The sequence below is a fragment of the Camelus ferus genome, chromosome 35 (genome assembly GCF_009834535.1).
Source record: "Camelus ferus isolate YT-003-E chromosome 35, BCGSAC_Cfer_1.0, whole genome shotgun sequence".
Taxonomy (NCBI): Eukaryota; Metazoa; Chordata; class Mammalia; order Artiodactyla; family Camelidae; genus Camelus; species Camelus ferus.
In genome coordinates, this window is record NC_045730.1 from 5069391 (window position 1) to 5141479 (window position 72089).

Below are 72089 nucleotides of genomic sequence, written 5' to 3' on the forward strand. Positions count from 1 at the left end.
AGAAAGCCTGCACAATTATGGTGGAGGTGGAAAATGCGGATGTCCCTCCAAGTGAAGGTACTGAATTAAATGCACACTACAGATACACAGCATACCCAAGGCTTGCAAGAGAAGAGTTTCTAACAGTTTTGATTTACACTCAGAGGGAAGATGGCAGGAGAGGGTTAGTGCTCATGCACAAAATGGGGGCCTGCCTGATAGCTGTAATTTTTTTTTTTTTTTGCACCATGTTTTACTTTTTAAGTACAAATTGTTGGTCAAAAGCACTGCTCTTTTCTATTAATATCCCATAGTTCATTGGCATTACTTGCCTGGTCGGGAGGTTTTTCAGTCTATGGTCCTTTACTGTATCCAGTTTATGAATCCAGAGTATCTAAAACTTCCACTCGGTGCCAGGATGAGATTTACCCTCGTGTGTTAAACAAGTACTAGAAAACCAGGCAGAATATGTGAAACAATGAGTTTCAGACACTGGAAAACAAGCAGCACAAAATGTTGGTTCCCTGAAGGAAGGAAAAGGGGTGATATTGGTCCCAGCAGTGCTTCATCTGGCTGCTGGGAGGGTCCCTGGTATGCACATTGGGCAGGAGACATCCAGAGAGCAGCCAGTGGTCTCCCTGAGTGGAGGTGAGGGGGGTCAGCATTACAGAGGGGATTTGCAGGGCAGAGCACAGAGAGCAGGTTGGTGCACACAGAGAGAAACCTTAGAAGTCTGCAGAGTGTGTCCCTTGAGTCTCTGGCTATAGACGTGTCTATATGTGTGTGTAAGGAGACAGAGTGGGGGAAAAAGTCACTGGAAGGAAACAAGTAAGGTAGTCACAGAGCACACGCAGGGCTGGCAATATTGTGGTTCCTGCCAGAAAGAGTGAGAAGATCTCCTAATCCGGGGAAGACTGCCTACTGTCCTCAGAAAAGCAGTCCTAGTAGTGGTGCCAAATTAGACCCATCTTAGCACAGTTTAAAAGCAGTCCTGGAAAGAATCAAACTTATTCCAAGTGACATATCTGCATCACAGCAAAAAGCCCAAAAATAATCGAAAAAAACCCAATCTAGCATTTAGCAATGTGAAATTCATGATTTCCAGCATCCAGTAAAAACTTACCAGGCATGCGACGTAGGAGTATAGAACCCATAACCAAGAGGAAACACAAGTATTCAAAGCAGCCAAAAAGAAGAGATGATTAGTGAACTAGGATGTTAAGACAGCAATGTTAAAAGTGCTTCATCTCTTCAAAGTAGATGAAAGACAAAAAGATATTTAAAAGGATGCATATTTAACACCTCAGGATGAGAAAATAAAATATATGAAATGAAAATACAGCCAGATGGGATTATTAGCAGGTTAGACACGGCCAAGAAATTAGTCAGCTTGAAGACATAACAAAACACACTATACAAAATGCACTACAGGAAGCAAAAAGACTGAACAATAAAGACTGAAAAGAACCTTATCAGTGAGTCTGGGGCAATGTCAAGTAGCACAAACATCTGTATAATTGGAGCCTTAAAAGAAGAGGAAAGAGCTAAAGGGACAGAAAAATATCTGAAGAAATAATGATGGCAATTTTTTCAAAATTGACTAAAAAACTCCACATCCATAGATAAAGGAAGCTCAATTAACTCTAAGCAGAAGTAAAATGAAGAAGTTGTGCCAAGATACATTAATCAAATTGTTGAAAACGAGTGGTGAGGAGAATATTTTAAATTAGAATGGAAAGAAACACTGCTTATGTTCGTTTTCTACTGCTGGGCAGCAAATGACCACAAACGTAATAGCCTAAAACAACCGCACTTATTATCACACAGTCTGTAGGTCAGAAATCCAGCCGGGCTCAGATGGGATTTCTACTTGCTGTCCTACAAAAATAAATTCAAGATGGTAACCTGCCCTAAGGCCCTCGAAGGCTCTGGGGAAGGGTCCTCTTTCAAGCTAAGTCAGATTGTTGGTAGAACTTATTTCCTGGATGACATGTGCTGGGGACGCTGACTATTACAGTCTAAAACACTCCTTCTCGTTACAGCAGGCGCACCAGCCCATCCTGCAGCCGTGCTGCTCCGCCCCCGCCCCCTGTGGGAGGAGGAGCTGGCGGAGCGGGTGCTGGCAGCACCGTGTCCGGGGTCGCGCAGACACCCGGGGTCACACAGAGATACCCATGCTGCCTTCTGAGTTCAGAGAACCAGATTTCCCACGTCAAGATCTTCGCACCGTGTGCACGTTCACTGGGACAGTTACGATGTGAGAAGGGAGGGCAAGACTGAGACTGTCACTGTGCCAGAGGGTTTGCAGGAAGCAAGGGAAAGGCCACAACTATGGAGGCTTCGGGATTTGATTAAAACGTCCGTATTTTGGTGGTTGTAGGAGGTAACGTTTCACGAAGAGGCAGCTCATTGTGTTTAGACTTGAAATGGAGCCGTGGGCGTGTGGGGGCGAGGTGGAGCGGCCCTTGGAGGGCGGAGTGAGACAGGAGGAAGGCTCGGCTGCCGCATGAAGGCCATTGGCAGCAGGACCTCACGAGAGCTGCGGGAGACCCTTCGAAGTGTCATCCTTTCACGTGCTTTTTGGTAAACCTTTTCCTGTGGTTAGAAACTCGTTCAACAATGAACCAGAATCTTGATACACGTGGCTACACCCCGAATCGCTCTCACAGCCGCGGGAAATTCATGGCTCGCACACAGTCACGCGCATGCGCGGAGAAGTGGCATGCACAATAAAAACAGAGGGTGATAAATAAATCAGTTCACCCACTAAGTGTTTACGCGGCGGAGGCACCATCCTCAGCCCCGGCTTGTGCTCAGACCGAGCCCCAGCGTGAGAGGCGGAGATCTGCAGGGACGCTGGTGCATTGCTCTTCCAGCAAGACCGTCTCTGATGAAATGCAGTCGTGAAAGCACATGAGCATCAACGAATACAAAATAAACGAAACAGCGGTGAAACACTGCGGTCGGAACTGACTTCCGGTCTAGAAGGTCCCTGTCGCTGCTTTCCCTGTGCACTTGTGATAGATGCTAAGAGGCTGATAGGGTTCTGGACGGGACAAGCAGCTCCTTGTAAAGTAGGGCCTGTATCCATCCTACACATATTAATTGATTCATTAATACGAATTACAAAGTTTTTTCTTCTACTTGCTGTGTTTAGACTTGTCACCAACAAGAATCTAAAAGGCCTTGTTTTAAACAGCTGGGCGGAGAATGGCCTTCAGCACAAGCAGGCAGTCTGGAAAGTCTGAAGCAAACATTGCTCCCACATTTTTATTTTTTTAAATAAGGAAGCTCCAGCATTTCTTCTCTCTTCTTCCGAATGCAGTTTAAACAGAAGATATAAAATCACGTGCGTTCTGGATTTGTGTGGTTTTCTCTAGCACTGTTTCGAAATAAAACAGGCTGCTGTGCTGGGTACCCTTAGAAGTAAGTCATAGACAAGCTGTTGTTCTTGTGGACTTCCCTCCTAAGTCGAGAAACGCGTGGTTTATTGGGCATATGTTACACGTTTAGCATGTGGTAGACCCTCTGAATAACATGGAAGAAGCAAAAGACAGGGTTTCTTACCCTCAAACTCTTATGATATGGTTGGAGAGATAGGAAAACACATGAAACAATCACAAAGACACTATGAGAAATTAGACGACGCGCTAAGGGATGAAGTAGGGCAGTGACCCAGGAGGCCTGTGAACGGACAGCGTATTCTGTGTTAGGAGGTTTGACAGGAGCAAAGACACAGAAATGAGTGTGAGATGATCATACTGTGGGAATAATAATGAGACCCCTGAATCTGAACCAAATATTGGAATAAGTGAGCTGTGGAAAGTTACCTACAAGGCAAAAAAAAAAAAAAAAAAAAAAAACCCTCTATGTTTTGTAGAAAAAAGATAGTTATTTAGCACCTTTTGGATGTGATAGAATAAAAAGGAAAAAAAAATAGAGTAAATAAGCATTCTTTGTGAAAACTAATATCCCTCCACATACCAGGGGATTTTTTATCCTGGCTTCACATCACATAACAAGTTAGAGGCTAGATACCTGAAGTCGTGTACAGTTGTATCTAAATTGTATGCATTTTATAAATCGGTTTTAAAATTTTATTTAAAAAATAGCATTAAATTCCAGACTTTGTAAAACCACTAAAACTTGTAAACCTTTTGCTTTGCTTGAATAAGGGTGAGTTTTGGATTTGTGGTTCAGATCCTTATGGATGACTCTAACAGTGCTCAGGTTTAACAATATAAAATGAGAATCATACCACGTTCTGTGTAATTTGCCTATCAATCCCCAAATCATCTCTCCATCCACCCACTCTTTAGACAACTATTTGTCCACTTGCAGTCATTGTGCTGAGCACTGAGGATACGTTCAGACTAAATGAGTTCTGATAAATTGGTTAAATCCTCTGGTTCAGGTTGGAATGAAGCACGGTTGAGGTTGAGTCGCTGTTTGTCATTTGAAAAGTTCCCTGTAAGGTACTGGGGATACTAATTTCAGATATATCTCTACTGCACACATCCCATAGTAAGTGCACTTTGATGAGAGTAGATTTGGGGCATTTCCACTGTTAGAACTGGAGGAATAAACTAAACACGTTTTTCATTAGCATGACAACATACATTCCATTAACCTGTAGAAGACTCATGAGGGATGGGTTGGAGGAATTTTGTTTTTCAAAATGGAAATGTGTATACTTTCTTAGTATACTAAGAAAACAGCATTTATGCAAAACAAGAACAACAAGAATCTAAACTAGCAAACAGGATAAACTCCATCCTCTCTGATTAGGTTCAACCTGGGTCCCACGTGTTGAACTGGGGCACTGTCTAGCTTCAGAAAGTTCTTGTCAGCTTAGAAATGATTGCAAGAGTGTGTGAACAGGTTGTAGGTAGATATGTGGCAACTCAATAAAAAAAAAACTGGGGGAAATTATGCATATTGGATGCTGAACAACATCTGACTTGTCAAAAATAAACTTGCTTAAGGTTATTTTAATAATTATCTTTTTTTTAAGTCATTATCATGAGGAGAAGGCTAATTACCTGTTTTGGATATTTAAGCAGAACTTAGACTATGGCAAACACAAAATGAAAAATAATCTTTTGTTAGGCCCAGGGTATAATTCCTTGGCTCCAGTGATAAGGTGGCGGGAGGAGTTAGGAATAACTGTGCGAAAACGCTGCCTAATTATGTCTCAAATTGCCTTGGGATGGTTTACATGTGGACCAAATGCCTATTAAGCTCGCTTCAATGTCCATTTATGTAAAGAAACAACTTTGGATGAGGCCAGGTACTGAACTGTGCGGGAACCAGGAGCAGCTGCCGTTGCTGTAATCCAGCCTAAAATATTCAGGCGAGTTTCACAGGATGTTCAGCCTGAACAACATGCCTTGGGTTAATAACAGTTTCTGGACTTCAAGAATTTAAATCATTCCAAGGACATGACAGTAAAAGGTTCATCATGAGTGTAAGTGCTTTTCTTTTCAGAGGCAATTATTCATCCTGTGGGCTGCGGATTATTATGGAAAGATACATCAGCCACTGGGTGGAAAACCCTGACTGTTGGGATTCTGAGTCATTAGAATTGATGGTGAGATTCACTACAATTTTTATTTCTTTGGCAATATTGAATAGACATTTTATACCACTTGTTGACTATATCATTCTCATCTATAAAAAAATGTATGTAAAATCCAATTTTAACTTAATATGGTAGAAAAGTTTTGTCAACGCATCATATAGATATCAAGCATGTGCATTACGAACATAAGTATGATTCCTTGTCTTTGTCTTTCTTTGTCCTGAGCTGCACATTTAAGTAAAGTAAATCTCCTTCATATTGTCTGTCTGTATATCTGTTCATCCACCCACCTGTCTGTTTACATATTAATTCTCCTGTCATTTATAATATACTGTGATGACAGGTCCCTTATATGGTACACAGACAGTACTACCGGAATTAAGGAACATGAGAAGTTGTTATGAGGCTGAAAGGGTAACCATCACTCTCAAGGTTTTCAGGGCAGAGGTATTCATTTGAGCTCGAATCTGAGAGCTATACTGAAAACTGAAGTCAACATGAAAAGGGTGGAATTCTTGGATTCTGGCATTTCTGCGTTCTTGCCCTGGTCCTGACATTTAGTTGCGTGATTTTATCCAAGTCACCTCACTTCTCTACATTTACACTTCTTCATCCATTCAATGTGAACAATTACAATTTCTGTTTCCAAAAAAGTATGAAAATGAATATATGCTTATATATGCATGACTGGGACATGGTACTGTACACCGGAAATTGACACATTGTAACTGACGGTACTTCAGTAAAAACAAATGAACAGAAACAATTTCTATTTCCTGACACCGATGGCCATAGCAACTCTCCAAGGTAAATTTTATTTAGTTACAGTTTAAATTTGGGGATAAAGAGGTTTACAAAGATTAAGTAATGTCCCCAAATTGACCAAGATAAGACAGATTCAAGCCAGTCTCTTAGGAGTTTTGATGCTGCTTTTCTTCTTTTCCCACCGGACCTTGCTGCTCCCAGCAGTATTATGAAGATTAAAGAAAATAAGCTATCAAATGCTACAGAAACGTGATGTGTGTAGGAAGTGCTATGAAGATAACTGTGATACTGATTATTCTGCTACAGGGTTGGGGGGAAAGGGCATGTTTCAACCAGTGTAAATCCAGTTGCAGAGACCTAACTTAACTCATCATATGTTCATTATGATCATAGTGTTCTACCAGTGAAGCAATTAAATAATAAAACTACTTTTAATTTCTACCTTGTTAGTAAGGACTTATTATTTAGCAACTGGTTGATAGTCACCTTGCTACGAGCATGTTTTATCTCAAGGAATTTCTGGAAACATTCTTCCTAGTTATCAACCATGTTCATGTATCTCCTTGGAAGACCCTATTTCATCGACCCTGGCTCTCACCACCAAATGCTTTTGAGTTAGTTATTTCTTTAGCTAATGAAGTTTCCAGTTAACTTTTAAAGGTGCTCTATCCCCTGAGCTGTGCAGAGGCTGGTGAATGTCTGAATGCAGACCAGGCTGCTAATAGCACAATGTTTACCTACTGCTGAATCTCAAATCAATCACTAAAGAATCCAAAAGGAAGGCCAGTTGTAAACATTTCTGAAAGGTACTAGTTGCCACCATTTGTTTTGGATAAAGGTATTCAAAATTCTAATTTAGTTTCGTTTAGAGTTTGGGAGAAACATACTGATTTGTTATTTTGGGGTATTATGCATAATATTCTTAAATATGAACCACTTCTTGAACTGTAAGATTTCAGAAATACCTGAGGTGCAATTTTTATTTTTCCATAACTTTTCCAGGGTTTGTTTGGATTAATTCTAAATGGCTCATTGAAAATGGGTAAAATGATTGCTTTGGTCAGTGGCCTAAATATACCATGCTCTTTTGTACATGTAGGTTGCATTGCTTGGGAAAAAAAAAAAAATCTCATTTAGTGATGTCTGCTTAGGGTGGAAAAGGCCTTGTCACTTTAAGTGAATTCCATTAATGAACCAGTGACAGTGGGGTGGCTGAAGGCAGGGATGATGTTTACATGCAAGTCCAGCTCTCCTTTATCAACTGTAGATGCAGGAATGAAAGAGACAAAGCTAGGAATGATCAAATCAGAGAATTGAATGATGGATTCTCTAATCCTGTATTTCATACCTGGCCGACAGTTGGCCTTTCCTTGAATTATGACAAAGATATACCACATTCTCAGGGATGAATTTGATTCCTATTTAAAAACAATTACCTAAAGACCCCTTTGTCTAAACATTCCCTTTAAAAATGGACTCCTGGGTTAGTTTACCTGTTGGTAGAAGCCGGTGGACCACCTAGGGAGCTCTTTGACTAGGACCTGACTGGTAACGCTGATTAATGGAGACCCCCGTATATTTTCCAGTAACATAAATAGCATGTAGCATTTTACAGCAAAATTACATTTATGTCATCACCTAATTCAGAAAAAAATTGCTTTCAAATGATGAAATACTGCTATCTCCTTAAAGCAATTTGAAAAATTGCACTGAAGTCATTTTTGTTCTTCTTTAACCTGATGGTCTTAGCAGTAGTTGTAGCAGAAAATTTCTGTCCTAAAAGGAAGATGAATCACAAAAATTGCCTTTCCTACAGAAATGATCAGTCTTTTTATGTGTTTCTCACAGTCTATGTTATAAATTCATCCTGAACTTATATAAAATAGCGATACTTACAGAGGGCCAACGTCCTGGATTTCTCCTCCCTAAAGCTCTCTGTCTCTGTCTCTGTCTCTGACTCTCACTCTCATTTTAGAAACCAAAGTTTATAAATAAAATTTAGGCCATGTATACAATAAATCAGGTTATTAGCAGGTATATTTAAAGGGAAGAATATTTTCAACTAGCTGCCTTCTTTGTAAAGAACAGGTGAACAAAATATTTAATGAATAATAATTTATTTTATTCTGTAATATTTAAAAGGTAGTTTTACCCTTTATAGAATTTGGTATTGTTTATTATCCTGCTCCAGTAATGTGCAGAACGATCATCTGAATGACTTCCAGGAATCAGAGATCATCTAGCCGGACCCCTTAATGCCATGGAGGAGACAGACCCCAACGTTGTTGTTTCCCCGATGTAACTCTGTAACAGAGCAGAAATGGAGGCTCAGCACTCCTGACATCCCATTTGTAATTTCTGCCTGCACTACTTCTCTACCTACTCTTATATTTAAAGAATTCTACAGCTTTGTTATATTATAAAAAAAAATAACACAAAGTACATCTTAAGAAGAGCAGATCCTTTGCCCTTGACTCTCCAATTATTTTAAACAGAGGCTCATCATTTAGTTAACTCTTATTCACAAACGCCCAGCCCTGAGGAGTGACGGTGTGAAACAGCTGACTTTAGAGATGGGAGGCTGACTTTCAGTCATGTTTTGGATAATCTTCTCTAGCCCTTTGCCATTAAGTTTGCATTATTGAGTTTGCTGAGGGGAAATATATTCAAGGAGAAAAACCTGACTTCTGTCTGGATTTCATAGAAATTTACTCTTTTCCAACTGTTCTTGAAGCCTAATGATATTTTTGATTAAGTTTCTTAATTTTCAGTCAATAAATTCATCACTGGGCAATTTACAACAGTATTACTTCTTCACGTGGCTGAACTTCAGGACACAGATGCACCATTGTTCTGGCCAAGGTAATTGTTTGAAAAGCTGGGGAAAACATTTGCAGATGAGTAAATTTTGGGAAACTCTGTGTAATGTGCAAGGGCAAATAATCTTCCTATGCACGACTCACTGCCAGTATCTTCACAGACAGACTGAGGAAAGGAAATAAAAACTCTGCATTTGGGTAATTCTCTTCTTGCAGAACAACTTGTTAATACACAGAGAGACGTTTTAAATTTCGATTTAAATGGGAATAGGTTAAATCAAATGAATAAATGGAGTGCCATGTTCACCTATTAATGGATATTGACTATTTGATACTTTACAAAATAGTTCCTAACATTTTAAGCTGGTGAAGCAAATGCTACTAGTCAGTCAGGCAGGTAAGTGCTATCAAGTCGAACTAACTAGAGCACACACTGAGGTTTAGAAGGCTGTGGGTTTGATTGACAGACACATTTTTCGTGATGCTGGTTACAGATAACGAATCAATCACCTCTGATGAAATCACATCCATAGCTTGCTTTTTTGTGAAAATGAAGGAGAGCTTTCTTTGCAGTTATCCTTTAATTCTCACATGGGGATGTTTATTCATGTCATTTATAGACCTAATCCAAAATTTTTTAAAGTTTCTTTTTTTTTCCCTGGACTTCATGTTCCTATCAGTATTTCTGAAATACTGGAGGGTTAAATGAAACATGTTCTGTCCTCTATCATTTCATTTGCTAGACAGATTGACAGGACATATAGGACTGTATTTTAGTTGCTTCCATCATAGGTATCAATTCCAATGTAACTGAGATAGAATTTCACCAAAGAGTATGAAAAATATTTCAGTACTCAAGGGCTGCTTGTTAAGGCAATATTTAATTCATGTTGTTTACCAAATTGCATAGTATCAGCTAATTATCGAACACAGAACATAATTAAGTGCAAGGTAATTTAAAAAGAAGAGCAAACATAAGAAACATACATTTGCCACTGCTGCTTCTCTAGAACGTGTGGGAGTGAATGCAGTGAAAGAGGCAGGATTTCTGTATCTATTGATCATGACTGTGGAAAAACATCCGGTCCTTTCTCTTTAAACTGGAAGACATAGTTTAAAGACATGCCAGTCCAGAAGATCACATTCTCTCTCTGAAAAAAGAAATAAAAGGGGGTCGAAGCTTTTGCTTCCTCCCACAATTCAAAGAAGAGAATATGTAGGAAAAAGTGAGCAGGAGGTTGCATACCTAGGAAGACAGCGACTGCAAGTCCAGGTAAACAGAGTTTCAGTTTTGTAATTTCTAAATATATTTCAAATATTTTCTTTACAGAACAGTTTCACTCAGTCATTGCCAAAGGTCTTGAAATTAATTACTATGGGATTCCATTCCCAGACTGAATGGGTTGAAACCTGCAGGTGGATAGCTCGGCAAAGATCATACTCGCTCCCCGTTTTCTCCTCCATTCTTGTTATTTGAGTCACCAATTTGAAATGCACCATTACCACCAAATAACTATTTAGCAGTACACAATCACACAATTGTGTGAAGAGACAAACAAAATGAGGGACACTAGGGAAACAGGATCCTGCCCTGCGCTGGAATGATTGAGAGTTCTGTAGCTTTTGTAACAGAGGATCCTCTCAACAATTACCTTCAATTAATGGCATGCTAACCTGAACAGGAAATCAAGTCTTGGAATGAATAGATCCATTGGTCCAAGTGACAGAGAGCCCAGCACAGTTTTCACATTGCTTCAAAAGAGCCAATGTTCTCACTATATAATTACAGCTCAGCTAAATTAAGGAATATTGATACCCTCTCTGATTTTACATGAGCGCTTTTTCATGTCAGTGTTAATGATGAACGTTACTGCTTCGCCCATGTGCGGTTAGGAATCTAGCATTTATCGTCTTATTCTAACTCCCTCCTGTTTCCTGGCTCACATTGTGTTTGCAAATTAATATAAAAGTTCGGTAGGCCATGTGTGAAATACTGCTGTCTAAAAATTACCCTAAAAAATTTGAAATCATTTTCTGTGGATGCTTCTAGAACAGTACTGTAGGTGAATCTTACAAAGGGACTCAAGGAAATGGTGGTGTTAAGTAATGAAGGTCAAGGTCTCAAAAAATTTGCATCTTAGACCTTATTTTTCAGTGAATCAGTGTTGAACCACATTTAGTCTTCAGAAGGATTTTTTTTTTAATTGTACGTTCAAGCAAAATGATGTCCCCTTTCTTTAGATCAGTAGTTCAAATCTTCTACCGACCCTGCCTCCAGAGCACGGATTGCTGTGCTTTGTGAAATGAAATGGGGAAGTTGGACGGCATGACGCAGAGAACCCTCGTAGCATTTTCCTGTTACATTTAGGATGCTCAGATTTGACAAGCCATGGAAACCAGTCATTCCTAGAAAACTCCCCTGTCTTGAAACATAGTTCATAATACAATTGAAAACAAATTCTTTCAGAAATCAGAATTCAGAAAGCTTCTTCAATTCTAGTCGAAATATCTTGAGGAAAACTCATTTGTTTTGAGGCGTGCTGTTTTATTATTTTTTCCCCCAGTCACTTGATCTTTCACGTAGGAATGCAACTAAGTCAAGGGCAGATACACGAGGTGAGATAAGCCCCATAATGAAGAGTAGAGGCAGCCACGAAATGTGAAGAGGGAGCACTTGGGGGCCAAGTCATAGGGAATGAGTTGCTGATATAGATTTTATTGGAAGAATTACATGATAATAAATATAATTTCCTAAAACCTTCTAAAATCCCACATATCCATCAATAAAACTGATAATAGGATATATATATCCCTTTTATGGAATGCCATTGCAGCTATTAAAAAGAAGTAAGTTAGATCAATGTGCACCAAATAATATTCACAATGTATTAATAAAAATGAGTTGTGACATGTGACATAAATGGTAATTCATTTAAAAAACAAGCATAATATATGCATATGTTTGTTCAAGCCTAGGGAAAGCTTTTGGAGGACATAAACAGACTTTTAATCTTGGTGGTACACTGGCTGTGCCAAGCCAGAGTTTCAGCATTTTGAGAAGCAATTTTTTTTCTAAAAAAGGGTTTTTAAAAACCCTCAGAATTTTAAAAGATTTTGAAACATTTATGTGAAAATATTCTCTTGGGTGACTCCATGTTATTTTTATGGGCTTAATTAAGTTTGAGTGCAGGCTTCTTAACTTCTGTGACTGTTTCTCCATCTATCCAGTGGAATAGCAACACCTAACTCAGATGCTTGATGTAGCAATTACCAACATTGTCTAGGCTTTCCAGCCAATATGCTAGAGTGGATTCATGCATTATGTGACTGTTTGCACTCTAAATACCTAGTGATTATAGTTGAAATTTTTTTAAAGAAATAATAAATGGCACAACCAGGTGATGAAAAAGTTAAATACATCCCTGGACCATAAATGGAAACTTAACAGAAAATAATGAATGGGGTTGAAGCCAAGTCTTACCCGTTGGTTTTCCTTATTTTGGTGTACAGTGCTATTTTGAGGCACCACTCCCACGGGATGATGAAAAGTAAGAGGCCTCTGTAGGAGAAAGAGGACAGGTGCTAGATTCTGGGTTTAATGCTAGGTGTTGCAGGATGCGACTTGCTTAAAGAAGCTGAAAATATTGCTGCCAGTGGATGCAGATAACGTGGGTTATAGGTCTAGAAGACGGAAGAACACAAATAGATTTCTACAACAAGAAACTGAATCCAGTTACTTGATTACAATGAAAATAGATTTGAAAATAACAATTAAAAGGGATGAAAATCCTATATATTTGGGAGCTAGACAATGCATGACTATGTCACCCATGAGTTTACAGGAAATCTCAATGGAATTTATAAAAATGATTTTTATTAAGTGACTCAAAGTACCATTTAGCAAAACTTATTAGATGTAGTTAAAGTTAAACTTAGAGGTAATCATATAACTTTAAACTGATTCAAAAAAATTTGAAATTCATTTGTCCAACTAGAAAAATTCACCAGATTAAATATTAAAAAAAGTATTAAAAGAATAAGAGTAGAAGTGAATGAAGTAGAAAACAAAGTGGTATGAGAGTGCATCAATCAAATCAAAATGTTTTTTGAATTAAATATATATTGAAAATAAATAAATATATTCCATGTTCAAAATGAGAAAACAAAAGTCCCAAAGATGGATATTCCAACAGAATTAATCTGCAATTCTAATAAAAATGACAGAAGTTTCATGACATTGAATGAGGTGTCTAAAATTCATATGGTGAATGGCTAAGACATCCTTAAGGGAAAAGAAAAAACATTAAGTATAACAGCCTCCTGAATACCAAGAGCTGCTTGAATGCTGCAAGAAATAAGACGAGATCATGTTGGAATAGGAACAGGCAAATAAGCATAAACATCTAGAAATAAACCTAAGTATACGTGGAAATTCCATATCCATCAGCTACAGAATTACCAATGGGATCTCCATGTACACATTTGTTTGTTCGGAGGGCTCTTTTTAATGAGTAAGAAAACTCATGGAATGTTACCCTCTCTACCGTCCTTATTTCAAAAAGATCTGATTGATCCAAGGCTCTAGAGAGAATGACAATGACGGCCTTTCCATTTGGATGAAGAAGAAATCTTGCAGGACATGAACTTGCTTTCTTATCTCTGGGCAGCCTAGTTCTTATTTGCAAATAGCCACAATATATAAAAAAGACAAGGGAGCCAAAATGCATAACCTCACTCTTCCTTTCCCTTTTCATTGAAATCAGTGGTCCTACGTCTTTCTCAGAAAAGAATGGACCATCAAATGAGAAAAACTGGCTGGAGAGACCAACGGCAGTGAGTGAATAACTTTCCACCTACAGCCGTTTTCTTTTTAATGGCAGATTCTGGGGCAGACACGTTAGAGATGATGGGATTAAGAAAGCCAAAGGGGTGGTGAATATTTCTAACTCCTTGTTGATACTCTCCTACGTCAGCTCACACAATTAATCAATAGAAACTTGTACTTGGTTAGAAATTAATCTTGAATTGCTTTAGAAATCAAAATATAAGAAAATTTCTTTCTGAATCTGAAGTTTAATCAATGATTAATTAACGTCTTAATGTCTTGCTAAGTCCATGGAACTGACGTCCAGTAAATTTTCAACATTCTACACTCATAGGCTTCCCTTGTTTAAACTAGAGATTACACCTTCAAATCCCTTTTAATAAAGCTCTTAAAAATGTAGTTTAGTGACTAAGCTGTTTTTCAGTGCTGCTATGAAGAGGGAGCTCCTTCAATACTAAGCGAGTCTCAAGACTGTAAAGTCTGGGAACTGATGGATTAGATCATTAGGTAAAATGTCTCTATAAGTAAGATTTGCCAAGTTTCTAATGTTACTAATCTTTAGCGTACCAAAAAAATCGCTGTGGATTTACGTGGAGCAATTATTTTGAGTACAAGGAAGAAAACCTCATTACTCAGGGTTATTACTAATAATCACCATCATTAACATTACTGGCAAGAGGACAGTCACATGGCAAGTTATACTGTGTTAGTAACCAAGACAGAAAACAGAAAAAGCCTCCCCTTAGGGCCCGCAGTCAGTGTACAATTTGCATAGACAGCCTGTAGTAAGAAGCTGTCTGTTACAGCCTAGAGACCTGTTACGAGTCTCTTCAAAGTGGTGAATCTCCCATCAGTTACACAGATTTTGTCTTCAAGCTCCTCTGAAGCTCAACTAACTGTCAATACAATTGCTGCCTCTCCTGTTGTTTTACAGTTAAGTGAAATTTCCACCTCACATCAACATGGGAAAACTCTTGCTAGTTTCTTAGGGAAATGCATTGTGAAGAGGGCAAAGCCAGCCCAAGAATTAGCTTCGCTCACAAACACGTGAGCCAGACTGCCTTCCAGAAACGTGTATGCTAAGCAAACTTGATTGTTTATAGACATTTTAGTCCAAAAGCCTCCTTGAGAAAGCTCAATGACCAAGAAACACTGTACTTGAACTGTACTTAAATTGAACTATGAATTGTACTGTGGATTTACAGGACAGCCTGCAATAAAATGCCTGTTTCTTTCCTGCCTCTCAGGAGAAGACACATTCAATTCCAAGTATAATTTTTTTAAGTCTGTTTTGCTGCGGACCCAACTATAAGTTTTGCACATTAAGATTCAAAATTTTATCATGGTGATGGATTTTTACATTTTCTTGTTTAAACTGGATTTTAGATGTTAACGGATTTAAACCATTGATTAGAACTTATGACTGATATGTCAGAAGACCTCAGTTTTGACATCTTAGCATGTACACGATCAGATGAAAGAAGAGAAATGTACTTACAAACACGATGTTAAAGTGAGATTAAAACCACGGAAGGCTGGCGTGTACTCTGTGCATGATAACTATCTCTGTAACTCCCAAGAAAAGAAACGACGACATCAGAAAGATGGGCTTGATAAAATACAAATATGAGGCAAAACCAATTTGTGGGTTAATTTCAAAGAATTGTACTGTGAACTGAAAATTATCTAAAATCTCTTACTTATTTGGTAATACGTTTAGAAAAATACTGATGACATAGAGTTTTTCTTTTTATTAAAATCATATGTAAGCCAGGTTTACAAATATGCATGTGTGTATATATATATATATATAATGTGTATTTTATTTAAACATTTTTTTTGTTTTGCTAAGGGCTAAGATGCTTATGTTCTCTTCTATTTATATTGACATTCTTAGGAAACTACTCAGATAACTGTACCTGTAAAAAATGTCTGCCACGTACAAGCCTTTTTCCAGAAAGATATTTAAATAATAATTCTAGTATCAGAGAATTTGAGATGAGAAATGCTTGTTACATTTTCCTCCTCTGATAAAATACCCATAGATTTTTCACTGGCCTTTTAAAAATTTCTAACCTGTGGATTTTAATTAGTCTAATATATTTCCCAGGATTTAAAGATTGGTTTACCAGATTGTTTACTGATCTTTATTGGTTTACCAGATTGTTTACTGCAGTACTCACAGCATTTTAAAATATTTAAATTTCCATCTCAAAAGAGATGGAGAAGAGAACGGTGTTTTAGAAGCTGCATTGTTAGAGATCTGTGATTGAATTCTAGTTCTGGCTTCATGCTACTAATCTCATAAGTCTGGTTAAAGGATGAGTTGAGATCATGTACATGAGGTACTGGACAGAGAAAAAGCACAATTATTTTCAGCAGTTATTAGTATCAGGAAGAGAATGACTTTCTTCGTTGCGATGGTCTAAGGGCAGGGCAGGGGGCTTGCCGCTGTGTCAGACTTACATGTGACGTGTTATTGATCTGCTCCGCCTCCTCTGCACTTGGGGACTGGGGCCTCGGAGACCTGGATAACCACTGCTTCCTAGGAGCTGTCTTACAACGCACCCTAAATGTTATGATTTTTAAATTTTTGTCTTCATATGAAAGTAATTGGAAATCACTGGCTAAGGAACCACAGAAGATAAACGTCCACATTAAAAAGATGAGGTAGAAAAAAAAGTAGAAAAATAATCACCACTTGAGAATTATTAATCTGTAGAGATGAGTTTATTATGAACTCCTAGGTGTCTTGACTTCCTCACTACATTAGTCAGCCCCTCGTTTTCTGTCTTAATAATCACCTCTTATCAACTTGATTGACATCAGGACTTAAATGAACACCTTTATTTGGGTAAATCTCTGTTCATTGTTTCACTCTCTTCATAGTTTATTTTGTGGGATGACTTCAAAAATCTTAAAAAGGAATTGCAACCTGAGATTTTTCAATACTTTGGGTGGTGGAATGGAAGCATTTTTAAATCTAAGTTCTGCTTTGATCTCTGTGATTTTTTTCATCAAGAATCTTAGGAATAGTATGAAATATTTTCCTTTTAGTATCTCAAAAATTTTACTAAGCCATGTAGACCTGAAAGGCAAAAACTCTAGGAAAGGTGCGGAGGCCTGGGTCCTGATGTCTGCTCTGCATTTCACAAGGAGCTTTATCACCTCCAACCGGGTGCTTCAGGGAGAGGAGAATGAAACAATGACATGATTGATCTAAAGTAACTAAACGTATAGCTTGTGTTCACCAGGTTCATTTATACCAGAGTCCAATGTAAACACATTACCAAAGACTCGAGAAAAACATGAGGAAAAAAGTATAAAAATTGAATAATTTGTAAATATTACCTTTTTTAAACAATAATTGGGAGTTGTTGTCACTTTTGGCAGATTTCTCAGTCCAATGGGTAAATCACAGATGTTCCTCTGAGACAGAGTAAGAAAACACCTGAACTACAAAATTGCTGAGATGACATGGATTATAAAGCAATTTGTCATCATTTTCATTTTTTTGTGGAAATAATGTTAAAGAGCTTGAAAAATGAATCATTTACATAATTTGTTTTATCCTTAGTTCAGTAGGTAGGTTTATCTATAGTCTCAATAGATTCTTTTTTTTTTTTTTTTTCCAGCCCCATGTACTGCTTTGGTTTGATTTTTGAGGGTTTTATAGTAAATCACATATACAGAAACAGGTAATAGAACTTTCTATGGGAAAAGCATCAGGGCACACCCTTTAGGACTGAAGTTCAGATGAACCTCGATTTTCTTGAGAATATTTTACTCATCAGGCATCACTAAAAGGAAGGGAATGTACTGTCACATGACAAATTATACTCGTATTCACAATAGTGTGGGAAATTCCAGTGATGCAGAAACAATTCTAGCAAATGCAAATGCCAGAAAGTAAAGGAATTTGCACTGTTTTTGTCCCCTGTCACCAGAATAAAACTTCACCTCGGAACAGGTTTTATCACCTACTTTCCTTCTGTTCAGCTTACATTTATGTTCTAATTCGAGAATTTTAGGGGTGAAGAGTCTTTCCACATCTGTGTTCTGTGCTAATACTCAGTGGCCTTTACATATGTCCAGTGTAAATTATTTTAAGGCAATTAAGGCATTTTTAAAAGTGGGGATGGAAAATCACCAGGCTCTTTTTAACAATACACATGAATTAAAGTGAAGACTTTCTCAGTCACTGGCTTTCTTTTCATTTGCCAAAATAGCTCTATTACCATCTCCTCATCACCCTGTTTCTAACCCTTCATTTTTCACTTCAGTGACCCTTTAGATCTTCTCAAATTTCACTACATCTAGAAACTGCTTCCCCGTGAAGAAGGGCTGAATGCTTTATCTTGGCATAGCAACTCTCATGATTACTGTTTACTTTTGTATTTTATTATTTGGCTATTTAGAAAAATAATTATCCCATTTACAGATCCAGAAACATATAGATCGCTTTGAGAAGGACACATATAGATTGAGAGTGAAAGGATGGGAAAGGATATTCCATGCAAATGGAAAAGCCAAAAAAGCAGGTGTTGCAGTACTGATTTCAGACAAAATAGACTTTAAAACAAAGGCCATAAAGAAAGATAAAGAAGGACATTTTGTAATGATTAAAGGAGTGATACAAGATGAGGATATTACACTCGTTAATATATATGCACCCAATATAGGAGCACCTAAGTACATACAAGAATTACTAACAGAGATAAAGGGGGATATTGATGGGAATACAATCATAGTTGGAGATTTTAACACGGCATTAACATCACTAGACAGATCTTCCAGACAGAAAATAAACAAGGCAACAGAGAAATTAAATACTACAATAGAAAAACTAGATTTGGTGGATATTTTCAGAGCATTACACCCCCAAAAAATAGGATATACATTCTTTTCAAGTGCACATGGAACATTTTCCAGGCTCGATCATGTACTTGGGCACAAAAGAAACCTCAACAATTTTAAGAAGATAGAAATTATCTCAAGCATCTTTACTGACCACAATGCCATGAAACTGGAAATCAACAACAGAGAAACAAAGGAGAAAAAAAGGAAAGCATGGAGATTAAACAATATGTTATTGAAAAAACAATGGATCAATGAGGAAATCAAAGCTGAAATTAAAAAATACCTTGAGACAAATGATAATGAAAGCACAACCACTCAAAACCTATGGGACACAGCAAAGGCAGTGCTAAGAGGGAAGTTTATAGCGATACAGGCCTTCCTCAAAAAAGAAGAACAATCTCAAATAAACAATTTAACCCACCACCTGAATGAATTAGAAAAAGAAGAACAAAAAGCCCCAAAAAGCAGCAGAAGGAAGGAAATAATAAAGATCAGAGAGGAATTAAATACAATAGAGATTAACAAGACCATAGAAAAAATCAACCAAACCAAAAGCTGGTTTTTTGAAAAAGTAAATAAAATCGACAAACCTCTGGCCAAACTCACAAAGAAGAAAAAAGAGAGAGCACAAATTAGCAAAATAAGAAAGGAAAATGGAGAAATTACAACAAACAAAATAGAAATACAGAATATCATACGAGAATATTATGAAAAACTATATGGAACCAAACTGGATAACCTAGAGGAGATGAACAAGTTTCTGGAAACATACTGTCCACCAAAACTGAATCAAGAAGAATCTGAACACTTGAACAATCCGATCACTAGAAAGGAAATAGAAATAGCAATTAAAAACCTCCCTACAAATAAAAGTCCAGGACCGGACGGCTTCACCGGGGAATTCTACCAAACATACAAAGAAGAACTCATACCAGTCCTTCTCAAACTCTTCCAGATGATCGAAAAGGAGGGAATACTCCCAAACTCATTCTATGAAGCCACCATCACCCTGATACCAAAACCAGGCAAAGACACTACAAAAAAAGAGAATTATAGGCCAATATCACTGATGAACATAGACGCAAAAATCCTCACCAAAATTTTAGCAAATAGAATCCAACAACACATAAAAAAGATTATACATCATGACCAAGTGGGGTTCATCCCAGGGACACAAGGCTGGTTCAACATACTGCAAATCAATCAGTGTAATACATCACATCAACAAGAGAAAGGACAAAAACCACATGATCATCTCAATCGATGCAGAAAAAGCATTTGATAAAATTCAACACCCATTTATGATAAAAACTCTCGCCAAAGTGGGTATAGAGGGAACATATCTCAACATAATAAAAGCTATATATGACAAACCTACAGCCAGCATAGTACTCAACGGTGAAAAACTCAAAAGCTTCCCACTAAAATCTGGGACAAGACAAGGATGCCCACTATCACCACTCCTATTCAACATAGTCCTGGAAAGTCCTAGCCACAGCAGTCAGGCAAGAGAAAGAAATAAAAGGGATCCAAATTGGAAAAGAAGAGGTAAAAGTGTCATTATATGCTGATGACATGTTACTATATATAGAAAACCCTAAAAGGTCCACACAAAAGCTACTAGAGCTGATTGAAGAATTCAGCAAGGTAGCAGGTTACAAAATTAACGTTCAAAAATCAGTTGCATTTCTTTACACTAACGATAAATCAACAGAAGAAGAAAGTAAAGAAACAATCCCCTTTAAAATAGCACCCAAAGTAATAAAATATCTGGGAATAAATCTAACCAAGGAGGTGAAAGAATTATACACAGAAAACTATAAACCATTGATGAAGGAAATTAAAGAAGACTTTAAAAAATGGAAAGATATTCCATGCTCTTGGATTGGAAGAATCAATATTGTTAAAATGGTCACACTGCCCAAGGCAATCTACAGATTTAATGCAATCCCTATCCAATTACCCAGGACATATTTCACAGAACTAGAAAAAATCATAATAATATTCATATGGAACCATCAAAGACCTAGAATTGCCAAAGCATTACTGAAGAGAAAGAAAGAGGCTGGAGGAATAACTCTCCCAGACTTCAGACAATACTATAGAGCTACAGTCATCAAGACAGCATGGTATTGGTACCAAAACAGACATATGGACCAATGGAACAGAATAGAGAGCCCAGAAATGAACCCACAAACTTTTGGTCAACTCATCTTTGACAAAGGAGGCAAGAATATACATTGGAATAAAGACAGTCTCTTCAGCAAATGGTGTTGGGAAAACTGGACAGCAGCATGTAAAACAATGAAGCTAGAACACTCCCTTACACCATATACAAAAATCAACTCAAAATGGATTAAAGACTTAAACATAAGACAAGATACAATAAACCTCCTAGAGGAAAACATAGGCAAAACATTATCTGACATACATTTAAAAAATTTTCTCCTAGAAGAAATAAAAGCAAGAATAAACAAATGGGACCTAATGAAACTTACAAGCTTCTGCACAGCAAAGGAAACCAGAAATAAAACAAGAAGAAAACCTACGGAATGGGAGAAAATTTTTGCAAGTGAAACCGACAAAGGCTTGATCTCCAGAATATATAAGCAGCTCATACGACTCAAGAAGAAAAAAATAAACAACCCAATCCAAAAATGGGCAGAAGACCTAAACAAGCAATTCTCCAAGGAAGACATACAAATGATCAAAAAGCACATGAAAAAAATGCTCAATATCACTAATTATCAGAGAAATGCAAATCAAAACTACAATGAGGTATCACCTCACACCAGTCAGAATGGCCGTCATTCAAAAATCCACAAATGACAAATGCTGGAGAGGCTGTGGAGAAAGGGGAACCCTCCTGCACTGCTGGTGGGAATGCAGTTTGGTGCAGCCACTGTGGAAAACAGTATGGAGATTCCTCAAAAGACTAGGAATAGACTTACCATATGACCCAGGAATCCCACTCCTGGGCTTGTATCCAGAAGGAAATCTACTTCAGGATGACACCTGCACCCCAATGTTCATAGCAGCACTATTTACAACAGCCAAAACATGGAAACAGCCTAAATGTCCATCAACAGGTGACTGGATAAAGAAGAAGTGGTATATTTATACAATGGAATACTACTCAGCCATAAAAACTGACAACATAATGCCATTTGCAGCAACATGGATGCTCCTGGAGAATGTCATTCTAAGTGAAGTAAGCCAGAAAGAGAAAGAAAAATACCATAAGAGATCGCTCATATGTGGAATCTAAAAAACAAAAACAAAAACAAACAAACAAAAACAAAGCATAAATAAAGGACAGAAATAGACTCACAGACAGAGAATACAGACTTGTGGTTACCAGGGGGGTGGAGGGTGGGAAGGGATAGACTGGGATTTCAAAATTGTAGAATAGACTACACTGTATAGTACAGGGAAATATACACAAAATGTTATGATAACTCACAGAAAAAAAAATGTGACAATGAGTGTGTATATGTCCATGAATAACTGAAAAATTGTGCTGAACACTGGAATTTGACACAACATTGTAAAATGATTATAAATCAATAAAAAATGTTAAAAAAAGAAAAAAAGAAACATATAGTATCCCTTTGCTATTACCTTAAATATTCCTTAAATTCCTTACTAGTTATTAAATCACCTCAGAGTCATTTCTAGTCCTTGATAGTTTTGCTGCCCATATTCTTAGTTGTTTAGTAGACACATTTAGCTTTCTCATTAGATTAATTAAGATTGTTTATCTTGCATGTAGAGTTGTTAAAATAATGTCACTCAGTGATTAAATTCTGCAATAGCACAAGGATTAAGGATCTAGTAGCTTTTTTAGGTAATGATGGATGCTTCATCATGGTTTACCTGCTTAATACATGCCTGTTTATAATGTTCTATCCACACTGCTCATGGTCTTGAACTGTGCATTATGTAACGGACTTCTAAACAATTCCTGTTTGCCCAGTAATACCCTAGGTTAACAGCTTCCAGAACATCCTGTCTATTTCATCACTGAAAGTTATTTAACTTCTTGGAAGCCAAATTTCCGCATCTATAACAGTGAAGATAATAATACAGACCTTATGGTTATTGTGAAGCTTAATTTAAGTAGGGGGCATTTGTAAAATTCTCAGTAGATGAACGTAGACATCGGCAGTAATTAAAGTTTGCTGTTATGTTGCAAAGGAGATGAAAAAAAGAGAAGATGAAGGAGAAAGGAAGAAAAATGAGGCCAGCGGTTAGCTGTGTTTGGTGCCTTTGGTCTTTATCAGGTTTTCTTTTTACAGGGGCACCCTGACTCAGATCCCAGCTCTCTTCCCCAGCCTGTGCTCTCTCTAATCTCATTACCTGCCTTTGGATGAGAGGAAGTGGTCTTAGGTTTAGTGGAGGATGTTTATTAGAGGCCAAATTAGATTGAGTATGGTTTCAAAAGGGACTCGGCAGTGATATAATTTCTGAAAGATGTGATAAGAGAGGAAGGACTGATATCTCATATCCTAGGAGCTTGGTTGTTAATAGCCCTTTGCAGTTTCTTTTTTCCCAAACAGTGGGTCAGGATCCTTAGTGGGGCATGAAATCAATTTAGTGAGTTATAACCAGAACTCTTTCAAATAACGTTAAACAGAATAGAATATATTATAGCGTTAATTTTTTGTTCTGGTAGTGTGTGTGTATGTGTTTCATTTACTATAGGTTGTTGTAAAAAAAAAAATCAAAAGAAAAATATTGAGAACAGCCTTAGTTTCTCTGCTCGTGGCAATTCCAAGCCTTAAAAATACAGAAATACACAACAGCATTTTGGCTGAAATATGACTCTTAAAGCTTTTAAATATTCAGTTTGTAGAAACCACAGTCACTCACTGACTAATATTTGCTTAAGTGTCTCTATGTGGTCTTATCAATGTTCCCGCTTTCTGCTTCTGAAAGCAGGGATGCTGTATTCTTTATGAAAGTTGAACCTTTAATAATCCAATAAAGTGTGAAATAAAATATTCTGAGTCTCTCCCCGACTCCTCTCCAAAAATCAAAAGGTGTGTGTGCTTCACTATAAGAGGTAGGACCGGGAAATTTGCTAGATAGGCTTGGTAAGCTGACGGCTGTGGTCTGAGATGAGCACCTTGGATAGCTCCAAAACAAGCCAGTGGCTTTGGCCAAATGAAACTAACGCTTACTGTTTTCTAAGTCACCGTAGATCCACAAGATCTAGTACACCCTCCAAGTAGACCCTTTAATCTTAAGATGATAAACCCACTTAAGTCAGAGCTTTGTCTTTGTCCCTGGAAATCTCCTTGGACTTATTTTTTGCAGGTGTTGATCTGTATTTTCTGTGGTGCTAATCCAAAAGTCCAAGGAGATCTTTAGAACCACCCTTGGATAAACAAGGGTGTTGGTGTCATCCAATGAATTCCTTGAGTTTGCCTTTAAAAGATCTCTCTTTTCTGGAGTACAAAGTCTTTGCCTAGATACCTCCCTGCCTTCAAAATAGGAATCATCCACTTCTGGACATGTGTACTGTAGGAAGTCAGTGAGGATGCAGTATGAAAGAAAGTTCTGGATTTACAGGATGTGAAAAAGGTGTTTGGTCTCAGTTCTGTCAACGACTAGCTGCTTACCTCGGGCTAATTACTTAAATTGCCTGAAATCTTAGCATTCTTATCTCTGAAATACAGCGATTAACATCATCCTATTTAGTTTGTAAATCGTGATGCCTATAAAGTCACTTAGTAAAAGCTCAGAAAAGCTTAGTAAAATACTCAGAAACATAAAATAATATCATCTCACCCATGTATATTTAAAATTTTATTTTTTATATCTAATTATGGAATGAAGCTATTTTCTACAAGTTAGATTTAGGATTATCCGGTAAAATGGGGTAAGATTTTGAAGCTGGAATTTCTCGTTATACTTTTTTATTTTCCATGGAGTCTCCTTCCTGAAAAACTTCACTCTCTTTCTAGTGGAAAACAAGTAGGAGGCAACCTCATTTTCACATTACGAAAGTTATCTCTACAAGTGTTGGGACAAATGGTGAATGGAGACTGGGTCTAGGCCTTGCTGGTCCTTCTGTTCATACATCTGGCCTGGTCTAGGATCCTGTCCTCACTGCTCTTAGGTTTATTCTGTAGACTGTTGCCTCGATGTTTATATTCCTCTCTTCCCAAGTTCCCACATAATCTTTCCTAACTCTTCTCCTTCTTCCCAAGTGTGTTGAGTCTGGGATCCAGGTCTGGTTCTTTTTACGCTCTCTCCACCCTTTTCTGTTGCCTTTCCACCGTCTTCCTTCTCCTCCCTCTGCAGTCCTGACAGTGCTGGTGTCTAACATGGGGATTGCACTCCTGGGTGGTTCACCTGGGTAAAAGCTAGAGTTTACTCCTTTCACATCCATAGACTCTGTATTGATAGATAGAGCGCTGCGGCTCTGGGCCAGGCATTGTCCCCACTCTCCTCCCGGGTATTTCCCCTCAGACCACTGGTTGGTTTCCTCTCATGTGTCTGCTCTTTTCTACGACATACCTGATATCTTGGGCTTCATCTTTGTTTGTTTAATGTTTTTGGTTTAAACCTGCTTCACCAAATTAGGTAGAGTTTTTGTGATTTAACACTGCACAAACCCATGCCCACCTAGAGATGATCGACTGAGGTGTCTATGTGAGCCCTATGCATTTCTGTCTTTGCAAAGTCTCTTTTATTAAATTTGGCTTGATGCTGGACCCTATCCCCAATATGTAAGGACAGAGGTCACTGCTTATAGTGATCACCATCTATAGCTTTATAGTTTTAGAGATCCCTGTTTATAGATACATATCTGTTCCATAAATAGTGCCTGGCATTTTTTGACTTTTTTTTTTAAGCAGGAGACTTAAAAAATATTCCTTTGCTTCTTTTTGATACGTAAGGAAGAAATTTCTTCATAATGTTTCAAAAGCTGTAAATCTGCCATTTTATAAGGGAAATGTGAGCCCTGTACTTGTATTGTCCATAACAAAGGGCTGGAGAAGACAGCAAGCAGGTGGTTTTCTATACATGTAAATGCTCATTTATGGTGGTGGAGAGAGAATATAGGGGACGTAACAGCTGGAATCAGGAGAACTGTTGTTGCAAATAAAGTTGTGCAACAGGGAATACATGAGAGAAAATAGTAAGAATTTTGATAAGAAAGAGAGAGATAAACTTAGATGAGTCCTTTTTTTTTTTTAAGTCAGTAAACATGGTTTCAGGACATAGGTGTTCTCTATTACATTTCCACTAAGAAACAGAAAAATATAATCTCCATGGTAGCAATTCAGTCACTCCCTGTTTACACATTTATGAGTGCAATGAATGAGTAATGAATACAATGAGAACTCTTCCTTCCCTGTCTCTCTTAATTTCTGTCTCTCCTTGGTTATCTCTGGAAGGGAAGAGAGAAGGGTACTTTCCCGGCCTCAAGGCTTGGGTGATGGTTCTGCCCTGATGCCCATCGTGGACTGGACACATCTGTTCTTACAGCGCGCCGCCCTCTGGATGGCTCTAGTTGCAATACGTTCTCCATACTGTGATTTGCGTTGTGTCCACTATTTTGATTCCTCAGTTGTAATCTTGAGGCCTCTTTCCATTGGATGATGATCTTGGTCACCTCTTGGACACGCTTGTGAAACCTGCAGAGGTTCAATCACAGCAGAAGGGAAAGCTGTCCCATTTTAGCCGTTACCTCCCTTTCCTCCAACCTGAGATTTCTCCAGTCTCTCTCCCACCAGCTAGATAATGTTATGTCCTCTCGGTGTAGGAAAACCACTCTTATTTCATTATGTATTCCTTTCACATTGTGTTTTATGACATAAACTTTACAATCTGAGTCTTCTAGCATTTAACATTTCAAATGACAAAGCAAGCTTTTGGAGTTCAAAAATGTCTCTTTCTTTTTCCCCCTTTGAGCCCCTGGCTTCCTGCTCTGTCACCCACCATCATGTTGGCTTGGATAGCTACTGAGAGTTGTGAGCCTCTGGAACCAGGGATGGCAATACCTCACCTACCGAATTATCTTGCACATCAACAAAGGTAACACACATGATGCTCTAGGTAGAGTCCCCGCCTCTGGCAGAGTCTCGGTGCAGACAGAGCAGTTAACTTTGATACTCTGAACTGCTGAAGGGCATCCACAAGCAGCAGCACAACCGGACTGGGTTGGAAACAGTTTTAAACTCAGTTTAGCACCTGAGAAAATGCAGTAAATTCTTGGCATTTGAAATTACAAATTTTTAATTTTTGAAAACAGTGAGTGCGGTATGCTGTGATTTGTAATTCTGTGATTTGTAATTCTGTGTGGCTGTGAGTTGGAATGTACTAGTTATGTGACTCTGCCAGAGGGAGTCACTTAGATACTTAATTAAATGTGCATTGAGTGATGTTTAACATCAGTACCTCAATGCAGTTTTCTGATTTTTATGCTTTATCACTTTGGGGGCTCATGGATGCTCTCAGAGTATATACTTCATGCTACTGGTCTAGAAGAGTCATGTAACATGTTCCTGTTGTAACCACTGCTCCACTCTGTGAAATAGGTAGATAATTTTCTCCTCTCTGACTCAGTTTAGCAAGATCATAATAGAAACAAAGGGAAATACTCGCTTTATTACAGAGCTAATTGGCAATAGAAAAAATGCATTAAGATCCTTGGATATAATGTATAAAAATAATTTAAAAGAAATTATCATATTATATATTCCTATAATGTAGTTTGATTGTGCTTAACTTAATTGCTCCTCTTGATGGTGTCTTAAATATACATTCGTAAGGCACAATTATATTCTCCCAAAGTTTGTTTCCATTATCTTCTTATCCATTGCATTTTTTTGATAATTAAATTTTATAGCATTTTCATTACTTTGACATAAAAGTAATTTCAGATTACTGTACCAAACATTTGAGCACAATAGAAAGATTCTTGAATTATGATAGATTTAAAACATCTTTGCACCTGTCCTTCTAACCTGCCATGACTTAATCCCATCTATAACTATTTCAATACATAAACCATAAATAATCATTGCTTTATTCTCCAAAATTTAATTTTCCTCTATATTCCATGTAATTAAATCAAAAGGGAGAGATTCTGCTTATACTCTTGATTTTAGCCAACAAATTGGAACTTTCCATATTGCGTTTTAGCATGTCATCAATACAGCTAGTCACTAAAAGAGAAATTGGACAATATTTTAACATAACATGGTGGCATGACTCAGGAGGTAAGAATGAAATTTGAGTATGTGAAGGAATCTGATTTTGTGTGACCTACCATGCTTGCAAACTGTCCAGTCACTTGGAATTGTGGAAATATTCCCAGCTAGATTTGTTTAGGGAGTCTGCTGTTTTGGCCATCTTACTTGAATACTGCATTCTTAAAATTTAATTAAGAAATGTGGCATAATGAGAAAAGCATGTAACACGTATGCAGAGAGTTTAAAGAAGATTATACAACAAACTTATGTAGGTACCAAGCAGACTGGGACTCAGAACCTCAGCAGTGCCTTAGGAGTCTCCGCTTCTCCATGGTTGTGCATTTCTCCCAATGTCAAAAGCACCACTTGCTTGTGTGGTGTGCTGCTTATCCCCCTGATTTTCTTTAAAATTTTACCATCTGTTTATATAGACTCAAAAAATACATCTTTACCTTTGAAAAAAATGTGTAGCAAACATAAACCTAGCTGTATTTAAAAAAAAAAGATAATATTAACTTCGCTAGATGAAGACTTGCAGAATAAAGCTTAGTATAATTTGGTTTCAGCTATTTTGATGCTATAAAAGCCCCTCTGTAATGGGCAAGGTCATGTGTAAGTCTTGGGGGGCTGAGAGGCAGAGCCTATCAGGCTTGTGCCTCATTGTTAAAATAACTTAAAATTGTGAACCAGATATGTACAATACACATGGTCTCCAGATATGTGATGTGCAACACACAGCATCGCAGAATTGGAGGCGGTTTTTACCTTTATCTACGCTACGCTGTCCCCAGTGATGGGGATTCTGTGTAGAAGAGCCCAGCAGGTCTGATGCTCAGATGCCTCTGGTGATGAATAAACTAACTGCTATAAGTGAGAACCCATTAAACTTTTGAGCAGTGGTGATTGCTAGAAAGTTCTTCCTGTTAATAATCTAGAGTCACCTCTTTATTTTTTCTAATATTTTCTGGAGCCACTGTACTTAATTCCTCATAAACAGGAGAGCTTTTCAGATCTTTGGAAGTATCTATTATATTTTATGAGTTTTTTTAAATCAGATTAATGCCATCCTCTCTTAGTATTTGCATAAGAAAATGTCCTAAAATACTGAATATGTATGAAAATTGTTGTTGAAAAACACTGATTTTTCCCTCTACTCAGTGTTTCACTCCGCATTTTATCCAACTCTATCAAGTTTATATCAAACAAAATGCCAAAAGCACCCTTTGTGGACTTCCATGGAGAAATACAATCAGAATGATGAGAAGCTAAGGACACGGACAAAGCTGTGCTGAACAGCATGGATCTTTATTGTTTGATCACTGCGTCCAGTTAGTCAATAATCAGTGAATTATCCTAACTTTATTTTTATCGTTCTAATGGATTTCAAATTTCATTTGTTTCTTTTGTTTGTTTTTAAAAGTTTTCAAAAGCGTCTGTTTGAGTGAACTCTGACACAGAACCCCATTCATGAAGATGGAGAGTGGGATTGCTCTGGAAGCAGAGGGAGGACCCTGGTCCTATTTCCTAGACGTTCCTTTATCTCCTGAAGTGCTTGAGGAAATTACGAAACTCTCAAACCTTAGATGAAGCTGCTTCAATTCACTAAGCAAGACTAGTTTTCTCCCTCTCATCGAAGGAGAGGGGATATAGAGATGAAAAGGACTTCAGAACAACTTCCTAATTTTACATATGAGAAAACTGATGTTTAGACGGTGCTATAGTCTGGATTCTCCAGAGAAACAGAACAAATAGTAGAGAGAGGGAGAAAGAAAGAGAAAGAGAGAGAGAGAAGAGGAGATTTATTATGAAAATCGGCTCACATGAATACGGAGGCCCAGAAGCCCCAGATATGCCTCTGGACACCCAGAGGACCTGGTGCTGTATTTCATTCCCAGTCTGCAGGCCCAGACGAGGAACTCCCACAGCAGGACAGAAGATGGATGGCCCATTTCAATAAGAGAATGAACTCCTCCTCTATTCGAGCCCTCAATGGATTGGATGCTGCCCACCCGCATTGAGGAGGGCAATCTTCTTCACTCCATGAAAATCCCAAAGGATGAGGCTCAGAGAGCTTTGGGTTGGTGAACACGTGGAGATTCAGGGAAAGCAGTGTGCTCAGAGTGCGTGGGAGCTCGAGCCCTCTTCCTATACCTTGCGCTGCGCATCTCTGTCATCGGGATGTCACCTGAGTGACATCCTTTCATAGTAAGCAGTGATCCAGGGAGTCAAATGTTTCTCCGAGTTCTGTGAGCTGCTCTAGCAAATTAATTGCCTCCAAGGAAGGAGGGGGTCATGGGAACCTCTGATTTATAGCCACTTGGTCAGAATTACAGGTAACTACCTGGGCTCCCAATAGGCAGTCTGAAGTGAGGAGGGGTGGAGGGGCAGTCTTCTGGGATTGAACCTTCAACTTATGGGGTCTGGTGCTATCTCCAGGTGAACTGTGTTAGAACCGAGATGGACTGCAGGGCAGCCAGCTGCTGTCCAGAGCTTTGTTTCTCATTGTGTAGGGGAAACCCGCCCTCCTCCCCCAACATACACAGAAATTGAAAGTGAGTCTAGGAATCCAAAAGATCCCCATATGTTTTCTAATAGCTCTTTTTCAGCTCACCTTCCATGGCAATTATTTCCCAATGGATGTAGTCTGGATAGCCCTGCCTTGGGAGGGTTTCATAGTTACCTACATCTAAGACATGCAAAATTCACAGGCCTCAAATTAGGTTTTAGTATCACATGTCAATGGAGAGTCATTATACCATAACCAATAGAATCTGCTAAGTGGAATAGGAAGGACCTGCGTCCCGCAAGCTGTAACGACACAGTCTTGACTTTGATGGGGTTTGGGGTTCTATTTCTGCTCATGGTCAGCAGAAGTTCTTTCATATTAGCTATGATCTAGGACCCTTGCTTGAGGATATTCTGAATTTCCACTTGTAAAAAGCAAGCAAACAAATGATGGTGAGTTGCCAGACCCCAGACTTAGGAATGGAACTCGGTATCTTGTCTCATTTTGAACCAATGGCTACAGCGCCAAACACTTCAGCCCCTTTGTCTCAGCCCCACTGTGGGCCACAAAACATGACCGCCTGTTTATTGTAATATTTCCTTTCCACTTCTGACTCTTGGAAATGTCCTTTATTGCTTTCAAATCAAATTATTTAAATATTTAAATATGTGTGTAAATACATTCCTATTTATTCCGATTACTATATTTTCATACAACTGTGTTGTGCTTGTGTTTGGGACAGAAGGAAAGGTTTCTACATGTGCTTGATTTATCGCTTTGTCGTATTTTTCTGATTGACTGATGACATAACTTTTTCAAGTTACGTATCTTGTCTGAGAAAGAACTCAAACCAGAGTCCTGTTCATTTATTTCTACTCTTACTATATCCCTTTGCCTCATGACTTTGAAAGACACTGACAAAATTCTGCTAAAACTCAAGTTCGATAAGGTCATGGCATTCCCTTGATATACCATTCTAGAAGTGTCATCTAAGAATGATACTGGTATAATTTGTTTTCAGTGAATTTATGCACGCTCTTAATGGTCACAGATTGGAGCTGGCTTTAGGTATTTAATTCTCCCTGGAGAACTTTTAGATAAGCTTAGATCATGTCTACATTGGCAAAGCAGAGTTATCTAATAAATTCAGTACGAAATGTGGTAGTAGAATTGTCTAAATTGACTTTCTAGCCTGTCCAGATGGTTGCTCAAGCCTCTGAATTATTGACAGTTTAGATGTGAGTTTGTGATACTAGCATATTTTATTGCCTATTTCTGAGAGATTGAAGTGCTGACTTTACTGCACAGATATGCATCAGATATTATCTTTCGATGCCCTTAGGGGCCAGTTCTGACCAACTTGAATTGATCACAAGTTTTAAGGAATAAAGGAAAGATTAGGAAAAGGAAATATTTTCTATTATCTCCTGAAACAGCATGGAAATTTTTGTGAACATGACTTTCTTATGTATCTTTCCCTAAGGGACTGATAACATTGCAACGTCAACCTCTTTTTATACTGTGAACTATTGGGAAACTTATAATATTAAGGCTATACTTACAATAAAAAATATACTTTCTTATGTGGGCTCTATCATCTCCCTTCAATAGTCTCTGTTCATGGGTCCAGTATCTCTTTCATGACACAGGATTTTAGAAGTCTGGGAGAAACAAGGGACTCAAAGCAAGTGGAAATGACTGGTGTATTTTGCTCATATTTCTAATATTCACACATAAGTAACAGCCTTTAGATCTGTGCAGAGACAGCCAGTGTAGCTTCAACAAAGGCAGAAATGCAGAAGCCCTTTACTTTCTCCTGCACCTTCGCACAAATATCCCCCTACACGCTGGGTTCCTGGGTAACCGATCAGCATTACCCACCACATCAGTTTCTCTCCACCAACATTTAAGTCGGCAAGTTCCTACAAAATGACTTCCAGTCCCTCTCCCTCAATATACTGCTAAAGGATAATTTTTAAATGCTCTGAGGTTTTGATTTCTAAAAGACACTTGCCAAAACAAAATCTGTTTTGATCTTCAACCAAGCAACGGAGGAGCCAGCCTCCACCTACGGCTCCTCACCTCCAGGTGGATGCCAGGCCCTTCCAGAACTCCCTGTGGAGGCTTCTGGAGAGAACTTGCTTCTGCCTGCTTGTGTACCATGGGTCCCACCAGCCTGGAGGATGCCAGGGGAGGAGACAGGGATCTCCCTTCCAAAAGAAATTCAGGGCTATCCAGACGGCAGCAGCGTGCTTCTGGCTACTGGCTTTATTTCCAGTTCTACGATTTTCAAAAGTTGCTTCCCTTAAAAGACTTCATAATGTGTATTTAAATGTAAGAATTCTTAAGGCAGTTTCTTCTCAGAGTGATTTCTAATATTTAAGTTTGGATGAACTCAGGCAGGGTGAGGGAAAGGTCACAAATTAACTTCCATTTCTTTTATATCCAAACACCATCAGGGAAATTGATTCTGCCCATTTCAGCTGTGTTAAAATTCAAAATTTGCTTTCTTAAAAGCTAAAATAAGTATTCTTCCCAGACGATAGTTCTCTATTTACTTTATTCTAAGAAACATATATTTCTGTTTTGGCTAATTTCTTATGGAACATCCAAAAATCATGTGTTGTAACTTCTTATATCCTTCAAAAGGATTTCTGTCTTTTTATCATTTGGTTCCAGCAGAGGTTAATTTTACTCTCAAGTCTTGTGGCCTTTGATAGAACCTGGATGCCTAACATTTGTCCCTGTTCCTGGCACGTTTACCACTTTGTTCGCCCATTTACTATTTCCTCTTCTCTTCTCTAGAGACCAGCACCAAACTGGTTTGGTTTGGGAAATATTATCATTGGTTAATAATGTGCTCAAGTTCTTCTCACATGATTTAAGAACATAATTATAACATATCATCTCAGGGTAATAAAAATGTACAATACACATTAAGTAAAGTTTTATTCAAGCCTTTAGCAGCCTTGAATTCCTTCCAGGTCTTTTTAGGGGAAATTTTCACCCCCAGGGTTTGGGGAACTTGGCATGGAACATCCATTAAGTGTAACGAGGGCCTGATTCCCAGGGCACGGCAAGGAGAGCTTGCCTTTCAAAAATTCCCTTTGATTTCACTTCAACAGTGAAAAAAAAAATTGGAAAAAAAAAACTCTGCTTTGTGATTTTGTCTTCAGTTTATGATTGGACAAGAAACAGAGTCCATGTCCCATGAGGTACCTGGTATTAATCACTTATTTTGTCCTTATACCATAATGTTGTTTTCTCCCTCATTTGTGTTCTAATATAGTAAAGCCCATTGGTGTACATGGATATTTCACAAATTAAACAAAAATGTGACAAATGTTTTTTTTTTTTTTTATCAACTTATGAACGAGTCCCCGTGGTCCTCGGTGCCTCCTGTCCCATGACCAGGTGGTGTTAATTCACCTTCACTGAAGTTAAAGGGGTGCCGTGATGGGGCTGAGGAGCCCAAGGGAATGGCTGGTTTTCTACCAAAGCACACAAGTTCATTTGAGACAGGAACACCATCTGTCAGCCTCATTCTTAGCATTTTTGCAACAAACCTGAATACCTGTGACGGCATGCCTCTAATATGGAAATTTTCATCTAACTCTATAAAAAGTAATGTTAAGATGTCTTTTGGAAACATCAATGATAATAACAAAACCTGGAAGGGGCTTTATCCAAAGGAAAAGGTTGGGGAGAGACCTTGCTCGGTATTCTTCTGTTGAGCCCCAAAGCACCCTTCCGCTCTATCTGAGACTTTCAAAGTTTTCAGTTTATCTGCTTGAGCTGTTAAATAAAGCTAAGTGACCTTAGGATTAGGGATATGATATAACTGAGGCCCTGTAACTTTGAATATGAGCAATATTTTTTAAAGTGACAAAGCATATTAGTCTGTTTTTGACTGGCACGATTTGATTGCCAACATCATTACTTATATCAGGAAACGTGCAAACTAGAAGGCAAAGCCTTATTGAAGAAAAGGAGCCAAACAGAGTCTTTCTCTTTTCCTTCTCTTGACACCTTTCCCCATCAAGCTTATGTTTTTCTTATGTTTTTCAAGCCAGCTCCTGGAGTAACGGAAATAAAAGCAAAAATAAACAAATGGGAAAATAAACTAATTAAACTTAAAAGGTTTTGCACATCTAAAGATACCATAAACAAAATGAAAAGACAACCTACAGAATGGGAGAAAACATTTGCAAATGATGTGACTAACAAGGGACTAATTTCCAAAATATACAAAGAGCTCATACAGCTTAATATTAAAAAAAAGCAACCCAATCAAAAATGGGCAGAAGACTTAAATAGACATTTCTCCGAAGAAGACATCCAGATGGCCAACAAGCTCATGAAAAGATGTTCAATATCACTAATTATTTAGAAAAATGTAAATCAAAACTACAATGAGGTATCACCTCACATGGGTAAGAATGACCATTTATTAAGACATCTACAAATAATAAATGCTGGAGAGGGTGTGGAGAAAAAGAATCTCTCCTACAATGTTGGTGGGAATGTAAATTGGTGCAACCACTATGGAGGACAATATGGAGCTTCCTTAAAAACTAAAAACAGAGTCACCACAGGATCCAGCAATCCCACTCCTGGGCATATATCTGGGGAAAACTATATTTCAAAAAGACACCTGCACTCCAATGTTCACAGCAGCACTATTAACGATAGCCAAGATATGGAAACAACCTAAATGTCCATAGACAGATGAATGGATAAAGAAGATGTGGTGTGTGTGTACACACACACACAAACAGTAGAATATTACTTGGCCATAAAAAAGAATGAAATAATGCCATCTGCAGCAACATGGATGGACCTAGAGATTATCATATCAAGTGAAGTAAGTCAGACAGAGAAAGACAAATATCATATGATGTTGCTTATACGAGGAATCTAAAAAAAAAAAAAAAGATACAAATTTTATTTACAAACCAGAAATAGACTCATGGACATAGAAAACAAACTGTGGTTACCAGGGGAGGAAGGAAGAGTAGGGACAAATTAGGAGTTTGGTATTAACAGATACACACTATTATATATAAAATAGATAAACAACAAGGCCCTACTGTATAGCACAGGGAACTATATTCAGTTTCTTGTAATGAGCTCTAATGGAAATGAATCTGAAAAAAAATATATGTATGTATATGTATAACTGAATCACTTTACTGTACACATGGAACTAACATTATAAATTGACTACAGTTCAATAAAAAATAAGAATTAAGAAAAAAAGAGGAGAGATACCTAGATGTTGTGCGAGAGATTAGGATTCTGATGACATTGGATTCATCCACAGTTTTGTTTAGAGTTGGTCGTAGGTACTGTTTCAGATTCAGAAAGAAGAATGTGTTCTGTGCTCACTAGTTACCTACTTGGATCCTCACACACACACACACACACACACACACACACACACACAAAACCAGTGATACTGACATTATCCTCATTTAGGGTTCAGAGGCCAGTTGTGGGCTGCTTGCTCTTGGACACCCTGATGTTGTGAACCTGCTTGTCTGAGCCTCCACTTGATTGTCAGCTGTTGGAGGTCCTTTATTTTTTATCTAACTTATGGACTATTGTTTCAGAAGATAGTTAAAGGAATGACTTGCTAACCCATTAAATTGAGTGAAGGTTCTTTCTTGTGCTTAAATTTTGCCCAGGTTAAGACCTCTCAAAGATAAAATTTGACTTTTTTAAGTTGTTTGCTTCAGTATTCTTTTCCAAATTATATAAGAAATTGCAGAGCCAGCTGGAAATGAGTGGGAGGGGAGAGGAGTAGGGGCTGTGGTGATGAATCTGACCTGGCTAGTTCTCTAAAGAAATAATCATTGTTCCTCGTTGGCAAATCTTGAGTTTTGCCCTGTCAAAAGCCTGTGTTTATCAGCCTTCCTTGCAACAAGAGGACTCCATTCTGCTAATAAGGCATGAGCAGAAGTGTGTGAGGGACCCACAGATGTCTCCTTAAAGGGGGCGTTGAAGAACTCCCATTCTTCCATCGTATTGCTGGGAATGAAAGGAGTCTGACGTAGGAAATTCAGGCCTATAAGTCATTTCTCTTTTGGATTTTCTGTGATGTGTAATTCTAATTGAAGGACGACCTTGAAAGCTCCCAGGGCTTGTCACCCACCCAGCCCTCTTAAGAACAGAATCAAGTGTCTGGAGTGATTGGATGCACACTGACGTCAGGTGACCTGGCAGCGCTATCCATCCAGGGTTGGCCTCTGGCTCCAAAGTAGCCCTCTTCAATACTACCACAGCCTCTGCGATGCCTAGTAGGAGAACTCTGATCGGAGGGCAGTGCTCCCACAGATGACAGAGTAATTGGGTTTTGAAGCAGGTAGAGAGAGAAAGTGTAATGGACAGGCAGATGCTAAAATTACTGTTCTGTCCCGATCGTCAATCCAGACCCCCAGGAGGCCCGGCTGGGCCAACTTCTCTGCCTGTTTCTTGTACTCCCTGCCTCCGTGTGTCTCCTGAAGACACGCAGAACCACTCAGGCTGAAGGCCATCCTATGACCCAAGGTAACCTACACGTGTGTGTGTGTCCCTGGGGTCCTTTAAAGTGTTCGCTGAGGTACCTCTCTATTTTGATACTGATAATGCTGGCTGTGGCAGGAGTGCAAAGAACAACTCTACAGTAATTTTCGTGTACACAAGACCACGGAAGATACATCAGCACTGGAATTTCTACTCTTGTCTTTGATCTTCTTTTGGTTTAAATTACTTTAAATAAATGAATGAATGAATAACTAAATAAATAAATTTAGATGAATAACATAGAAACATGCTATGAGTTGTTTTATTTGTTTTGTTCCAACATGTGACTTCCCCATGGTGACTCACGAGCCTGTGGCAAAGCCCTGTGGTGTGGTGTACTGGGCCCGGAATCAGAAGTGCTGAATTTTCGTGCAAGTCTGTAAAGGAGCTGAGTCGTCTTTATTGGCTCTGTTACCTAAACTAGTTAACTGGGATGCACCTGCCAAATGGAAAACGTACTACGTACTTCACAGGGTCGTTGTAAGGGATAAAGGGGGTGTTTGTGAAAGTGCTCTCAATCTGACACAGAAACGTCAGTCAGTGCCTGAGTACCGATCAGCTGTGCAGCACACAGGTCTAGCGCATCACTAAGTCTAGCTCAGCTCGCATGAATTACAGACGTAGAAATGGAGGCAGCAGGAGACGAGTGTCCTGCCCGAGGGCACACAGCCATGCAGAGACACAGCTGGCGCAGTCCATGCTGCCGCCGTCTCACACTTGCTGTCCGTAACGCAGCCGAAGTAAGCTGACATGAAGTCCCACGACTAGAAGAGGCCGAGCCGGGGCTCCAGCTCAGGAAAACCTGAATCCTAAGTGCATCTTGCTGCGTTAAGGTGCTGTTGAGGGCACTGCAATTGGGTGGGTTGGAAATGTCAGGGAGTAGGGACAGTCAGAGACCGAAAAAGCAGAGGAAATAACTTCAATGAAGGCATGGAACGTGGAGTGTGCAAGTGTCCAATTACTTAGTATAATGTATAATGTATATACATTATACAATATATCCTAATATTGGGCCTGAGAAGGAAGGGTCAAATTTTATGCTTAAGAGTTTGGGAGACTGAGGAAGATTTTAAGCAGGGAGCAATACAATGCATTAAGTTCCCCTGGTGACACTATAGAGGATAGTTTTGAGGGTGACCAGGATAACGGGGGGGGAGACAAGTGAGGAGTTCATCACTGTAACCCAGGCAAGAGGTTATGAGAGCCCAATTTGCATCATTAGTTGCCTGAATGGAGGAGATGAGATAATCTGAAAACTACGTGAAAGTAAACATTGGCATCATTGTGACTAATTTGGTGCAGGTGGCAAAGTCAAAGACAAGATTTTCAGATATCTAGATGCAAAGGGGTTTATCAAGGTGCAATAAAATGCAGTATAGGAGCAAGAAGAAATTCAGGAAGAATGCTGCGAATTTTGAAAATAGGGTCTTGAGATTCCAGGGATACCCAAGCGAAGCTGGATATTCACTTGGTTTCTCAAGAGGCCCTGCCCGCTTGGCAGCCCCATGGCGAGTCTGGAACCGAGCAAGAGATCTAGAATGGACAGATAAATTCAGAAATTACCAACATAGCCATGAGCAGTTGAAACCAGGATAGCAGAAGAGACTGCCTTTCGAGAGCATGGAATGATGGAGCGTTGGAAACACTATCTGTTAGCCTCAAACAAGTAGGAGACAGCCGGCAAGCAGAGGTTAAGGGGCTGCTCTCACCTGGGTCCCGGGGTCTCTGCATCATTTCAGCCCAACCCAGGGGAGTTTGCAATGCTGAGGTGGAGTCTTCAACTCAGGTTTAAAGCACTCCCAGTGGAAAGCAGTGTTCTGGCAGTTGTAAACCAGATTTTTATTTGTAATTCAGGCACATGTTAGCTGGCACCAGGTACAGAACTCGTACACACAGAAATGAAAAGGGATTTCTATCAAGTTCTAGGCACTGAGGGATCCTTTTCTCAGATTTGGGAAGCTTAACGGACTCAACACAAGCCCCTTGAGTAGCAGCTGCTCTTTGCTTTCCACTGACTGCTAAAAGTGCCACCCTCAGTCTGAGCGCGTCCTCAGGAAGGGGCTTCCCCTGTGGTCAGCGGGAGGGAAGTTCACTCATGACAAGGTCTGGGGTTAGAGAGTGGAGTTTGCAGCCATGTCAGTAAAAGGGATAAAGAAGTGGCAGGGTGCCCTGCTGGTGCTGTGGGTGCGGTCCAATCGTCTCAATCAGCCTCGTGTCTTTGCTGTGTGACCTGAGGTGGTCACTTAATCTCTCTGAGCCTTACTCTCCTCATCTGTAAATGGGGATAACAGTAATTGTCTCACTGTCTTATCATAAGGACTAAATGAGATTATGTATCTAAGGCGTCTAGCCTGTGGAAAGCTCTAATAATAATAAGATAAGCTGTTATTAATACTTTTACTAGTGGGGCCAGAGGCTCATAAACTCCCAGTGGGGACTTCACGGAGGTAGTGCTGAAGGCTTTGAAATCTTTTCAGGTCCTCAGACTCCCAGCGGAGGGTATGGTCTGGGCAAAGATGATTACATTATTTTTCTTTCTTATACTTATTTTCCTAGAAGATATTTCTCAAGGAAGATGAGAGCCTTTGTAATTTTCAACCTTTAAAAATCAATTATTCCTGAGTTATTTTTGCATTTATGAAAAGCTCCAAATTAATTTCTACTGCATTTCCTCTTCTGTGACCAACGAGGAGGTCAGCTGGTAGAAAATATGATATTCTAGCAACGCCGTGTATGGCCCCTCGGAGTTCTAATTGCCTTAATTCTCTATAATTCTATTCTGAGAACTAGCATCCTTTCATACAGTCTTAAACATCTCAGCTTCTTAATATATGCATGAATGACAAAATGTTAATATGCAATTCATGTCACAGGGTTTACACGTTACAATTCTGCACAGAGAAAAGCCTTAAAATCCAGAAGCCCTGGTCCCGAGTGCTCTCCGTTCCCGCAGCACATGAAGAGAAAAAACCTCAGGACAGAGGTGGGACCGTGATATTCGTCTCTCATTCATTATACACAGTGTCTCTGCCCCGGCCTTTAGATTCCCCTGTGCACCTCAGGAAAATGTGGGGAGATAGATTTGAACCAGCGCCTAGAGGTGAACGGGGCCACACTCCATTACCTGAGTCGCTGTCTCCCCAGTAGCCTTTTTTTTTCCCTCTTATTTTTTTTTCCAGAAGAGTACATCTTTGGAAATTGAGAATATTCAGTGAACAGAACTCATAAATCAAATCATTATCATTAATAATCAAAGTGAGACGTTGTAAGAAATAGCAAATTAATCACAGCTGGCAGGTGAAGCTCCTTCCAGCATGTGCTTTCTGCATACTAAAGGGAACAAGATCTCCCCCAGTGGGTTTCTAGGTTTTTTTTCTTTTTTACTATTTTCTTGGTGAACACCGAACTTTTTGGTTGACTGGGAACTGTATCTGAACCCAAGTTTTCATGCTATCAACATGACTGATTCCTTTTAATGAAACTTTATTTTCAGAAGCACTTTGGACCCATAATAAGCTACATGATGATTTAATGTACTTCATTGACACCCACACTGTATATTTAAAATTGAAGGCATTTTTCTAGAGAAGAGAAATAACCAGTGGCTGCACAAATTAGGATTTAATTGTACGATATACATCCTGTCTCTTGGGTCTTAATTCTTTTCTTTTCTTTTCTTTTCTTTCTTTTTTTTTTTTTTTTTTTTTTTTTTGAAGGGGACTTAATTACTTCATAGACTATAATCTTAGTTTATAATCCATTTTTGGGAAAATGGAAGAAAAGTTTAAATATAAAATATTCTACTATCATAATAGTTTTCAGAAGATGAATAATGGTGATGACTTGAAATTTAGGAACACCTTATTTCTCCCAGGAAATAAACAAAATCTTAGCTATCATCATGCTTGCCTTTTTGGCATTCCTGTGAAGGAAGAATTATTTCCTTTAATAGGGAGAGAGTGAGTCAAGAACAGTTCAAGTTCTGTCCATGCACCCGGCAATCCTGGGTTCAAGTTTACAGTAGAACTCCCATTTCCTGACCCAGCATTAGACAGTGCTGTCAGGACTCTAGTTCTGACTGACATTTGAAAAGCCATGTAAGTGAAAAAACAATAGTAGAAAATAAAGACTAATTTCTGGGTTATATTTTTACTTCTATATTTAAATAAAATTTCCTGAGTGATAAAAGTACATTAGAGATTTTAGAAGGTACAGAAATACTCTGAACTCTAGAGAGAAAGGCAAACAAAATATGTGGGGAATAGAAGAAAATAGAAATAAAAGCAAAGTGTATTTGAGGATTCAGAAAGATACGTATTTCAGTAAAGCCCACGGGGTTACAACAGCCTGCGCGTTCACTGGGCACAACTGAACCAAGAAACGAAGGGGAAACACTCAGACTGTCACTCCCTTTTACCCAGAATCATTTTTCCTTTCCATGACTGGTACCAATTACCTTGGCTCAATTCAATAATCCTCACCAGGACCTTAGGAGTTTAACTAGAAAGTAACATTAAGGATCCGAATGTTGGGCTTTTATGAAAGTAGAATTCTCAGTCTTTTCAGCAGATTCCTGAATTATTCAAGAGTGTCAATATCTATTTCTTTCAACTTACCCATATATGGGTATTTTCTTCCGTTTGAAAGCATCTCTATTTGGTGAAAAAGCAAACTTGAAGTGATTCTATGATGTCTATTATATTGAAGGCAGACTGGGGGAGTGATTTAAAAATAGATAAATGCATTTTCTTTCTTTAACATTACACATGTTGGTTACCATTTGCAGGGCAATTTTCTGGACGTTTTTCCCCCCAGTTTCTGTTTGTGGCACAATTTGTTGTTCTCCGTGAATTTCTTTCTCTACTAACCTTTCACAGGGGAAATCATTCGACATGACGAGGTTGCTCCCTGGGTTTAGACGAGCTCCTCACTGGGGACCCAGCCCTTCTCTGAAGCATTCTGATGCCCTTGAAATGCCAAAGGCAGTTTGACGGGATAAAATCCCAACTCTCAAATGATGTAGAGAGGCGATTTCTCGGACAATGTGAGCATTTTCTATCTGAATGGCTCACTACATCAGTTACCTATGGGAAAGACATTTGCTCCTTTCAGGAGGGAACGTGCAAGTAAAACAATTCAACATTCAGTGTTAAGAAGAAAAGCTGAGCAAGAAGTATAGCATAAATTTCTCTTTTTTGTTTGCTTTGCACTATTTGAGACAATTTGTTAGATGAGGCAACGTCCCTCTTTCTTACTGGGTTCAGAATATGCTAGAAATGAGAGATGAACCCATGTAATTCCACAACGTCTCCCCGCTGGATCCCCCGGAGGGGCCCATCTATGCTCGCTGGCCCCTGAAGAATTGCTTCCGTGGCTTGAAATGGGAAGAAAACTCTTTCCAGACTATTGATACGGGGGCCAAACAGGTACAGCTTCCAAGGAGCACACGGCAAATTTCTTGACTGTCTGCTGGTGTGTTCATTTTTATCATTCCTGACATGTGAATAAGGAAGGAGGCTACTAAGAAATCGCTAAATAAGACTGCAAACCATGGACAAGCAGGAAGTGAAATGGCTTCTCTGACACGATCGATTGGCCAATGCGGATGTTCCCTCCTTCTTTCTCGTTCTTTTCTCTCCCATCCAGGCAATCTTCAAGTTTTGTTTTCCATCACTGACCCAGGGCCTCAGCATAAACCTAGGCTTTTGCAGCTTATTACCTGAGGTTTAACTGCACGGACGTATAAGTGCCTGAGCAATAATGCACGTTAGGTTATTCAATAACGCAAGGAATGCAAGGCGATCTCCTATCTCCTTGAATCGGGAACATTAATTAATCATATGATGAGAATGCAACATTCTGTTTACCAGTGCAAGAGGCTGCCAAGATCTCCCTGACTTTAATAATTGCACATGCTGCTGTGGGACGAAAAAATTAATTTAGTTATTAAATTGGAGGGTGCTTTTTTTTCCTATCATGGAGAAGCTGGAAAGTGGCCAGGCTGTAACATTAATATTACGCAGGTTGGGGTCTGGATTACTTTTACAAAAAGCTTTCTCCCCCGTTAGTTAAAGAAAAGTACAAAAATAGAAGTGTTGGGACGGTGCACAAAGCTTGTTTCTCATGAATGCTGATAACAGCACAACCAAGGGTTTTTTCCCTCTTGTCATATGTGGATTGCAGGGCAACGGTGCCGGCAAGGGGGGACTGTACCTCACAGGCAGAAGTTGGCTCCAGGAAGGTGCCTGGTGCCACAGTCAGCTGCAGTCATCCCACCCAAGCAGCACAGAGCACGTCTTCATGGAAGCGTGACGTTTCAAGGGCTGCAGATCTGCGCGTGGCGGGCTGTGGCAAAGAGAAACGTGGTGTCTTCCCGTGTGACTTTCTTGCCTCCTCATCTTCACACATTTTTCCCTCCAGTGGAAATGTCTTTCCTGTTCCTTTCCCTTCTCCACCGTCAGCTTTCAAATCCCCATTTGCAAGGATCACCTCAAGGGCCTCTGTTGACGGGCTCAACCTGAAGGCTCTTACTTTTCATTTCTTCCCCACCCTTCTCTTCCTCTTCCTCCGTCTTTCCTTCTCCACCCATTAGTTGAACTCTGGTCAATTTGTGGCCCTTTTGCAGACCCCAAAACCACACGTATCTGCTCTACTATTTGTGAGTGCATCACCTTTCATCTCCTTTCACCCTTCTTCTTAAGGATGGAGATAGATTCTTACCAGTCTTTGCAATCCTAAGTGTTAAGGGCAGTCATTTTGACACGTCATTCACATTTTTAACCATTATTCATTGTCTTCATTAGCGGAGGGGAAGTGTGCCTACCAGTCCTAGCAATTTATTAGCTATATGTACGTTTTAGCAAGTCACATATGATCCTGGTGCTCAGTGCTTCCATTAGAAACAGTATTATGCCACAGTATCTTTGTGTTCCTAATATTGTATGGTCTGATATTATTATATGCTTATTTTCATTTGGTCCATTCAAAGTACTGTGTTTTCCCTAAAACATCTAGAAATTTTAAGAGAAATTGTTGGATAGAAATAGAATAGAAAATAGTTTAATAGAAATAGGAGACAAGAGCTATAATTTGGGGAGAAGAGGGGATATATATTTTTGGTATATTATTTGGTACATAAATTTTGAATTTATACTCAATGTTGAATGCAGTATTTCTTGATTTGCTTTGTATGTAATAATTCCCAAGTTAACCAAGTTTGGGAGCAACTAATTAAGTATATCTGTTAATGCATGCTGAATTAATGGATATGCAATAAGTTGTAACATATGCACTTATTAGTGTTCATAAAAATATTATGTATGGAATATAATTGGCTTTACTTAAGAAAATATGGTGTTCAGAGCTTCATGGCAAATGATTTTTCAAAGCCAACATATCTTTAAATGTTATTTGAGATCCTAACATTTAGCCATGGTCTGTCATATGTTAAACAATGTTATCTCAACTTTCTTTCTAGCTCCTCTACTTCACTTGAATATCGATCTTTACTTCTTGCTGAACTTTGAAGGAATTAAAAAAACAGAAGTATTTACATGAACTAAAATTCCCACACTTCCTTCTCTTGATACAAGTTTCCATACTTGCATCTGAAGCACTGGATAGAAAGGAGGTTCATGGTGCTTTTTGAGGGGAGCTCTGTGTCAGAGATATTAAGCACTTAATACATAGACAACTTAAGAAATAATCCAGACCCTGGGGCCAAGAATTAAAGGCAGTGCTTCAAAACAAGTTTGTTGGGATTACCTGTGTAGGAAGAGAATCACTGCTTTGAGCTTGAGAAACGTTGCTACATTCACTAAAAACTTACTACCATGATCCTGGTACTTTAACAAATTGCTAGATTATGGAACAGAGTAGAGAGCCAAGAAACAGATTCATCCATATAGGGACAACCAAGTTTTGACTGTGATGTACGGTCAATTCAGTGAAGAAAGAATAATCTTTCAAAAAATGATACTGGAAAAACTGGATATCCATGTTCACTAAAAAGAGTGAACTTTGACCCATACCTTGCACCATATATATTCATCAACTATGAATCTATAATTCCTGCAGAGAAAAAACCAAAAACACCCTTCCATCAGCCTTTTCCCGACCTACCATGTAAGAGCCAAGCTGAGGAAATGCTTAAGCTGACAGTAGCAATCTTACCAACTTGTAGCAAAATAAGGAAGAAGGGCTTATTGGACAAAGAAAACTGAGAAATTGGAGATTTGAGAGAGGTGAAGAAAAGTGTGTTGTCAGAAACTGGACAGCACTGATGTGGTAATTTTGTAAAGGTGATGCAAACGTGGGCTGGTAAGTTGGCATTACTTGCAATCAGCCAAGAGCCATGAAAATATACTCAACACTTAGGAAGGAGTAGGGATCAATATTAGTAAGTCTCTGTTAACTAATGCAGCCAGCATCAGACCACAACATGCAGAGTGACTTTTATAGTAGAGTAGAAACAAATATTTTATCAGGCAGGTAAAATTTGCTTAAAACACTGGGGATCAGATTTAGAGTTCAGCTATCATAAAAGTTGATAATTTATCAATCTCTTATACCTGGGACACAGAGAAGAATAACACATTTAGTTAAAACTGGTCACTGAGAAGCCAAATCCAACTCACAAAGCCTAAGAATTAAAATTCATTTTCATTTTATTTGTTTATATATATTTTACACACGATTCTAACAAACCTGGCAAACCACTGGCATTTTAGAATCAAGAAATTAATGAGAGGAAATGTACTTCTCAGGGTAGTTACACTGACAGCAGTCAGTGAAAGCAGACATCCTAGTTCAGGGCAAGGGGAGTAATTATTTTAAAAAAAGAAATAGTCACTAAGAATGAAGTCTTCTGGGCCTTTTAGTGAGAATGTTAATTTCCATTTAGAAGTCTTCTGTTTTAGAATATCAAGAAATGCATGATGTATTTTAAAACATTTTAATCAAAATCATTTTCTTAAATGCTGCTTGAAGGGGGCAAACTACTATTTGGGAAAGCGGTTAGGCTGAAAGATTATTCTCTGAGAGTTCTAGATAGCCATTATTTTATTTTACACTATTTACTTCCTCATGCAGTCCATTATTTCCTTTGTAAAGATAAATGTTAATCAAAAATATTTAGAACTATATAGATAAATAGTTTCAAGCACAAGGGAGAATTTTGTTTTTGTAAACGACTTTGTTAGGCAAAATCACTTTCAATTTTTTATTTAATTCCTTACCATTATTTTAGTATTTTAAAGACTACTGCATCTAAATATTTTGAGCATTGAATACCTTATTTTAAATTCAGTATCATAGGTAATGATACTTTTTATCAACTTCCTAATCAATAAAATCCATTTGAAGCATTTTTATGCACAAATATTGTGTCAGTCACTGGGGGCAATTCAAGTTGATTCAATACCCTGTGCTTAGATCAAAAGACACATTGAAAGATGGGTCAAAGCCATAAATGCCATAAAAAAAGATAACTAAGAAAAAAATGAATGGTTCAGGAATGGAATTGATAATATATGCTTGAGAAATCAGAAAGAAATATCTATATTCAGACACAGAACTCAAAAAACATCAAACCCGTCCACCTCTGTCCACGGTGCTGCCCTTTCTCCTGTATATATTCCATTTCAGATTTATATGTGGAGTAAGGGGAAAAGCACCCAAAATCAAGAGACCTTGACTTTATTTCTAGCTTGATGTAATTTGGGACATGCTATTTGATATACGAGAATTTAATTCTGCAACTTGAGAGAGTTAAATCAGATGCCCCTTTCATGCTGACGATAAGCATTTCTATAGACGTCTACTAAAAGCAATAGTTGGTTGACATGAATGCCTCTTTATTCCTATAAACCAAGTCAGAGGTGGAAGAGAGTTATCTGGGGACCCTGTAAAAGCCACCGATACTCATGAATCCTTAGTTGTGGGTCTCTGTCAGGTTAGGGACCTGTGAGTCTATGAACATCACTAACGTTAGGATCATGCACAAGATTTTTGTTTAGAAGTATGGCATGGAAAAATATATTTCAAACTGATGTTTACAAAGGCTGCTACTCCAATGCTGATAAAGGCTTATGCTTCCTATAGTTTGAAATAAATGCCAAAATACCAACAAATTTCTTGAAAGAAATTTGGCATATAATACATTTAGGGGCAACATACCAAATACGTTGCAAAATCCCATGTCTTAAAAAACTTTCCTTTCTCCCCTTCTCGTCCCTCTCCTCCCCTTCCCTGTCCCGCCCTTCTCTCCTCTTCTCTCCCATTGAGATACTCCATCAATATCTCTTAAATGACATTAAAAGGATCTCAATGCCAACAGAGAGAAGGCAACAGAACATCAACTCAAATAGTCTAAGATAAATATATTTTTTTTAAGTGACCATTGTCAAGAAAGACACAGCTGCACTTTGATTTATGCAGACACACAAAATGAAGCATGGAAGTTTTATAAATCAAAGGCCATTTAAAATTTACTAGTGTTCTGAAAAAAATAAATAAATCCAATTGGATATGGTGTCTAAAATTATTTAAAATTAAGTAATTACTGCCTTCTTTAATTTTTAGGAAAATTTGGATTTTAAAGGATCAGATTTATTTAGGTAGTTAAGTTTAAAAGTTAAAACCAGTTACTACCCCGATACATCAAACCACAAACTGTCTGGAACATGTAGTTTTAGTCAACAGGCCTCAAGAAAAGTAGTGGGGCAGGAAAAATCCCAAATGGCACAATTTAAATGATCACAGGACTGCAGGGTTCCACCTCTCTGTACTCCGTATGCTAATAATAAATTCATGTGACGAAGTGACATCTGAATTGTGTGGACGGCAAAGGGGAAGATGATAAGTAGGAGGAACATTTTATAATTTATCAGAGTATTAGTATAGATTTCTGATTTTAATTCAGGAAATAGATAATTAACTCAAAATAGAATTACTTACAGTATTTATGACATTATACTTAAAATAAAACCCAAAGGCCACCACCAGAGGGGCAATCTTACACTGACGCTCGCTGGTTTACTAAACAGAACAGGAAATGTCATGGAATTAACCATGTTGCTCTTCCTCCACTAAGTCCCAGCTACCTAAGTGATCCTGATACTTTTTCTGTTTCACTTTCCTCATCTGTAAAATGGGATATTTATGTAGGATTGTTGGAAGGATTTGCAGCTATGAGACATGACTTGTAAAGACTTCCTTGAGATCTCTTTACCATTCAACAAAAAAACTCCCACTAAATGCGCAGAGTCATTCAATGTTATGCTAAATTCTATAAACTCAGAGGCAGTGATGGGGAAACTGTCTCCCATATTTCCATGCATACATTTTTTTTTTTTATCATCAACCAGTGGATTGAAGAAAAACTTCAGTATGCTCTGTTTCCCATCTTCTTACTTGCCTTCTATTCTTTTTTTTTTCCTTCCTTGAAAATTACTGTCTAGAAGGATTATTCAAGTCAATATTGAAGACAGAAACCAGAGTTACAATGGTGTTTTGATTTGGTTTGGTTTTGGCAACAATTTCTTGACTGGCCATGAAATTTTCTGAGTTCTATGAAACTAGTATATCACTATTATATTTTGACAAACAATCCCTAGGTTATAAACTTAGAAATATGTGTGAAATAACCTAGTGATAAAACAATTCGATAGTGGTCAGAAAAATGGCATTCTAGCCCCAGTTCTGCCTGAGCTAATCTCAGTGATTCTGGTTATATTTTCCTTGACAGAAAATTCTAGTTGGAGTGGTAATTGAATGGTCTTTAAAGGACCTCTGGTTTCAACAAGTCTAGGAGTATATAAACACCACAGGAAGGGACTTATTCAGCTAACAAAACCAAAAAAATACAGGGGGAGGTATGGCTTGCTCAAATTACTTGTATGAATCCTGAATTTTCCTTTTTATTTGTAAATACATAAATAGTAAGGTGAGGACAGGCTCTCCTGGCATTTACACAAGCTTTTAAGAGCATACAGTAAAGGTATCCTTTTGAAATTTCAGTATTATTCAAATCTGTTGACACTAGTATTAATATTAACTATGCTGCCTTGTATAATTCACTATGTTAGCACTTTAAAACGGTGTTAAGGTAGATCAGCGTAGTAGCTGAGCCCAGCTGATGTTTTCTACTAGGAAATGATCACTTAATAAATACTCATAGCTTTGTTCCCATATAAGCACTGGGTAGTGTCTTTTTTTCCCCAGAGCTTTTCACCTGTCACATGCATTGAAGGTAAGACCATGCCATCAATTCTCTTCTGCAGTGAGGTGTTGGAAATGGTTGCCTCTGCAAAAATTTAGAGCCCCTGAGCTGTTACTGGAGGACCCACCAAGACTGGTTTCATGTTGTTTCAATGAGATTGACACTAAGATTGATCTAAGATGAACGTATCAGTGAGACTGACACATCTTTAATGGCAAACAAATATTCTAGCAGAGACCAGCTCTCTGCGTAGTTAAACACCTTTTACTGGGCTCACGTGAGAAACTTGGTATGGTCTTCTTTTCAGTGTTCTAATTCAACTATATTTCAAATTTTTCTATTGAGTTTTAAATAAAATTATTTGAAAATATTTAAAGTTTTAAAGGTTTTCTTCCAGCTTTATTGAGGTATAACTGGTCTACAATAAACCTGCATGTAATTAATGTGTGAAATCTGATGAGTTTGGACGTATGTATACGCCTGTGTTACCATCTCCACAATCCAGGTAATAAACATATCCTGAGAGTAACATTGTCACCACAGAGCCAGCTGATTGCGGGGTACTTGGTCTCCAATGTGACATTCCCTGAAAATAAACTTGACCTAATGTTCCTGTTAAACTAAAATCATCATTTAGATTTGTTACTATCTGCAGTCATCATTTTTATCCTCTTCAACTGACACAGTAGCCCTAGGAGCTAGGATGTCTGATTTAGCCCCTGCCCTTTCAAATACTAGCTCTATGATCTTAGGAAAAAAGTTAACTTCTCAGTTACAAAATTTATAAGTTGACAAATCCATTGTCAGCACTCCAAAGGCAACATAAAAATGGACGGTATTATTATTTTCCCGGGCTGGTTTCTTCTCATAGTTAAATGAAAGCATTAGTGTAAATCAGTGCCCTGCTAAGCTTTGCTCATTTAATATTTTGTGAATATCACACTTAGGCAGGTAAGTTACATTGTGCACATTACTTTTGTAATAATCTGCACTTTGGGTAGTAGACATTGCTTGCCTCCATTAGCACAAAATAGGAGAACAGAACATAACTGGAACTTAGGAAGCTGAGGAAGATAACAAGCTAGTGAAACTGTAGTGCATTTCCTTGTCTTAACATCATTGCATTAAAATCAAACAAAAAGAAAAAGAGGTGAGGAGACATGAAGCTAGACAGCCAAAGGGCATAAGAGGGGGTGCCACATTTACAAACAGTAGAGAAATTCAGCTTTACAGCCCACATATTCTAAATTCTCACCAGGAGACAGAAAAAACAATCACTATTGCCTAGGGCTGACCAAATTGTTGGATTAGTTCTGCCTAGAAACCTAGCTTTTGGGGCAAGAGCCCCACTGTTTTCCTGAGGTTCTGAGTGGAGCAGAGCCCCACTGCAAATCAGAGAAAGATTCTCTGAAAAAAAGGTTCAGCCTCTAAGGAGCTCTCCGTCCGTCGGCAAATGTTCCATCCGTGCATTCACAGGATTTGTCTGCGGTGATTCATAATATAAACAGACAAAAAAGATCTCTGACATTTGGGAGATGTAGTCTAAAAGATCCCGTTTTTCGTGTAATTTTGAAAAGCACTTTTTGTCAGCTCAACATTATTTGGGGAATCTTGGGGAAGACGGCGTTGCTGTTTCTTTTTTCCCGAGGTTGTTTGTTTTCCACACAAGAAAACACGTCGTCCCTTCTGGTTTGTCCTGAGAACAAATTACTCTAAAATGGCTTGGCGAATATGGGAGATTGCTTATCTCGCTATATTTAATAGAATAATACAGAACTGCAAGCTTTGACTACTTAATAAGGAAAACATCTTCTGCCATCATGTGGAATGTCGGAGAATCTTCCCTCGTTTGATGTTTTGTTCCTTTGCTGGCTTTTCTATGAAACACACTGAATACCCTGACAGAAGAGTAATTATTAGGACCACAAATAAAAGGCTTGAAAATCACGGAGTAAACAAAGCACAGGGATTTCAGAAAGTTAACATTTGATAATTTCGTTTCTACCTTTCCCATGAGAAAGATGTAGGGGGGAAGAAAACAAAAACCTTCCAACTCAGAAAACAGTCACAAAGTTAAGCTGCAAAATATCTTTTGTCTAGTTTCTCTTTATTCCAGTGGGGAAGTTTTTTTAATTGGGAAAATATTTGCCGGTCTGTCTCAATTGATCGAATGGTTATGCTTTACTTTGCTTCTTTCTTGGGCTATTCTTTTGGAGCCATAAGTATCTTTCTTGCAGTATCATTCAGTGTTACCAGTACTTCTTTTCTTGTAGCATTTCTCATCTCAGCATCGTTATTAAGTACATCCCTCCAGTCTTCTCACCCAGATCTCTCGTTTCATCTCATCAATTATTTTCAGGGAGTGGGGAGTGACCGGCTTCTCTCTAATAAAGGTTAGAGACATCAGCTAGCTTGGAAAAAAAACCTCCTGCCGATAAACGATAATGCTTGATTCTACCTGCCACACAGGGACCAGTTTCAAAGGAAATTTTTGACCAAGCTGCCATTCAAGGTTAATTTATATGCTAGAAGGAGCCTTCACCAGATGCCACATATTTCTTGTTGAAGTGATTCATCATATTCCACAAGTAATGCAATCACCTCTCACATGGGAAGAGCAGTGGGAGAAATGTAAAAAGGAAAGGGAGGGTAATAAATGAAAAGGAGAATGGGTCCCAATTATCCCTTATTATGGGGTGAAAAAAATATGATGTCCACAGCAGGAAAGACACTGTCAAGAATTGCAGCTGACTCTGCAAGTACCATTTTTAAAGGAAATGTCCAGTTTTCCACAGAGGAGCACATCTATACGTAGCTGGACTTATATGGCAGATGCAATTTTCCACTCCTTCATCTAATTTTCCACCTAGATTCATCTCTCCTTTCTCCTTTAAATATCTTATGGAAAACTCACTTTTCTCCTGCATGATAGAATTCTAGGAATGAAGGAGTTAAACCTATTTCTTTAAGTTAGGGGAAAGTTGCTTCCTGCACACATATCTCAGTAGCCTGGGAGAAATGTTCTGCTAGATTAGGTTGATTGAAAAACACCACTGATAAAGAAAGAAATGAGGAAGGAGTACCTGGACCCATTTCCCTCATCCTCTCCAGAAGACTGTGGTCCGTCCATCATTTTAAACTATTGCTCACCACTCACATTTTCAATAGGGTCCTCTCCCACTGAATTATATATGATCCACTTTATAAACACCCAGTTCCTTTACTGTCTTCAAATATATCCGATTTATTTTAAATACATCTGTGCACATAGAATATGTACGTGTGTGTGTGCACATGTTTGCCTGTAAAAGCAACTATGCCAAATGTCTGCCAAGTGAAATGATTAGAATAGAATGTGGTTATTCAAACTTCACTCAGTGCACCTCCCTGTACGGCTTCTATGTATGTGTTCAATATACTGGTGGTCACTGACCCACAGAAATATTTGTGCTACCTCGCCACCAAGGATTTATCAGGTGGTTGGAAGTTTAGGACAAACAGACATGAAGCACTGGCTGTAGGCCTGTGCGGGGCTTGTCTTGGTGGCATGTTTTACAGAATCAAGTTCAATGCCTCTGATATAATGAGGATGGGAGAATGGCAACTCATCAAATGGTAGGGGACTTTCTCTCGGTTACTTGTCCATCGTGGTGCTTGCCCGCCAGGCCACCGTTAGCATGGAAGGAGCTGATCTGTGTTTGGAATACATCCTGTTGCTTCAGCCTTTATTAATGATCCTTATCTGGAATCTGTAGTTATAAGCTGAGTTCCTAGGAGTCAAGGGTGAAATCCTCTCTATTTTGAGTTATGTGTCTGCAGTGCTCAGTCAAGCATTACGTCCATGGGAGATGCTCTCTGTGTGTTTATCACAATGACTGTGTGATAAAGAGCGAAGGAAAAGTGCGCGTGCACTGCAGAATTGCTTGGGCAAAGGGGAGAAAGACCAAAGAAGAGAAACACAAAAAATAAAAAGAAATGATAACGGAAAGGGCAAATTGTTGATATTTGTTGTCACTGCTATCCAGCGAGACCTATTTAAATAGAAGGGTACAGATAGGAACTCAGTATCAAGTCCATTTACTCTGTGCTCCAAAGTCCTTCTTTGATAGTGAGATATTTGAAGGCACCCTCGACTTTTGATGCATGGCTCTCTGACTTGAACTGATAAACCCAGAGGCCAGAGATCTTGCCATCCTCCTTCTTTAATTCACCAGTGAACATAATGACCCCATCCACTAATAATTAGTGGTCATTAAGATGCTGCCCACTCGTCCTGGATTCTTGGCTGGTTGGCTGCTGTGGCCCCTGGACAGTTTTAGGTTTTCTTACTTTAAATGCTGACAGGTTGTCAGTGCACACTCTTTCAAGTAAAAGCAATGATTTTACAGTTTGGCCTCACAAATCAGAACATATACGTTGGGGTACTCAGGATGCACAATTATCTTTCCTGGAAATCATAAGCATTACATGGTACTCAGGAAAATAGTGACTTCGTCATTTATAACATCATCAACTTTAAACTGTGAATCTCAGTGAGTCCTTTCCTAACGTTAACAAAAATAAATCCTTGAGGGGAGGGTATAGCTCAGGTGGCGGAGCGCATGCTTAGCCTACATAAGGTCCTGGGTTCAATCCCCAGCACCTCCTCTAAAAATAAATAGATAAGTAAACCTAATTACCCCCTCAAAAAATGAATTACCTAATTATCTCCCCCTCCAAAAAACCAAAAATAAATCCTCATTGTTACACACACACACACACACAAAACCCAAAAACATTAACCTGAGATATTTATAGATTTTCTTAGATGAGAAATAAATAAAGCATAAACCAGGTAAGTTTCAGTGGGACAACTGTCATTACCCCAACAGGAATAAGTAAAAATGACAGCATTTTTAAAATGATGTGTTAGGATGAGTTCAAATAAATAAACTTGTAAACAATTTCGAACTACAATAGAGCAAAATTTAATTACAAAATATAACGCAATCTATACAGATGGCCTTTTGTGACACTAGGTACTTACTACTCTTTGGATTTTTTTTTTTCCTGTTGAGACCTGGTAGGGCGATTACAGTAATATAGAGATTTTCAGATCTGACACTGATGACAAAGAGATCTGACCAACTTCTCTGAGATAAGCTCCACAAGAAATATACACTGCTGGATTTTTACTTCTCGAAATACAATATAGAAAATTCCTATTGATTTCCATGTGGCTATCTACTTAGCTCAGAGAATTTGTGAAAGTGTCTTAATTCAGCAAAGGAGCACCACCACCACACACACACACACACACACCCCTGGGAAGAATTAGACCTGAAGGAAAGAGAAATGGAAATAAGGTATAAAAGGTTTACCTTGCCCTTGTTTGGTTTTTTCAGTGTTGCGGGTCATGTAGTTAAGACTACGGGTTTCCTCACCATTTGTTACTAAGAAGAGACATAGAAAGGCAAATTCATTACAAATAAAAATTTCTTCCTTGTTTTCTCTAGATGTTAACTTGACAAGTAAGATCACCTATGCCCTGAGTCAAAGGTTTTCTAGTTTAAATCAATAAACAAGCTGGAATATTTCAACTGTGATCAGGCTGAGGACACAGACCTTTACCAACAGACTCAGTCACAGCTCCAGCAACTGAAGGTGCTCACAAATGTTGTGTCTCTTCCGTGTGTCTTCTTGGCCATCTCCTCAAAATTAAACACAGTCCAAGAAGCAGCGTGCTTATCTGGTGGTACAAAATGCCTCTGGGTTATTCCCAGCTTTCACAACTACTGTCTCCATGTTTTTGAAGACTTCAGATTGTGTTGTTGTGGCACAGTTCAAAGGCAAAGTTTACCATTAGCAAAGTAAGAATTACATAGTGACCTGGAATCAGTACAGGAATGTTCTAAAATTTATGTTGTAGCAAGCCCTTGGCAATGCGTGGTGGTGTGTGTATTTTTGGAGTGAAAGCTAACACAGGTGTTTTGAGAACATTGTGTGCTTCAGCTCAGAATTAAGTAAATACAGCCAAGTAGCATAGATAATTTGAATTTTGAGTGATCTTTTTAAATATAGATGATGATTGTCACAAATAAAAACAAATGATGATCTTGAAGCCTGTATTCAAAGATGGTTATCTTTGTAAAAATAAAAAAAAGTCAAGTCCACCGTGAAAGAGGAAATATTGATACACTGGGTTACTTATTTTTATATGTAAATTTGCGTTAATTAATTAATTCTCAGTAAGAATTTGTTAGGTGCTGGGAGAGTGAGGATGAATCAGATTAAAAGGCTCACAGTCAAGTGGGGAAGATGGATTTGCAAACCAGCTACTGTAACAGAACATGCCTGAGGCGCGTGGAGAGACAAGGGAGCTATGGATTCTGCCTGGACAGTGTGTTACGAGATGGGCTGGTCAGGGAAAGCTGTATTTTGAATAAATTAGTTTATTTTGGTGTATTCTATATATCGCTATGGACATATTCTATATATTCTAGATCTGTATCTATCAGTTAGGGTTCGGTCAGAGAAGTAGAACCAACAGAAGACATGCATTAAGAGATGTGTTACATTATGCAAAATAAAATAAGCAAGACACCAAAGGGAAAACACTGTATGTTTACACTTGCATGCAACACCTAGAACAGTCCAGTTCTTAGAGTCAGAGCGTAGACCAGAGGTTAGCAAGGGCTGGCGTTGGTGGGGGATGGGGCGTTACTGTTTAATGGATACAGAGTTTCTGTTTGAGATGATGAAAAAGTTCTGGAGAGGGATGATGGTGGTCACACCACACTGTATATGTGCTTAATGCCACTGAATTGTGCACTTAAAAATGGTTAATTTTATATTATATATACTCTACCACATTTTTTAAAAAGGAGATTTATAGCAAGAAGTTGGTTTATGCTATTGTGGGCGTTGGCTAGGCAAGTCTGAACTCCACGGGGCAGGCTGTCAGGAGGGACAAGCTGGGGCTCCAGCAAGGAGCTGAGGCTGGTGTCCGCAGGGAGAACCTACTCTTCCTCAGGGAAGCCTCAGTACAGCTCTTATGGCTTTCAATTGATTTGACTCAGGCCCACCCAGGTTATCTTTTTTGTTTCTGTTATCTGGAAGTACTGCAGTTTATTTATCAGCTGATGAAGATTTGAGTGATTTCCAGTTCAGGATTATTACAAATAAAACTGTTATGAACATTTGTGTACTAGTCTTTGTGCGGGCATACATTCTGATTTCTCTTGAGTAAATACCTGGCAGTGGCATGGCTGGGTTATAGAGAGGTGTATGTTTTAGCTTTTTAAGATACTGCCAGTCTGTTTTGCATAGTAGTTGAACCATTTTCTTTTCCAACCAGTGTATGAGATGCCAGCACGAGATGGTCAAACCCTGCTGTCAGACAGCTTTTTATTTTTAACAATTACAAAAGTCTGTAAAAGTGGATCACTATATTTTGCATTAATCATCTTCCAAGTGGCTAATAAGGTTGAGCATATTTTCAGATTTCTTTTCTTTCTTTCTTTTTTTTTTTTTTTTTTTTTGCCATCCATACATTTTCTTTGGAGAAGTATCTGTTAAGTTTTGGGATGTTGAGTTCTGATAATTCTTCACATATACTACATGTAAGAGTTTAATCAGATAAAGTTTGTAAACATTTTCTCCCAGTTGGCGGCTTATCTTGTTATTAAAAATGTCTTTTAAAGAACTGTGGTTTTTAATAGGATAAAATCAAATTTATCAGTTTTGTTTGGTTGAGGTTTTGGTGTCTTATCTAAGATATCTTCATTTAACCTGAAGTCAAGAGTTTTCTCCACGAGCTTTCCAGTGTGGGGTTTTAAATTCAGATCTACAATTAAGTTTAATTTTCATACATGATTCAAAGTATAGATGAAAGGTTTTGTCTTTTGTTTTGTTTCTGCATAAGAATATTCAATTGTTCCAATACCAATAATTAAGACACTATACTTTCTTCATTCAATTGCCTTTACATGGATGTCAAATGTCAGTTGTTCCTATATGTATGGGGTTGTTTCTAGGCTCTCTTCCAAAATCCATACTCCGTACTCCATTCCCTGATCTGCCAGTCTGTCTTGACATCAGTGCAACAGCATCTTGATTACTGTAGCTTTAAAACGGTTCCAAATTCCATACTGATATTCCTCCAACTTTGTTCATTTTCAAAGTTGTTTTGCCTTGCCTAAGTCATTTGCATTTCCATCAGAATTTTAGAATTAGCTTGTCAATGTCTATTTTTAAAAAAAGAACGTTCTAAGTTTTAAAATAGGATTGCATTGAATTTATAGATCATTTTGTTGAGAAGTGAAATCCAAACAATATTGAGTCTGCTGGCACATGACTATAGTATCTCTCCTCTAATATTGTAATGTTCTTTCATTTTATGCAGTGATGTTTTATTGTTTTTAGTTTACAGATACTACACATCTTTTGTCAGATTTATCCCTGAGTCTTTCACATATTTTGATTATTTTGTAAATTGTATTTTGAACATGTCTATTTCTGACTTTGGTTTTGGCTCTGATAATTTAAGAGCTTAGATGTTGTCATTCCCTTCCTTACAACAAGAAAAAGCTGAACAAACTGAAAATCAAGGACATTTCTTGGACCTATCAGAGAACAGAGGTCTCAGAGCACACTGACACCTGGAAACATGGAGTGACAGGTGGATCTGGAGTGTCATGGTGAAGCCACTGCAGCCATTTAATAAGAGAAGGAATTAAATCATAATTTCGACAAATTGCTAGAGGTTGAGTGTGAATTATCCTGAGAGTAAGAAACTCCCTAGGGATACAGTCTGGGAGAGGGGGACCCACCCTTTCGTGAGTTTTACCTCTGGGTTTTCATAATGACAACCCATGCTCATGACTCTGGCAGCGGGAGGGAAGTACCCACGGGAAATGTGCATGTTCTCCATAACTCAGGGAGACCACAGGGCCCTCCTGGGTTTCCTCTTCGTCTAAGAAACTATCAAGGCGGTCAGCTGGAGCAGCCACAATGCTCATTTTGCTTGTTTCCAGGTCTCTAATTGATCGCTGTCCTTTCACGCATGAGGTCCAGTGCCTTGAGAACTATCATTTCATATATTCATCGCATTTTTAAGTTGTTTTCAGTTGAGGGTAAATCTGGTTTTAGGTATTCCATCTCAGTACACAAAGAAGTCTTAAATTTACATTTAATGAGAGCACTTGAGAAATTTCTTTCAGTTGCTGTTTTGTACCTGTATGTGCCTAGCAGTGTATAACAGACTTTAACACAAGAGAAAACAATTTGTGAAATTTCTCATTTGTTCCTAGTTACACTCATGTCAGTGACTAGTGATTGGTTACATTTTGTTTATATTTTTGTTTGTTTGTTATTTGTTTATAGCTCCTATCAACAAATCTTTGTTCCATAAAGCCTGGGATTAAGAGAACCTTTGAAAATGTTAAGGAGGTGTATTTGATCCAGGTGAACCAATCTAACACTTATAACCACTGTTGCCTCATCTTTGTAACCTCCTCTGAACTCTGATGTCACTTAGTGTATATAATTTACTTAATATTTACAATCATATATTGAGATTATCTAATTACCTTTCAGTTTCCATAACTAGACTCTAAACTCATCAAGGGTAGTAATTATATTTCATTAATCTTTTAACTTTTGGTATCTAGCCCAATGCCTGACACTTAAAAAGCCCTTAATGCATGCATTGAACTATCCCTAGTTTTTCTTTTTCTTTTTTTCTTTTTGCAGGAGGAGGTAATTAGGTTTACTTCTTTTTTTCCACCATGGGGGTGCTGGGGATTGAACCCAGGACCTTGTGCATGCTAAGCATGTGCTCTACCACTTGAGCTACGTCCTCCCCCTATGCATGTATTGAGCTAAACTGAAATATTATGGGTCCTTAGTCCTAATATTAGGTTAGCGTACTCCCCTCTTTCAAATGCAAAAGCTCCACCTTTTATAGAAAGAATAAAAACCTGTTTCAAAAATTGTCTACTCTGTTATGTAAAAGAGTAGAATTTTTCTGAAATATAACTCTTTAGTTACATCCTTTGACATTAAAACTACTTTTCTGTGGTTCTTTTCTTCTATTTTGGTTTCTAATTGGTATTCACTTGATTTATAAATCCCTTTGGCATTATTCTTCTTATAAAGGCATTTTGTCTATCTAAATTAAATCTCATTCACTTGATTTTCTTTTACATCTTAAACTCTCAAGATCCATCTGCAATTTTTCTGTTTTTAACTTTCTAGTCTTGAGTATGTAATCTCCTCATTTGCAATCATCTCTAGGGCTTACTCAAATTAATTTTTTCCCTTCTCTTCACGTTAACATATTAGAAGGGTATTGACCATAGGATTAGTTACCCTTTGAAATCGCCCCTTAATGTTTGGGTTATACTTGACTGTTATCATCAGTAATTCACTATTTTCAACACTGAAGCTTTAATGATATGCTTCATGGCTAGGACAAAATAAAGCATCCTTGCTTATTTGTGTTTCAGCAAGAAGGTGATCACTCCAGCCTAGGTTTGACTGAATCACCACCAGAGAGGACCCTGCCATCCAGAGACACACAATTTTCAACCTTCAAGAAGCTGTGGACTTATGATGGCTAGAGAGCTACTAGATTTTTTTTTAAATCACAATTTCCTTTAGTGCTAATTGTTTATTTTGAGGAGGATATAACTTTCTTGAGTAACTCAAAGAGCAATGATTATTTCTAGGTCATTATTTAGAAATTACTACAAGTTATTTTTTAATATTGGCTTTGTAGGCACTTTCTTATGCCATGGGTTATTAAATTTGCTCACGTACGTATTACCTTTTGCTCCCTGGAGAATCAAGAGATAAACAAGCCTTGAGGGAATATCAAATCCCATGCAACACTCTCACCAAACAGATGACAACTTTTTATCAAAATTCTATAATTCAATTTTAAGTTTAAATCTAAGCATTTTTAAGTTATAGTGGTAATTATGCATGTCACGTCTGTTTGGAGTGGTAGTTTATGTAAGGCTCATAACGTTCCCCCATTGTAACACGTATTTCCTGGTTACTATGAAATCGTATGAGACTTCTGTGCAGGCTCAATTTGTTTATCAACTTTTTTTTTCCATGTGGCAATAGAGACTGAAACGTAGAGGAAAAGAAGTATATCGACCAATAAAACACACTATGGGAGAGAGAAAGCAAATGGCTCCCGTGCGACCTTCATGGGATAATGTGTGTGAAACTAGTCACCAGATTACAAATACCAGGCAAACGTGAAGAATTATTACTAGTCATGCCCATTCTTAGCTTCCAGTCTAGGTCTCCAGCTGGAGAAGAGTACCACAGGTTTCTCTTTTCCATGAGGACCATTCAGCAAACGAAAATGATATTAATGACATATTATTGTGATGATGAAGTAACACACTAATTGATAATGAAAAGTATATATGCTATTGAGAAGCTTCTTTGCATACCTACATTTCTTAATATTTCTACTGCAGTAACAATTTAGTTCAACAGATGTTTACGGAGTTGTCAGACCCTGAGCAAGTCACACTGTGACTGAGATATACAGATATATGGTGCCTCTATTTGTGGAAATTACAATCCGCTGGGGGGTAGGCAGATAATGATAGTTGTAAATCATACGATGTGATGACACATTTTTCTCATTTAGAAGATTTTCTCAGTAGTCATCAAATAATTATTGAACTAACAACATGCCAATTCCTCTCCCAGGCCCTGTGGGGATGGAACATGGAACACAAAAGTCAAGTTCTTCAGGCAAAAGGACATGACTTAGGTATGGAAGTTGGATCTATATAAATAAAAGAAGAGCATTAGAGAAGGGATAAATGAAGGCAAAGTGAAATCATCTATTTTTCCTATTCTCAATTGAACTAGAAGATAATTACTTAAAGTTACAACAGTAACAAGATATCGTGTGATTGTAGCACATAGATAAGTGAAGTAAATATCAAAAGGAATGATAAGGAGAAATTTGGAAGTCAATTATAAGATACTGATGCTACACATGAAACAGTATGGTGTTATATGAAGGTGGACTTAGATAAAACTGTAAATTGTAACTCTTGCACAATCATTAAATTTTTAAAGAAGTATATGTGATATCTCAAGAAAGGATAAAAAATGGAATTATATAAAATGCTCTATTAAACCAGAGAAGACAGATAGAGGGGGGAAAAGAGACCAAAAAAAAATGCAACAATATAGGAAAATAGGTACAAGCATGGTAGATATTAATCCAACTGTATTAATAATGACTCTAAATGTGAATGGTTTAAATACACCAAATACAAGACAGAGACTGTCAGAGGGAGTAAATCAAAACAAAACAAAACAAAACAAAACAAAACAAAACACCAAGACTCACTGACCTTAAGGAAAAAAGACTTAGGTTAAATGAAAAGACAGGTTAAATGTCAACACTAATAAAAACGAAGCCAGAGAAGCTATCCTAATTGCAGGTAAATCAGATTCCAGAATAAAGAAGATCATTAGGGCTATTGAGGAGGGAGATTGCATAGTGATAAAGGTGGCAAATCTCAAGCAGACATAATGATTTACACTGATATGCACCCAACAAGAACTGCAAGGAGAAAGAGACAAGTCCACTGTTATAGCTGGAGACTTCAACCTCCCTCTTCCAATAATTGATAGATCAAGCAGGCAGAAAATCAAGATGTAGATGACCTGAACAGGCTTATCAACCACTTGATCTAATTGACATTTATATAAGACTCCAACTAAAAACAGCCAAAAACACATTCTTTTCAAGCTCAGATGTAACATTCACCAATATAGACCATATTCTGGGGCATGGCACTTCTTAATAAAGTTAAAAAAAAAAAAAAGAAAGTTATTCAAAGTAAGTTCTCAGACTACAATGGAATTAAACTAGAAGTCAATAACAAAAAGGTAGAAATTCCTAAATGTCTAAAAAATTTAAAAGTGTATGTCTAAATAACCCATGGATCAAAGAAATGTCTCAAAAGAAATTAAAATTACATTTTGAACTAATAAAAATAAAAACAAAATTTGTGAAATGCACTGTTGGTAGTGACTAGGGGGAAAATTATGGCATGGAACATTTATAGAAGAAAAGATTAAAAAAATCAATAACCTTAGCTTTCCTCCAACTAGAGGAAACTAGAGGAAAAAGAGCCATTCAAGGAGCATAAAAGATATAATAAAATTAGTGCAGAAATCAACAAAATTAAAAATGGAAAAATAATAAAGAAAATAAAAGAAACCAGGTATTAATTCTTTGAAAAGATTTTTTAAAATATAATCTCTTAAAAAACATCCTGACATGTCCCTAATATACATCTAGCCAAGCTAATCAAGAAAATAGGCCAATATCTCTCAGAAATATAGATGCAATTCCTCAATAAAATATTAGCAAATTGAATCCAGTAATATAAAAAAAATTATATACTGTGATCAATTAGAATGTATTTCAGGTATACAAGATTAGTTCAACATTTGAAAAGCAATCAATGTAATTTACCATACTAACTGGTTAAAAAAGAAAAATCATATGATTATACCGTTTGCTGCTGAAAAAACACTTCACAAAATCCAATATATCTTCATGACAAAAACTCTCAGAAAACTAGGAATAAAGTGGAATTTTCTCAGCTTGAAAAAGGCATCTACAAAAACCTACAGTTACCAAAATTCATAGTGAGATGCTTTCTCCTTAAGATAGAGGAAAAAGCAAGGCTCTTCCCTTTCACCACTTTTAAAAAATATTGTACTAGAAGTCTAAGCTAGCTGCAGTAAGACCAGAAAAAAACAATAAAAGTGTGTAAAATGAAAAGGAAGAAATAAAACTGTATTTATTCACAGATGACATTAAAAATAATAAGTTAGTAAGGAAGTTTGCAGGATGAAAATTTAATATACATAGTCAACTGATTTCCTCTACACCAGCAACAACCAATTTAAAAATTGTAAAAATATATCATTTACAATAGCACCAAAAAATGGAATGCTTTGGTATAAATCTAACAAGATATGTGTAGAACCCATATGCAGGAAACTACAAAACACAGATGACAGAAATAGAAAAGGTCGAGATCAACGGAAAGATATTCCATGTTCATGAATTAGAAGATGGTATATTGTTAAGATGTCAATTCTTCCCAATTTGGTCTATGCATTCAATGAAATTCCAATAAAAATCCCAACAAACTATTTAGGTATCAACAAGCTGACTCTGAAGTTCATAGCCAAAGGGAAAAGACCTAAAATAGTCAACACAATCTGAAGAAGCATAAAGTTGGAGGACTCACACTACTCAACTTCAGGACTGACTATAAATCTACATGAATCAGAAACTGTGGGATTGGTGAAAGAATAGACACATAGATCAATGAAACTGGATAGAGAGCCTGTAAAGAGACCTACAGAAACACTGCCAAATGGTCTTTGACAAAGAAGTAAGAGGGACTCACTAGAGAAATATAATATTTCCAGCAAATGGTGCTGCAACCATTAGATATCCACGTATAAATAAAAGAACCTGGGTACAGACCTTACACTTTTCAAAAGTTAAATAAAAATACATCATAGATCTAAACATAAAATGCAAAACTGTAAAACTTCTAGAAGAAAACATAGGAGAAAATCTGTGTGACCTTGGGTTTGGTGATGAGTTTTTAGATACGAAACAAAAAGCACAACCACTGAAAGAAAAAAAATGGTATGAAGTGGACTTTTACAATGAGAAACTTCTGTAAAACTCATATCTGATAAAGGAGTCATATCCAAAATAAGCAAAGAACTCTTAAACTCAACAATTCGAAAACAAACAACCCAATTAAAATGAGCAAAAGATCTGGATCGATACCTCACCAAGAAAGATATACAGATGGTAAATAAGCTAAAGGAATTATACTCAACATCATTTGCCCTTAAAGAAATGCATTTCATAACAACAGTGAGACACCACTACACAGCTACTAGAATGTCTAACCATTACCTTCCCACCAAAATGTCAACGCCAATTACTGGCAACAATGGAGAGCAATGGGAAATTTCACTCATTGCTTGACGGAATGCAAAGAGTTAAAACCATATTGGAAGAGAGTTTGACAATTTTAGCAAAGCTAAACGTTGTCCTACCGTATGATCCAGCAATCCTGTTCCTAGGCGTTTACTCAACTGATTAGAAAACTTATGTCCACACAAAAACATGCCTGCAAATGCTTGTAACAGCTTCATTCATACCTGCCCCAAACCAGGGGCAACCAAAATGTCCTTTAATGTAATGGTTGGATAAAGAAACTATGTTCATCAGATTAATCTAGATGCGTATTTTAAGCGAAAAAAGCCAGCCTGAAAAGGCTCTGCAATTCCATTTATACGATATTCTGGAGAAGGCACAACTACAGAGACAGCACAGATCGATGGTTTCCAGGGGCGCTTGGGTAGGCAGGTTGAGTAGGTGACGCACAGGGGATGTCTTAAGAGTGGTAAAACTATTTTGTGTGATACTGTGATGGCTAATACATGACCCTATATATTTGTCAAAATTTATAGAACCTTACAAGAAAAAGAGAACCTTAATGTATGCCAATTTAAGAAACCATTTCCTGGCTCTACTACTAGTTTTTTACAAATTCCTTGCTTGGGTGCATTTTTTTTTCTGTTTCTGATTACTTGTAGATACAATAACATTGGTTTTAGGAATATTGGGAGGATGAGTGGTATGATTTGTGTGATGGGTGTTTAACTCAATATTTTCTGAATCCCCCTTACCTGAAGCAGCACTGTATGGGACTTTCATCACTCTAGGTCTCCTCGTTACTAATTCTGTGCCCTTTGAGTGAAACAAATGCTCCAAGCATCAGTTTTCTTAGCTCTAAAAGGAGGATAGGAGTCATACATGCCTCACTGGACTGTGACGAGGACTGCATGAGACAATGAGTGGAAAGGCTTTGCTCTTTGCCTGGCACATGGAAAGCATTCAAGGAGTATTAGTTGATGTTAATGACAGCATCGAAGATGATCAAGATGATGGTTTTGTTGTTAAATCCTTGAAGTTTTCTGGCTTCAAAGAGATTTACAACCCATGGGAAAGACCTTTCAGCCTTGAGAATCCTTCTTTAATCTTTCTCTTACCCATCCACTTCCTTTCTGTGTGAAATCTAAAATCTTCATCCCAGTAGTCAAGGGTCACCCAGCGTTCTTCCCACTACCATTTCTCTTACTCTCCAACTCTCTAATCTGCTTACCCGGTATGTTCCCATGCCCCAAATAACTTGTTAATTCCTGTCTGTTTTTCTTAGTCCATTTACTCAGCCTCCTATATGAGATCGACTTATTTTAATAATTTACACACATCCACTTTCTTCAGGACCCAATGTCTACTAGGCACCATGTTGGGGACTTTTATAAACTTTAATTTTTCCAACACCCATGCATGGCTGGTATCACTGTGTCTATTTTATAAATGCAAAAACTGAAGCTCTCAAATAACAATGTGCCAAAGTAACACAGCTGGCTAGCAGGTAAAGAGCTGAAGGAAATTTTACATCAAACTGAGTACTTTTTCTGCAAGGTTATGTTGTCACGCACATTCCTGATTAAAAAAGATTTCACCTATTAATATATTAATGCTAATGACATTATTGTCTCTCTATTTTAAAAATATTTCAATAGCTTTATATTATGTCTTCCTCCCCAGGAAACTTTAATCTTTTCCTGATAAGATTTATCTCCCTCCAATGACTCTAGTCTTCCATTAATTTTTGCCAATGGCATCAGTGCCCATGATGTTTACAGAACCAATTAACTGTTTTCTGCATTTATCAAACTTTCCCTCTCAAAAGGCATTTCTTCTTAAAATACAATTTTTTCTTATTTTGCTTCACACCATAATCTACTAATTTCACTGTTACCTCTCTGGCTTCTTTGAGGGTCCGCATTCCTCTGTTTTTATTATTTTATGTATAAATTCAATTATTGTATGTATAAATACTTCTAGATTATCTCTTAGGCCATTTTCCCCTTGCACTACACACTCTCCCTAGAAGATCACACTCATCTCTGTGGCTTCAATCATTTTCCATAAATAAGCTTTTAGATCCAGAGGTCCAGCTGCTCATTGGCTAGCTCCACTTGCCTATTTCACAGCTATGTAGATTAACATGCAAAACTGAACTCATCTCCTCTCCTCCCTGCCAACTGCAAGATGTGGTTTTCTCCTTTTTAACTAACATCAATGAACAGCACTACTGTCTACTCAATTAGAAATCCAGTGTCATCCTTGTACCTTTATTTCCCTCACACACTTAAATGAACCCGCCCATCTGACCTTCTCATTGTATAGAGAACCTAGTAATTCCTGTCCCACCCAGATTACTGAAACACCTCTGTAACTGGCTTTCCTGCGTCCATGTTTGTCTAACTTATACTCAGTGATAGACTGTTGGCTAGACATTAAAAGTGGAAGCATTCTCTAGTTTGATTAAACATCTTTATTTCTTTTTATAGCTCTCAACCATATTCAGAAGGCATGTTCAATTCCCTTGACTATCTTTTGACATGTAAACTCTGTGATAAAAGAGGCTGTGTGTCTTATCCCGATTTTATTCCTGCACAGTTTTGTACAGCTCATTGAACACTCAATAAAAATTGGCTAGATAAATAGAGGAAGGGATTCGATAACTATATAGAAATTAGCAGGATGCAACGCTTTCTAATTCTACTTTTTAAAGATGCTTACATATTTTTGGTCGAGACATTTTTAATGAAAGTAGAGAGTTAAAAATTAAACTGCTCCCCTGGTATGAGACTAGTAGACGTGTATTCACCAAATGGCAAATTGAGTAAAATATGGAGAAGAGTTAATGTGTGAATGCACTAGACATGGACCGGGAAGATGGTGCTCATTTTTTGTACCTCTGTGGGTAGTGCTAACAATGCTACATCTAGTAAAATATGTGAGCACATTCATTCACTGAACATTTATACATTCTGCATTCTGGGTACTGGCCTTGGTGGGGTGTCCTCCACGGGTTCAGTCCTGTGGAAGACGCATATTTTAAATCAACAATTTCATTTCAATTTATTATTGAGTTTGTTGTGATGCTTTAGACTAATTTGAAATTTGGCTTTCTGTCATCATTCATTAATTCACTCAAAAAGATTTAAATGAGCCCCATGGGTACCTTAGAAGTTCTCCAGAAACTACTAAGGAATTACTACACACTGTGCTTGGTGCTGTCACAGAACTGTGATGGGAGACATACTTCTATGCTGCCTACTCAAGAAAGTTTCCCTCAGAAGGTGTTTTGGGGAGATTTTCAAGGACTAGTAGGAATCAATCAAATGGAGGAAAAGAAAAGGTCCCGTGGGTAAGCAGAGGTAAGAGCAGGAACAAAAGCACAGGTGAGAGAGCAGAGCGTGTTTAGAAACTATGGTGTGACGCTTAGAGGAGACGAACAAGGGAAAGGAAGACGATGCAGTTGGAGATGTAGGTAGGGATCAGGTCCGGCTGGTTCCTGAATGCCACAGTCCTTGTCCACAGTATTTCATCATAACAATTCAAGGCACTGGGTGTCATTTGGCACCAGGAAGCTAATTATTGGCTCTCCCCACTATGTATGAGAGCCATAGCTGATCAGAAGCTCAGAGAGAAGCATGAAGCCATCAAAGGCAGCCAGGTGAATCTGGCAAAATGAAAGTGATTGTTGTAATATTTTCGGATGCAGTTCAGCGTTGGAATCTTTTACATCTGTGCTTCCAACCGAGTCATCTCAGAATTGGCTCTGAGAACAAATTATGGAATTTCTGTAGCTCAAGGACTTGCTGCTAAAGTGGCAACGAGTCAATTTTGCAGAGTGACCTATTGCATTTGGTGTGCTGATAGCTTCCTCTGCCTACAAATGCTACAGAAAAAAAATGCAAGTGCAGGTTTCGTATCCACAACTAAGTATCTGGAAGTGAAGCATTTATCATTTCCTTTGAATAACAATAGTTTTGCATTTGCACTATCTTCCTTCTTTCTTCCAAAGAGACCGGAAACCTGATATTTGTTAGCTCATCAATCCCACATTATCATTTGTCAGGATGCTCGCCATTCACTTCACAGAAAGAGGAAATAAATAAATTCAAACCCCAAAGCCCTGGATTTAGAATGCAAGATCAAAGAATTCTGCCAGACACACATTTCTAAGGAAATTTCTTTATCACTTTTTTGCTTTCAATACAAGTTAGGTGCCATATTATGAATGGCAATAATTGATATATTAGGGCCTAAACTCAGTGATGTGTTATTCAAACTTGGGGCTTATTTAATTGGGTTTATTTCTATTTGCTTACCACTCTCAGGACCCCCCTGGGCAGGGACATTTGGAGGCTAAATTTTTAAGAAGGAATTCACCTTTATTCTTAGTAAATCTCTCCACTGGCAGAGCATGCCTTGAGTGTCCTTCCTTCTGACGTCTGCCCTCTTGTACCTGATGCTTCTTGAAAAGAGACACCATCAGAGCACCCCACTGAGCTCTGCTCCACCCAGAATGCCCCCTAGTGTTAATCTCCCACCACCTGAACTTCCTTATTCCTGGACTGTCGGGAATGTCAGCAACTCTATACTCATTTGTGGACACCTAGTTCCTTCTGTTTCAGGGGATAGACACCAAGACAGCTTTGGGAAAGAGTCATCCTCAGTCATCTTTTTAACTTGGTAAATATGTCTTTGGTGCCTACCCTGTGCGGGAACGCAAATGCAACAGCATTGTCTCTGAGGTACTGTCTCCTGCTCTCCCGGTCTCAGTGTGGGACGCTAACCCTGCGGGGTGACACGATGGAGGCGATGTTTAGAGGCTGGAAGTGCTTCTGTTGTCCGAATCATTCTGTTGCTATGGCTGCCTGTCCTGTCCACGTGAACACGGACAAGAAAGCCCAAATAAAGCAAGAACGTGCCTTTATTTCCCTTCTCAGATTCTTTAGAGCTGCCAGGCCTTGTCTGCTCAAGTAGCTGTTCCCAGCTTTGGGTGGTGACAACGGAAAATGTTTTCCTTCTGAACGTGTGCAGGGTCACAACCAGCGGTTACTTCTTGCTCTTGTCCAGACACCTGGAAACCTCTCCTAATCAAAAATTCAGGATGCAGGCTCCTTCTGCTCAGGGCTCTCAGAGTCACCGTGCTCACCTGCTTCATTCGGCTGAAGGAGAAAGAATGTGGGGATTGAAGAAACTTCCACAGGGCTGCAAGGAGCCCCACGCACGTCCGCCCATGCTCCGTTAGCTAGGCACGTGTCAGAACTCCTTTGTTACACGTTTCACTGTAAGAAAAGCTGGACCATGTAGTCCGGCTGGTGCTGGGCAGAAAGAGCAAAGGGGGTTGATATGTATTTGGCCCACCTCTGCCTTTCCCAGCGACTGCCTGTCAGCAGCTGGGGGAGTGGCTGCGCCAGGTCCCGGGGTCCGGTAACAACACACTGGTTGTCGACATTGGTGTCACCTCTTTGGGGGCAGTGAGCATTCACCTCATGAGGCTCACAGCCTGCAGGAAGTCCTTGCTGTCACTGCAGTGTACCAGCTCTGTTCTGTCCCCTTCCTTTGTTTTTTTCCCCTTCAGCTTTTCTGAAGTTTAACTGACAAATAAAACTGTATATATTTAAGTCATACAACATGACAGTTTGACACGCCTATACATTAGGAAATAATGACCACAATCAAGTTAATTAGCTCATCCATCACCTCTCGTGTCTATCTTTGGTGCACATGTCTCTGGTGGTAACACTTGAGATCTACATGCTGTCTTAGCAGATTCCAAGTCCACAATACAGTATTAGTAACTGTCCTTACCAACTGTGCACCAGCTCCCCAGAACTTACTTCTCTTTTAACTGAGAGTTCGGACCTTTGACCAACACCTTCCTATTTCCCCCACCCACAGCTCCTGACAAGCACCATTCTATTGTTTGTTTCTATTCCGTTTTCAGCATTTTAGATTCCATACATAAGTGAGACCACACAGTATGCATATGTTGTCTTTTTGATAAACTGCATCCGAACAAGTCTCGGGTGTGCTGTGACAGCCCATTGGGGTTTTGGCTTGTGTTTCCCTGATGCCTAATGATTCTGAGCATCATTTAATATACCTTTTGGCCACCTGTGTATCTTCTTTGGAAAAATATCTCTCTATTCAAGATCTTTGCCTGTTTTTAAAGAGGATTATTCGTGGTGTTTTTGCTCTCCTTTGATTTACTTGTCATTGTCAGCGTAACTCCAGATGAGGAAAGTGAAGGACGGAGAGCAGGGTTTAAGTGCTCACCATACAGGAGGCATTTTTCTAGGTGCTTCATGCACATTTGTTCCATTAACTTTCACAGCAATCTTATACTCAAGTACCATTCTCATTTTTCAGATGTTGAAACTGATTTTTAGAAGCTTTAAATAAGTAGCTTAGGGTCATGTAGATAGTAAACAGAAAAGGCAAGATTTTAATCCAGACTGTTCTGACGTCTAGGTCTGTGGTTTATCCCACCATCTTGTTATCTCTAGTATCATCCCGCTTCTTTCCCCGAAACTTCATTTGACATCTGTCTTTCACCAAGTCGACACCCGATGCATATTTATTGAAAAATGCCTACGGTGGGTGACTTCTTTCAGTGTGCGTCTGTGCTGATTAAATTTGTGAGATATTTTATGTATGAATAGCCTTCTGTTTTCTTTCTTGTCTTTTTATCTGTCATCAACCCTTCCTCATTTGCAGATAACCACTCAGACATTTTTATTTTTTTTGAATAATTATCTGTGTTGAATTGATCTTGTCCCTGTGATCATTTCTTCATTTCTTTAACAAATATATTCTAAAGACCCTACTATATATAGGCATTCTTCTACAAACAGGAATGGGGTAGGGGATAAAAAGATGACTGTGGACTGATTATTTGTCCATGAAAAGTTACCTGTTTTCCTGGGGCAAAGATACATACTCAAACACTTCCACAGAAAAGGGCTATGTGCCCTTATAATAGAACTACAGTTCACCAAAGTGCTGATTTTGCATCTTTCCTGATTAAACAGACGTTTGTGTTGCTAGTTCCAACTTTACTATTGACTAGCTGTATGAAATTTGGCTACTTGACCTCTTAGGACCTCAATTTCCTGAGCAATTAATACAAATTGGAAATTCCATTCTTCGTTCTGGATTGTTCCACCTAGGAATTTTCACTAGTTTTTCTCCGAGTTTCATAAAAGTTTAAACGTATGGATGTTTGGAAACTCATCAGAAGCTAAGATCTTAAGCATATTTACCGTTTTCACCGGGGCAGAATTCCCACTGTGTAGGGGATTAGGAAACCCATCAAGGGCTTGCTTTAGGGGAAGTTTTTGGGTGCATCATCTCAGCCTCTCAGGCTCAGTTTTCATCCCTTTTAAATAAAGAGACCAAACTGGAGGGTCTCCAGATCTTCAGAATTCAGATGCTCTGAGATACAGTATCAACTTTAAGTGGTTGAAATTGGCATGACAGAATACTATCTCCTGCCTGAATGGGTCACTTTGTTCTGCATAAAAGAGATGAAAGTAAACTTTCATGAGTTTATTTTTTAATTTTGAGACAATTAGGGGAGAATTTAGCTGGAATGTGGAATAGAAGGCAAACATCTTTGCTGTTGTTTTAATTCTCACTGTTCTTTTGTACTACATTTAAATAGGTAAATCACACTGATAAGAGCATATTTAAACAAATCCAAACTATGCAAATCCAAATTGAAGAAATAGATCATTATGGAATCATGTTTT

The 72089-nt window shown here is 38.3% G+C and overlaps 1 long non-coding RNA gene across 2 annotated transcripts; it reads right to left on the reverse strand.

Annotated features, from left to right (window-relative positions):
• Window positions 1-24751: 24751 nt before the first annotated feature.
• On the reverse strand, window positions 24752-55074 carry LOC116661511. Of its 2 annotated transcripts, XR_004317394.1 has the most exons (4): window positions 54933-55074; window positions 54689-54760; window positions 43322-43453; window positions 24752-26478 (listed from the first exon to the last, which is right to left on the reverse strand). It is a non-coding gene; the product is annotated as an uncharacterized LOC116661511 (long non-coding RNA). The 2 variants fall into 2 exon arrangements; XR_004317395.1 differs by lacking the exons at window positions 24752-26478; window positions 43322-43453 and adding an exon at window positions 51370-51712.
• Window positions 55075-72089: the final 17015 nt, after the last annotated feature.